General features: G+C 32.6%; 4 protein-coding genes across 6 annotated transcripts; 3 read left to right on the forward strand and 1 right to left on the reverse strand.

Annotated features, from left to right (window-relative positions):
• The first annotated feature begins 8,398 nt into the window (after positions 1-8,398).
• On the forward strand, positions 8,399-26,812 carry LOC134243231 (uncharacterized). Its single transcript, XM_062725461.1, has 6 exons — positions 8,399-8,464; positions 11,291-11,588; positions 13,553-13,667; positions 24,151-24,212; positions 24,413-24,547; positions 26,391-26,812. The coding sequence occupies exons 1-6, from the start codon at positions 8,399-8,401 to the stop codon at positions 26,810-26,812; spliced, it is 1,098 nt and encodes a 365-aa protein (XP_062581445.1).
• Positions 26,757-32,064, reverse strand: LOC134243241 (proteasome assembly chaperone 1-like). The gene is made up of 6 exons (XM_062725473.1): positions 31,959-32,064; positions 29,009-29,118; positions 28,435-28,646; positions 28,000-28,198; positions 27,535-27,671; positions 26,757-27,382 (listed from the first exon to the last, which is right to left on the reverse strand). The coding sequence occupies exons 1-6, from the start codon at positions 32,045-32,047 to the stop codon at positions 27,308-27,310; spliced, it is 822 nt and encodes a 273-aa protein (XP_062581457.1). The 5' UTR covers positions 32,048-32,064; the 3' UTR covers positions 26,757-27,307.
• Positions 32,065-32,310: 246 nt separating this feature from the next.
• LOC134243250 (synapse-associated protein 1-like) lies at positions 32,311-56,789 on the forward strand. Of its 3 annotated transcripts, none has more exons than XM_062725486.1 (9): positions 32,311-32,676; positions 34,144-34,226; positions 34,747-34,893; positions 36,196-36,335; positions 37,083-37,174; positions 38,808-38,867; positions 48,132-48,317; positions 55,137-55,211; positions 56,199-56,789. In XM_062725486.1, exons 1-9 carry the CDS (start codon positions 32,421-32,423, stop codon positions 56,339-56,341), a joined length of 1,182 nt encoding a protein of 393 aa, XP_062581470.1. In that variant the 5' UTR covers positions 32,311-32,420; the 3' UTR covers positions 56,342-56,789. The 3 variants fall into 3 exon arrangements, with proteins under 3 accessions (XP_062581470.1, XP_062581469.1, XP_062581471.1); XM_062725485.1 differs by having other exon boundaries at positions 38,808-38,866; positions 48,128-48,317; XM_062725487.1 differs by lacking the exon at positions 55,137-55,211 and having other exon boundaries at positions 32,312-32,676; positions 38,808-38,866; positions 48,128-48,317.
• A 4,676-nt stretch (positions 56,790-61,465) lies between these two features.
• On the forward strand, positions 61,466-63,628 carry LOC134243242 (uncharacterized). Its single transcript, XM_062725474.1, has one exon. The coding sequence runs from the start codon at positions 61,927-61,929 to the stop codon at positions 63,544-63,546; it is 1,620 nt and encodes a 539-aa protein (XP_062581458.1). The 5' UTR covers positions 61,466-61,926; the 3' UTR covers positions 63,547-63,628.
• The last annotated feature ends 8,461 nt before the right edge of the window (positions 63,629-72,089 follow it).

Genomic DNA, 72,089 nt, shown 5'->3' on the forward strand with positions numbered 1-72,089 from the left:
TTATTCGTCTTTACATCGGGTCTTGGAATTTTGATCATGAAACCGGTTCTAAATTCAACAGCATAAAAACACATATCTATGACTTGGTTTTCACAACTGTGACTTAATCCATAGGCGTCGGCAACGGGGGAGGGTTGGAATGCTTAGCCCCCCCCCCCCCATTTTAGAAATTAGAAATCACCATTTTTAGGTCACCTGAGTAAACTTAGGTGACCTATTGCTATCCGCTTTCGTCCGTCGTCCGTCGTGTGTTAACAATTGAACATTTTCAGCTTCTCTGTAACCACTCAACCAATTCCAACCAAATTCGGCATAAAGAATTTATGAGTGAAGGGGAACAAAAATTGTCAACTTCATGGTGCTAGGGCGGGGCTATATAGATTAGATAGTGAAAATGCATTATTTCTTTGAAAATCTTCTTCTCTGCTCCTGGGTATTTGATAAACAAACCAAATACATAATTATGCTGAATAATGCTGCCTCTTCCAAATTTGTGAATTTCATGACCCCTGCCCCCACCCCCACCCCCTCCTGGGGCCTGAGGGGTAGGGCCAAACCCACTAAAATTATTGCAATCTTTAAAAATCTTCTTCTTTACTCCTGAACAACAAGCAGTCAAATTCTTTGCATGATTGTAATCAACATTGAGTCCTTTACCAAAATTGCGAAATTCATGGCCCCGGGGACAGGGGTTCTAGTGCTAGGGAGGGGCTATATAGATTATATAGTGAAAATACATGAATTCTTTAAAAATCTTCTCCTCTGCTCCTGGTTATTAAACCAGTAAACTATGTAAATAGTTATGATGAGGAAGGCTGCCTACAAAAAATTGTTAATTTCAGGTCCCTGGGCCAGGGGTTTTGGCGTAAGGGCAGGGTTCTAATGACTATATAGTGAAAATGCATGAAGTACTTTTTTCTGCGTAGTATTAATTTACGCTATGTACGCGGCCACAAATTTTCCGCGGAAATTTGTCCAAGCGTACTTAATATAAATGTAAGGTATATAGTGACAGTCTAAGAAATCCGCGTAATTTTCTACCCGCGGATTAAACGGAAATTGAGATTCCGAGGAATTATGACCCCGCGGAAAAAAAGTACGTCTACAATATTTGAAAATATTTTCCTTTGCTCCTGGGTATTGTGCCAATGATCTCAGTACATATCAATGATTATGAAATGTGCCTCTTCCAAAATGGTTATTTCCAGGGCCCCTGGATCAGGGGTACTTGGAAGGGGGGGGGTGCTTCATTGTCTGAAAATAAATTGATGCTTTGAAATCTTCTCTTTGGTAGTATTCAACCATTTATCATGAAATAAAATTCATGATAAAATTTCCAAAATTTTGAAATATGTGGCCCCAAGGTCAGTGGTTCCTGTGGGGTTGGGTGCACAACTGTTATAAAGTGGAAATGCATTTTCTCTTTGTTACTCTCATCTACCTCTGGGTTTTAAGTTACCAAGTAAGCAAGGTAAGTGTATATTTATGATAAGCAATAGTGCCTCTTTCAAAATTGTGAATTTTAAGCCTTTGGTTTAAAACACGAGGCAATTCAATAGTTGGAAAGTTGTAACATGATACTCAGGTGACTTATAAGGGCAGTGTGCCTCTTGTTTTACCAAAAGTCAGTAACATCTAAACATACAATTTTTGTACACTCTACACAAGATTCCTCATGATAAATTCATAACTATACATCTTTACGTCATAGACAACTGCTTTCTCATTGAAAATGGAACTCGGAAATTTTCGTATCTTGTGATAGGTCATCAACGAAAATCACTTTGTTAAAAATCACCCTGATTCTACCTAAAAGTATCCTGAAGTTAATATTAAAAGGAAGCTTGAGTTCCTAATCGACACTGTTTTTGCAGTCTTCGGAGACCAAGTCTTCCTTTAAAACTTGGAATTTCGATGGGCATTAATTGTCCTCCTTTTTTGGCCGACCTGTTTTAATATTTCTATGAAGCAGAATCAGAATATATTTTAAAAACTTTACATGACAAAAAGAAAACACTTGCTGTGGGGTTCAACTCAACATTTAGATACACCGATGACGTATGATCAAGTAACAATAGTTACTTTAGTTCATATGTCGACTCGATATATCCCAGTAAACTTCAAATCAAAGTCACCACTGAATTTGCCACAGTATTGTTTCATGTTTGGAAGTTTTACTGACTATGAAAGATGAAGGCCAACTAAAACTATACTGTATAAGAAACGAAATGATTTCTTCTGTATATTTTCCAAAGTTAACTTTCTGTATTTGATAATCCGCTATCACCTGTTTATAGTATGGCGGATAAAACGTTGCATTATTATACTCTTTTGTTATTGTTATTCAAAAATTTTCTTTTTCTAAATCATTACTGTTCGAGAAAATATGATTCCCATTCGATTAATTGTTATTCTTGTGCGAAAGGAATGTTATTTCTGTTCGAGAATTCATCACCTTTAACTTATTTTTTTCGAAAATATGTGATTCCTATTCGATAATTTTGTAATTTCTATTCGATAATAAGATTTATATTCGAAAATCGTGTTAAACGTGTCATTCCTATTTAAGGAAGCTGGGGTCAACAAATTAACAAATTAACCACCAGATATAACTGGAATTTTTAGAATAGATATGATATCTTTAGCTGTCAACTATCATTTGACAAAGAAAAATTCCATATATTTTAGTTTTAGAATTTGATCATTTTTGTGTATCTTTATATGGAGTTCTTCTTCTTAAGGAGATCGAAATATTCAAAAAATGGCCACGACTACCCAGCCTCTTTAATCAAATTTACAACCAGTTCTAGTTTTGTCATATTTCCCAGAATGCAATTATTGAAAAAGAATAAGAAAAGCATAGGAGAAATAAATTATACAATAATATACTTAAAGAAGTTTATCGAATAGGAATCGTATTATTTCGAATAGAAATGCATGCTAGTATGCTTTCGAACAACAACTATTGCATATAAACCAAATAATAATCGAATAAGAAAGATAAAATTATCGAATAGGACCGGAATTACAAATTAAATTAGCTAATTGGAATTGCATGTTTTCAAATATAAAAGACATCGAATAAGAAACGCGTGTTTTCGACAAGAATGATATATTATGATATAGAAAACATATTTTCATATTTCCTCCAATGGGAGTAGCAATTTATCGAATGCAAATTACAAATTATCGAATAGGAATAACAACTATTCGAATACATTGTATCGAATGAGAATGATATGTTTTAGAATAAGAATAATCTCATTCTCAAGGTTATGTTCCGAAAGCGATCAATTTTTAAGCCGAGGCAGGCTACTGACAGATTCAGTTTGTTACAGGGATTTCACCAACCTTGTTTAAATTCAAGATTATTACATGCTGTGGTCGGTACATTGATCTCTTTCACAAATATAAGCTATCATTGGATTCATTTTGGCGGATGCCTTTTATTCTAATTTTTAGGCTTTTAATTTTCTTAATTTTTTTACTGAATTTGACTAGATAGGATGTTCTGCCCACCTGATCAATATACATGTATATAGGGCTCACTTTCTAGACTCCAGATTTCCAGGATTTTTGCTTTATATCTCTAGCTGGTTCAATACGCAAGACCATGTTCTACATATGAACAATTTCTAAAACGTTTAAGTTATTGAAAAAAACATTGACAAACAAGATTATCAGTAATCTCGTTTAAAGTAATCATTTCGTATGTTCTATGGTCCAAACAATGATCTTATTAGTACAAACAATCGATCATCAAGTTAAATGCTGACTGATGTATTCCATACTAAAAGTTAGGTCGTTATTTACAAACTGAATTTTCGATGTATGTTTCCCGTTATTTCCAGATCATGGCAAGGAGCACGCGGCGGGTTCACCGGCCGCGGTTGGCACCTGATCCCAAATTTGGATGTTTTAAAGGTTCGTGTTTGCGCTGCTTTAAAATGTATTTTGTTAAATGGACTTTTGAGCTTGAGTTTTCTTTGTTATCTCCATGTATTTCATTTAGTAGGTTCTTTATTACATAGTGCCATCATGCATCTTTAATTTAAAATTTACTCTTTCATCCCACACTTCTTCCAGGTCTCCCATATCAAAGCATGGACTTTGCCAAATAATCATATGGGAGGAGGGGGCATTCAAAACTAGAACATCTTTTTTTTATTTAATCGAGGAAGGTAAACAGACATTGAACAAAAAATTGGATTTGGCTGAATTATTCTTTTCTTTCAAGTTGTTTCGTGAAATAGATGTTTTATTATTATTAGGACAATTGAATTTTTCATACTGATCCTTGTTTTAGAACATATATCATAATTTTTTTTAATTCTATTTCAACGAAAGAAAACAAGGTGTGTCTGCGAAACGCTGTCCCCACCGTATGGCGGCTAAGAACACAGGTTAAAGTATCTCTGATGTATGTTAAACTCCTAGGTCAAGAGATAAAAACTCTACCCTAAGAAATGTCTCGTCACAAAGAATATACATGTGAAATATAAACCCATTATTCCAACCAATCAAAAGTCATGGACAAGATATAAGTTTTTTGTGGACAAAAAGACAGCAAAAGATATAAAGTTTAACGGACATTGCAAAAACTTTAATCATTGGTTACATGAGCATATACATATAATTATGGCTTGCATCTCATCCACAATAAAAAGTTAAACATCGAAATTCTGTTCTCATTTATATATAGTTACTTACATCACCAGGGTTATAAAGCCGATGAAACATATTTTCTAGTTTCAAAAAAAGTTAAAGTTTACAGATTGATTGTACCAAAAGCTTCCGCGTGCTGTTAAAATATAGCTGTCGGTATGGACGTAATTCCAATATATCCGCCTGTGTAATAGGAAAATATTGAATATATTATTTATTACAATTTACACTGGGTTAAAATACAAGACTAAATAATTTATGGATAAGTATTTACGAACCACAATGAAACGCACACTTATATTTATTTTGTCAATATTTTGCATATCGCTGTGTGAACCATTCCTTTGTTCAAGGTAAGGAAACAGCTCACAAACTAATCAGATCATTAGCTTGTATAAAAAGGAGACTTACAATGTATGACTTTTAAACGATACGAAGGTTACTGAAAACGTTCACAATCTGTTTTAATCTTTGATATATCATTTTTAAGAAGCGATGAAGACATAATCATACACTGAAAGATATACCTAGTGAATTTGACTACTGTGCCTCGTAAAGCGTCTCTCGTGATTAGCAATATTTCTGTTTATTGGCTAAGATAGTGGGAAGTGGAACGGGGTCGTATAAATATCTAGATATACCTAGTGAAAATTACTTTTAAATTCACGATTTACTAATTTTATCCAGTAAATCTACCCAAAACCTACTAAAACTACATTTAAAGTAGTGATGTATGAACAGTAAATTGACTAATCTTCTCAGTGACTTTAACTAGTTTTTTTTTTAGTGTATAGTATGTATATTTCAGAGTTTAATATAGGTGATTCTCTAATGAACACAAAATAGCATTGCTAATCTCTGCACCATGATGTTTTACGACTTTTTTGTTATACGATGTAACCAATACATTTACATCCACTGAATATTTTCTCCTTAATTTCTTAAGAAAACCCATTGCTTTAATCACTGCATGAACTACATTAAGCATGTCGCCTGTACAGATTTCTTGATGAGTCGCTGTTCCATCAATGAAACGTGTAAAGACGTTCGCATCATTAATACAATAATTAATCTTTTTAATTCTACTTTAAATGATTATTTAAACATATATAAATATAAACAATAAAATGTCTTTCTTTGTTATTACTGGAATTAACGGTCGCAGCTATTGCAGAAAAAATTTACATAACCCGCTTACGCGGGTTATGTATTTTTTCTGCAACAGCTGCTTCCGTTAATTCCAGTAATAACAAACAAAGAAAGCATTTTATTGTTTAAATAATTTCCATCTCTTTTGTGACCCGAATATTTGCGATTTTAAATTTTAAAAAAGGTAAGTTAAATTTATCAATGAACAATGTGAATTTATGAGAATGTACTGCCTTCCAAATTTTAATGGAAGATGGCATAAAATGAAAATACCAGGATATTTCAAACAAGAGGCCCACGGGCATTTTAGGTCACCAGAGTATCATGTTACAACTTTCAAAAAATTGAATTTGGTTCGGCACCCCACCCCAAAGGAACAACTGGCCCCTGGGGCCACTTATTTTAAAATTTTGGACAATTTATCGTAAATTATATTTTATCATAAATGATTGATTAATACCAAAGAGTAGATTTAAGGCATTAATTTATTTTCAGACTATGTACCCCCCCCCCTACATAAAATGGAGGGAAAAAAACTCTGACACAGGGGCCATGAAATTCACAAATTTGGTTGAGGCACTCTTGCTCATTATAACTATATTATAACTATATACTAAGTTAGTTTATTTAATACCCAGGAGCAGAGAAGATTTTCAAAGAATTGATGCATTTTCACTATATAACCAATACAGGCCCGCCCAGTAATACCATAAACCCTGACCCTGAGGCCGTTAAATTCAAAATTTTGAAAGAGACTCTCTTGCTCATCATAACTATGTACTTATTTTATTTTAGCCTGTATTTATAATACACAGAAGCAGGATTTTCGAAGAATTAATGCATTTTCACTATATAATCAATAGAGCCCCGCCCAAACAGAAGAAGCCCTGACACTGGGGCCATAAAATTTACAATTTTCGAAGAGGCACTCTTGCTTATCATAACTATGTACTTAGTTAGTTAATTTAATATCCAGGAGCAAAGAAGGAAATTTTCAAAGAAATAATGAATTTTTACAAATCTAATATATATCTATATTTTCATAATCTATATAGTCCCGCCCTAGCACTAGAAACCCGGACCCTGGGGCCATAAATTTCACAGTTTTGGTAGAGGACTCAATGCTCATTACATTCAAACCAACAATTTGACTGCTTGATGTCCAGGAGTTTCATTCATTTTAGTGGTTTTTGCGCCACCCCTCAGACCCCAGGGGGGCGGGGACCATAAAATTCACAATGTTTGTTTCTCTTCACCCATAGATGCTGTGTACCAAATTTAATTGGAATTGGTTCAGTGGTTCTTGAGAAGAAGCTAAAATGTTCAAAAGTTTACGACCGACGAACGACGTACGACGATGGACGAAAACAGATAGCAATAGGTCACCTGAGTTTACTCAGGTGATCTAAAAAAAAGAAAGAACTCGCTAACATTTCGAACAATCTTATTTTGAAATAGTAAAGATTAAAAAAAATCATTGGCAAATAAAAAATGCTATGTACTTTAATATTCTGCAAATATTGTACACTTGATGAAAACTGATGATAAAGGATAATGATCGATTTTTAAAAAAATACAGCCAATGTAAATCTGTGAACCAGAAATAAACCACAGACCTCTCAATATCTAGAAGCGAGATCAGGTCCCTAGGACTAGTATTGTATTTGTATGGTTATCGACCGGTCACATCTTCCATGAAGTTTTGCCATCCATGTCTATGTGTAATAAACAGGTTATTTTGTTTTATTTAGATATACACAGCAACAGTGTTTGGTAGATTGCAAATGGAATAAGGAAACCAACGAGTGCGAATGTCAGTATCATATTTCCTTAGAATTCACTAATTTTGTAGAATTATTTAATTAACAAGAATAAAACATTTTTCTCTCATCTTTGAGCATTTTTAAATTAATCCAATCATTCAGCTTGAATTTGTTTAAAACAAAATATCTAGTTAATACTCATTTACTGAGGAGTTTTATTTTTGCAATTTTTGCATTGTTTGTGTACGTTATAATTCTTATGAAATAATGATGTGATAATGCAGATCAAATAATCTACCAAACATATTGAAAAAAAAAAGCTTACTAACAGGTATGAATCAATCTAATTCTTAATTCAAAAATTAGACTGTCAGATTGGCTACTTCGGGCACGAATGTTCTATGCCATGTATATATCCAAACTTTGGGAGAGATTGTCAAAAGGTCTGTTCACAGTGCGACGAGAAAGAATGTAATCCTATATATGGTTGTACAACAAATGTGCCAAGTGATACAATAAAAGTAACATGTAAGGATTTCTGTACATTATTTAATGCATTGTTCCTCGCCAATTTTGATTTTTAAAAATGCATCTGCATAAAGCGTGAACTCGACATTTTTACTCAAGCCCTAGAGGGGCTTGAGTTATCTAAAACGATGCTAGGTCATCGATTTACTCAGTTTAAAAACACGAAAATATCTTATTTTTGTAGATAAAATTAAGTATTTCTAGAAACAAAAATGAAGCTTATCTTGAAAACGTCTGTATATTAAAAGATATTAAGTGTTAAATGTCGGAATCTTTTCTATGGCGAATGAACAATGAGTGAAGCTCCACAGCCGCAACAGTTTCTCTACAGAGATTTCGCGCTTTCCTCAGAATCTCAGGTACGCCGACAAAGCAGCCTTGGACGAGTACACTGTTACTCTGAAAGGTGACGCAGGTTACCCAATCATTGTGAAATTCTACAGTGCATGGCCAGAAAATGTATGGCTGTGCCCCCCAAAACTGATTTTGCTTCTCACAGACCTGTAAATGATGTGCACATTGAGTGACAGTAAAATAATAGCACAAATTTGATGTTATATTCTCCCTAATACGTTTTTTTTATTTTAAAAAATTGTCTTGTCTGAAGACTTTGGTAACAGAAACTATATAACTTAGCTTCTTTGGATTGGTACAGAATATGTATAAAATCATGGACATGCCGCACAGCCAGATGAACCCGTAGGTCAAGTTGATTTTTGGAGCCTGTAGTCCCCCCCCCCTTTTCCCATTTGAAAAACTTTTTTACAGGCTTGTAACAAGCTATGTGAATTGATGTATATTTGATATACGTTATTAAGCAAAAAATACCCCAAAAAAACGTATATAGATATTTTGAAGTATATTAAATGTTTTAAAAAAATATTTCATTAAATTAAGAAACGGCCACTATATGCTCTATAAAATATTCCTGAAAGTGAGTAACGTAAATTCATCTTAAAAAGTAGAACAATTGTTAATTTTTATTAAATTCATTATAAGAATTTTGTTTCATGTATATGTATTTTATTCAACAGACGATTGAACTCGATAGCCCTCATCTTATGCCGTTTAAGGATATTAACGATACTTCCTAGTTGGCTTTCTACAGCTTGAGTTTCTCTGACGTTTTGTCAGTATATACTTCTTTTAATTTTAGTTTCCTCATCGGACATTTATAGAAATGGCGTCGCACGTTCGGATTCCTTCGGTCTTAATCCTTTCATTATAGGAACTTTGACGTCTTCAGGATTCCTTCGCCGTCGTTACTAAAGAAGTTTATGAAATTGAATCTGTCTCGTATTGAACTTACGTTACCTATGTGTAATTCTGCCAAGAAATTATTACAGGCACATGTTTTCACAGAAGGTGGCAGATACCATTCAGGGCGATATGTTCAGCGCTACTGAACATTTCCATTTTAAACCAGTTTAAAAAAGCAATAGTTATTGTAAATGTTATAACACTTTAATTGAAATATCATCTAAAATTCTCTTGCATTCTCTTGTATATTGCATATGTCAAACAGCAATTAATTTTGCAGAACTGTAATTAATAGCAGTTTTGTCATGGCATGGGCAAAATTTGCCCGCATGTGGCGGATGTTTTCACATGCCCAGCCTTATTAGCTCTCATATTAATTGAAATATCATCTAAAATTCTCTTGCATTCTCTTGTATATTGCATATGTCAAACAGCAATTAATTTTGCAGAACTGTAATTAATAGCAGTTTTGTCATGGCATGGGCAAAATTTGCCCGCATGTGGCGGATGTCTTCACATGCCCAGCCTTATTAGCTCTCATATTAATTGAAATATCATCTAAAATTCTCTTGCATTCTCTTGTATATTGCATATGTCAAACAGCAATTAATTTTGCAGAACTGTAATTAATAGCAGTTTTGTCATGGCATGGGCAAAATTTGCCCGCATGTGGCGGATGTCTTCACATGCCCAGCCTTATTATATCTCATATTAATTGAAATATCATCTAAAATTCTCTTGCATTCTCTTGTATATTGCATATGTCAAACAGCAATTAATTTTGCAGAACTGTAATTAATAGCAGTTTTGTCATGGCATGGGCAAAATTTGCCCGCATGTGGCGGATGTTTTCACATGCCCAGCCTTATTAGCTCTCATATTAATTGAAATATCATCTAAAATTCTCTTGCATTCTCTTGTATATTGCATATGTCAAACAGCAATTAATTTTGCAGAACTGTAATTAATAGCAGTTTTGTCATGGCATGGGCAAAATTTGCCCGCATGTGGCGGATGTTTTCACATGCCCAGCCTTATTAGCTCTCATATTAATTGAAATATCATCTAAAATTCTCTTGCATTCTCTTGTATATTGCATATGTCAAACAGCAATTAATTTTGCAGAACTGTAATTAATAGCAGTTTTGTCATGGCATGGGCAAAATTTGCCCGCATGTGGCGGATGTCTTCACATGCCCAGCCTTATTAGCTCTCATGAAGACATATAGCCGAATTTTACTAGAAGCTCGCTGCTGGTTCTGTTATCTTCCAGGGTCCGTGGCCAATAATTGGGCGTATGTCATTGTATCATTGTTCTATGAACATTCTACATCATTCACTGTTGAAAAAGTCGATGTAAATATCCTTTTAATACATTGTTACCTGCTCATTGCAATGCAAGTATCATTGTATATCATAGAATATCATTGTATATCATTGTATATTATTGAATATCGTTGCATATCATTGAATATCGTTGTATATCATTGAACTATCATTGTATATCATTGTACCCATTATGTAGCAGTTATTCAATATACACTTTGTCTACATCATTGCATTAATACATTGAGTACATCATTGTATTGATGATTCATTTTGTTTATTAATCAATAAGGCCATGACAAAAACTGCCACTCATTGTTAATCTATTTTGTCGACATAATCAGACTTAACTCAATATGAGTTAAGTCCCGTTAAATGGAGACAAATAGGGATATTGTCCAGTAAAGATAACACTCATGCAAATGTATATAATTCGCATAGCCACATCCATTATGCATGTGCAGTTTGCTCTTCCTTTTACATCTTCCGTTATCCAGTGAAGCTCAGCATCCCACCCACCCTCCCCATTTACCAGATTTTAATAAATTGCCATTTTGTTTTGACAAGTTGATGCTGCTGTCTTTGATTTCTTTTTTCAGTCATCATCCATTCCCTCGGCTACCAACAGAAGAATGCGTACATTCTCTCCCTTGGCTACCAGCAGTAGAATCCGTTACATTCGTTCCACTTGGCTTCCAAAAGAAGAATCCGTTACATTCGATTCCTTGGCTACCAGCAGAAGAATTCGTTACATTCGTTCCACTTTGCTTTCAAAAGAAGAATCTGTTACATTCGATTCCTTGGCTATCAGCAGAAGAATTCGTTACATTCGTTCCACTTTGCTTTCAAAAGAAGAATCTGTTACATTCGATTCCTTGGCTACCAGCAGAAGAATTCGTTACATTCGTTCCACTTTGCTTTCAAAAGAAGAATCTGTTTCATTCGATTCCTTGGATTTTCCTACCGATTTCACGCAAAGAAGTCTTACTAATGATTCATTGTTGCATTATTCCTAGAACTAATTAATATATAAGATTTTCTAAATAGGTCGAGCTTCATTGTTTAAGATTATAAATTCAGTATCACTTTTGGAATTTACCTAATTGAAAATAGTAAGTTATTTTATAAATTGTTTAAATTTGATTCATCCAATACGCATACCCGGTATGTATATTCTAAATTCAAACATGTGACTGACACGTGACTTATGCATATGCATGAGGCTTATCAACATACTTTTATTTAGTAATTATCAATATTTTTGAATAATGAAATAACTAAATAAAGTAAAAGGAAAATGTTCATATTGTTATTATAACATTAGATACATAGCGGGTCCATTAAATTTCTACAAATCCTTTTTTCGTTATTCATAATTTATTCCTTGACAGAAATAACAGTTAAAGAAAAACTTCAGGGGTATTGAACAACATTATATTTGTAAAGTAGAGCAAAATAGTAGTCAAATTTGAATACTTATTTGAGATTTTTAACTTTTGAAATAATTTTTTTTCCAAAATCGATAACACCAAACATACGACTTCTTAACACTTCATAATTATAATCATTCCACAAGATAAATCCTAAATCGAGGCTTCTAGACAGCAATTATAGATACAGCTGCTTTTTCTTGGTTGTGACAAACAATAAACATGGTGGTTGTGATTCGTCGAAGGGGATGTTTACTCCTCCATGACACCTTATTCTACCTCTGATTATTGAGAGATCCATGTTTGTTCTGCTCCTAATTTGTATTGTGTCCATGGACTTGGAGCTTGATTCCTTTCGTTATATCCATATTTCATTAGAGATAGGAAATGGAAAAGAGATAAAATTAATTAAATAACGGAAAAAGAAGGGCAATATTTTTGGTTATTTTTTTATTATTCATCTGTAGTTTGCTTTGTATTTTTTTTTTCATTTTTATTTTATTGATTCTGTTTTTGTGTATTAATTATTATATATTTTATATATTTATTTTTACTTTTTTTCAAAATTCTACTTATGATGAAGATTTTTTTATATGAATTCTGCATCATATCAATACAAAATTAAGTCTGCTTATAATGAGGTACAATTGTAACCCATGGGAAACTCACCGAAGTTGGATGACTTGTCCTCCAAAAATTACACAGATGTTGCAATCGGAAACTCAAGCATCTTTTAACGTTTTTTTTTAAATATCAGTTTTAAAGTACTTGTGTGTGCAATCAAAATAAAAATGTTTTAACGAAATAATTTTGCAATTTACCAATGGCAAGGTGAGTAAAAAAAACCCTAAAAACAAACAGAAAGAGTAAAGAAAAAAACAAATAAAAGTTGCAACCAAGAAAGAATATCCAAAGTGAAACCAACAAGGTAGTAAAGTTTCATACCTATCATATAATACCACGCTAAGGTTCCTTCTCGTTTTCTTCTAAAAAAAAAATGAGCCTGGCCCTTCATTTCAATAAAATTTAATTTTCACATTTGATATGTAATCGTGATTGAAACTTTTCCAGCAATTTTGGAATTTAAAAAAATATATGATAATTTTGAAGACATAATAAACGCTAAATGAATGGAAAAAAAGGACAGGGTGGCTTGAACAAAACGTTGAACTCTGGATATACTATCATAAAGAATCAGTGTTGAGCTTTAGTTTAAGTTAGCTACTACAACTGTTATAAAGTTAATAATATTAATTACATGTTTTACAACTAGTTTAAAATATGTATGTATAGGGCATTTATATAACGTCGATTTCTTCAAATTTTCTATTTCTATACAGCATTTGATTTGGCAGTTCTGGGAATGCGGAAGGAACATTATGTTGATTTTACTTTGATGAATGTTTATTAAAACATATTGTTGTTAAATAGTCTTTTTAACTGGTGTAAAGAATACCCTTCGAAGAGCCATGGATGTGGCATCTGGACCAATCATGTCTCTGTTTATGATGTTTAGCGTGGGTTCATCCATAAACCAATGTTCTAAGTAAATGAACGCAAAACCCGTTGTTGGAACTAATTTTTATTTGCTAAATATAAATTGAAAATAATTTTTTGGAAAAGAGATGATTTTTGTATGTATCATTTAATTTTTTTTTACAGCACTTCAATCTAACCATGCTGTACAGATTTTATGTGGAACGAGTGCTTAAAATCATGCACAAGTAAGTTGTGTGTTTAAATAAATGTAGATTTTGTTTTTAATTTTGTATAATTTGATAAAATTTCCTTCACTCTTGTTCACCATTCTTATAACAATGACGATGTATTCTTTGAATATGTTTTTATATCATTTTGTTTCCAGTTTTTTATATTTTCTTCTTCTTTTTTTTTTTTTTTTTTTTGAGTATTGAATCTTTCTTATAACCTACACTTTTCATTACGTAGAATGCTCGGTTGGTTATTTCGAATTCGGAGTGAATTGTACACGCACCTGTCGTTATCTATAAGTATGGCGAGGACTGCCAACTGAGATATTACTGTGATAGTATGTATTGCAATGCCTCGCTAGGATGTAGTTTTTCCACAGGTATGCACATGATAATTAAAAGCCGAAGCCACATTTATGTATCTTTATGTCTGCTTGCCTTACCACCCACATCAAAAAGAACATAACTCCTCTTTAAAGAATAAAAAAGGTCATTTATTGAAATATGCAATAAATGACAATGGATCAAAAAGCACAATATAAAAAACATGTACAAAAGTAAATAAAATTATATACATCAACATCAATAGTTAAGAGACAAATAAAATCAAGTTTGTACCTGAGAGCAACAAAAAGTTACATCAAATGACTAGATACAATTATGGCATGATTGACATAAAACATATAACCAAATGGGTCTCAAGAATGGTGTCAATCTGAAAAAGGGGGCGTTAACCCCCGAACATAACGAGCAACATCAAATGAATAAGTACACGATGGAGGAGGGGTGGGTGATGGCAGACAGCAAGCTTCTACTTGACCGAAATTTGAGAGAAATTGCGCATGCGCAGTAGTATATTATGTAAATAAGCCTGCTAAAAATATCGCTGGCTAAGGGGAAATCCCCACATCAGAAAATGGGCAACATACATAAATCATTTATTAACATAAATTGTTTTTATGTCTGCTTGCCTTACCACCCACATCAAAAAGAACATAACTCCTCTTTAAAGAATAAAAAAGGTCATTTATTGAAATATGCAATAAATGACAATGGATCAAAAAGCACAATATAAAAAACATGTACAAAAGTAAATAAAATTATATACATCAACATCAATAGTTAAGAGACAAATAAAATCAAGTTTGTACCTGAGAGCAACAAAAAGTTACATCAAATGACTAGATACAATGATGGCATGATTGACATAAAACATATAACCAAATGGGTCTCAAGAATGGTGTCAATCTGAACAAGGGGGCGTCAACCCCACCTTAACAAGGTAGGCGATATTTGATGAATCTTTATACAACAGAACAGATTGAATATTGAAATATAAGAAATATATAATTTATAGGGATCGTCAAATAAACTCTAACAAGGTATTCAGGCATTTAAGAAAAAATGCATGTCATTCATATTTATGATTTCTGTTAATACGCGAGTTTCGAGATTGTAACTCTTCTACGACAGAGGCGCAAAAAGTATCCATTTCAGCATGGAGGTGGGACAGGTTGCTACTGTATACAAATGTGCATTAATAAATGAACGATATTTATGGCTTTTCAAATTTATTAAATGTTATAGAACGATAATATTGTTAAGCAGTGATGTATTTGATGATTTTATCAAGCTCAACTATGCATATTTACAAATCTACTTTAAATTATATGTACTTGAAAACGAAAGAAACGTCGTAGTCTCTATAAAAAGTAACCGATTTCTTAATTGTACAAACAATTTATAAAAAGTTAGTGGGTTTTTTAAAATTATAATAAGGAAAAGAATCAACATATCAATTAGATTGCCGACGTGCAATGATCAGATGGATGCATGTGTACCGTATTTATTAGAGGTCCATATCTCTTCCCTCGTTTGAAAAGTCTCACATCCACTGACATTTTCTTTTTTGTTACGATTTTTTTGCATTAAAAACGTCTTTTTACATTAATTCATTTATTCTCGAGTTGTAGAGTGCATCCTGACAATCATGTAGTTATGATAAACCAGTATATATCGATGATGCAATGTATCCAATAATAAATATCTGTCCCACCTGTCTGTTTACGCGGCAACGAAACTCCCCTCCTCAACGAAAGAGCGCACCAAGGGAGATAATTTCGAAACTTGCGTATTCAAATTGCTGTAAAATGCATGTTATATCATTACAACATGCGCACATCATTAGGGGACATTTATTTAATGTACGTTGACAATCTGCCCCCCCCCCCATTTTTTGGTTGCAGTATTGTCAAAAAGGGGTAATATAAGTGTAATGTTGTGTTTAAATAAAAATGTTGGTACTAAAATTAATTCTTATTAAACTTTGATTTAAGCTTTTAACCTACATTTTAGCCAATTAATTATAAATTTACAACTGAGGTAAACACAGCCATGTCTTCTTGGACAGTTAACAAAGATATATTCATTGGTGTACTTGTTGTTAGCGATGTTTTAATAATTTTCATTGTGTACTTATTAACAGTTATTGGTAGACGAAAATGGCATTCAGATAGCAGTAGAGATTCTAGTTATAAAAGCCCCTTATCATCAACTTTGGTAAGCTATGTCTAAAGCCATAAGCCTGGTAAAATGAACTGATTCTCATCCAGTATCAAGAAAATTTGTTTTAGATAATATGAAAAGTGAGGTAATAAAACATTTCTTAGATAAAGTAACACCCAACAAGGAGGAAAATGTCTTGTCGTGGTAAAAGTTATCAAAATTTACAATTATATGTATATTATACATTTGTAATGTCCTACAGAGCTTGAATTCCATTTCAACATTCAAAATTTTGAATACTGTATTATTGATTCCAAGAAGAATGAAATAAATTGTATTTACTGATGTTTTCAAAATCTTTTAACATGTGAAATCGTCCGTTCAAAAGTTATGACCAAGTTTAAAGTTTTTTCATAAGTACGGAAGTCTCCATGGTCAAGGTCAAAAGCTCAAGATTGTTGAAATCCAATGAAAGGTCTTTTCACAAAGAATACAAGTCAGGTTTCTACTGTTCAAAAGATATGGCCAAACTTTTGATTTAGTGGAGCTATGACTTTCATATTTCACATGTATATTCCTTGTGACAAAACAAACACAACTTTATTAAAAAGATGCTGAATATTCACATCAATAGCATTTACTTAATGGGCCTTATCGTCTTTAGTCTGTTTAACGTTTTAATATGAATTAGGTGTGATAGACTCTGTGATGTCTCTTCAAGTTCACTGGAATACATCGACTCGGTATATGATAGAGAGTAACTTTTGTTAATTGATAAAACGTCTCCGATTTATGTAAAAAGCGAGTTCAAGGACAAGGAGCACATGGCGGGGGTCCCTGGCCGAGGTTGCATCTTTGCTCTGCTATATAATGTGTATAGTGAAATGGACTTTTGAGCTTGAGTATTGTTTGTTATCTCCACGTATTTCATTTAATAGATTCTTTATTACATAGTGCCATCGGGCATCTTTTATTTTACTCTTTCATCTGACACTTATATCGCGTCTCCCATATCAAAACATTGACTTTAATTACCAGATAATCATATGGAAGAGGGGGGGTATACAAAAATAAACATCTTTTTTTGAATTCAATTGATTAGGGATAAACAGCTAAAAATGATTTTTAAAAAGAATGGATTTTTCCGAATTTTTTTTCTTTCAAGTTGCATTGAAAAATAGGTGTTTTATGTTTAGACATTTAAATTTTTCATATAAAGATTGTTTTTTAATTCTCAATTCTATTTCAAAGAAAGAAAGCAAGCTGTGTCTGCGAAACGCTGTTACCACTCTATGGTTGCTAAGGGCAAAGGTTAAAATTGTTCTTATGTATCTTTAACTCCAAGGTCAGTAGATAAAAACTGTACCTTAAGAAATTTCTCGTCACAAAGAATAAAAGTGAAATATAAAATCCATAACTCCAACCAAAAAGTTATGTACAAGATTAAAGTTTTTTTGTGGACAACTAGATAAATAGAGAGAAGGAGAGCGGAACGGACATGACAAAACTTTAATCCTTGAGCATGTATATGAAATTATGGCTTGCCAACTCATCTACAATAAAAAAAAAATAAAATCGAAATTGTGTTCTTATTTATGTAGTTGTTTATATCACCCTTGATTATTTAGCCGATAAAACATATTTTTTAGTTTTAAAAAACAATTAAGTTTACAGATTATACAAAAACTTCCGCGTGCTGTCTAAATATATCTGTCCTTTGGTTCCAATATCCGCGTAGTGTAATAGGAAAATATTCAATATATTATTTATGATAATTTAAACAGGGTTAAAATACAAGACTAATTGATTTATGGATAAGTATTTACGGACCATAATGAAACGCACACTTTTATTTATTTCTTCATTGTTAAGCATATCGCTGTGTGAACCATTCTTTTGTTCAAGGTAAGAACACTGATTAAGCTGATCATTAACTCTTATTAAAACTAGACTTACGATGTATGAATTTTAAGCAGTACGAGGGTTGTGTAAAACGTTCACAATCTCTTTTAATCTTTGATATATCTTTTTTCTTCTTTTAAAAAAAAATCACGATTAATACGTAATCACAGTACATGTATGCACAGGAACATGGGGTATGGTTCCCCCTTTCCATTTTTTTTTCTTTTTAAATCGAGTCACCTTTTTCCTATTCTAATATGCACTATATGTTATCAATAATGTAACTCTTTTGCCTCTATAAGCTGTTAATAGAGACAAAAGAGTTACATTATTGATAACATATAGTGCATATTAGAATAGGAAAAAGGTGAGTCGACCCCAGATTTAAAAAGAAAAAAAATGGGAAAAAAAGGGGGGGTCCATATCCCATGTGCCTGTGGGTTTCCTCTGCTCTGGGGGGTAAAAATAGGACTTTGCATTTGAGCAGGATGTTTATTTTCTTTTATATTAAAAATCTATTTAATTTCATAAATCACCTTAAAATTTTCAAAAATAAAATCAAGCACTGCTCAAAGATAAAACCCACAATCTTCAAATTCTTATCATTAGAATTCAAATCGGAATTGTATTCAACTATATAGTGAGTGAATTCTGTTGATTGGAAATCATATTCTGTACCATACCTGGCTTGTTCAATATGTAGCGGTAATGTATGGAATCCGGATAGGGCCATGCAGTTCACTATCGCATCATTGCACCATAGAGGTTTGGGTTGATAATGCGATGACACGATTATTTGATGACGATGAAGTGATGGTGCGATAGTGCGATGACGATGAAGCGATGGGGCGATAATGCGATGACGATGGTGCGATAGCACGATGAAGCGATGGTGCTATGACGCGATGATGCGATAGCGATGACACTATGGTGCGATGACGATGGCGCGATGGTACGATGACGATGAAGCGATATTTACTTTCGCTCCATCGTGCTATCGCACCATCGTCATCGCATTATCGCTCCATTGTATCATCGTCATCGTGCTATCGCACCACAGCTCCATCGTCATCGCATCATCGCTTCATCGTTATCGCACCATCGCATTATCGCGCCATCAACCTATTAGTCGATACTCGACCGATCACATCTTCCATGGAGTTTTAAGAGATTTCAACCTTGTCATCCATGTCTATAGGTAATCATGAGCTTATTTTTTTTCACTTTAGATATAAACAGCAACGGTGTCTTGTGGACTGTAAATGGAATAAGGTGACCAAAGAGTGTGAAAGTCAGTATCAGAATACCTCAGTATAACACTTGTAGTATTTTTTAGATATTAAGAATAAACTCATAATTTTCTCTCATCTTTGAGCATCTTTAAATTAATCCAGTCCTTCAGCTTGTATATCTTTTTTAAACAAAATATCTAGTTTATTATCTTTTTCTGGGAAGTTTATTTTTTGCAATTTTTGCATTGTTCATGTTATATCTGTTATAAGACATTTTAAAATGATGTGATAATGCAGATCAAATAATCAACTCAACATATTGGGGAAAAAAACTGACTAACAAGTAAGAATTCATCTAATTCTTGATTCTAAAATTAGACTGTCAGGTTGGCTATTTTGGGCAGAATTGTTCTATGCCATGTAGATATCCAAACTTTGGGAGGGATTGTCAAAAGGTCTGTTCACAGTGCGATGAGAAAGAATGTAATCATATGTATGGTTGTCCAACAAATGTGCCAAGTGAAATAATAAAAGTAACATGTAAGGATTTTTGTACAGTATTTAAATAAATGTATTGTTCTTCACCAATCTTGATTTAAACATATGCATCCTCATAGAAAGTAAAGTCTACATTTTTTTATTTTTAGCTTCCTCATCGGTCATATATAGAAGTGGAGTCGAACGTTCGGATTCCTTCGGTCTTGACCCTGTCATTATAGGAACATTGACGTCTTCAGGGTTCCTTCTGGTTTTCATTTCTTTCGCCGTTGTTACGGTATTCAATAGAAGGCGATTTATTAGAAATATCAGCAGAAGAGCCCATTTCATCGATTCTATCATAACGGATTTTCCTGCCGATTTCACGCAAAGAAGTCTTACCAATGATTCATTGTTGCATTATTCTAGGAACTAATTGATATATAAGATTTCCTCAATATAAGTCGAGCTTAATTGTTTAACATTACAAATTAAGTATCACTTTTGGAATTTACCTATTAGAAAGTAATAGGTAATTTTTTCAGTTGTTTAAATTTGATTCATCCAATATGTATATTCTGAATTCAAACATGTGACTGACATGTGACTTATGCATATGCATGAGGTTTATCAACATATTTTATTTAGTAGTTATTAATATTTTTGATTAATAAAGTAAATAAATAAACTAAATGGAAAATGTTCATATTTTAAGAGCCATTCTCTGTAATGATTTGAAATTTTATATAGGAGCTGTGGCACGCATTGTCTCAGAATTTCTCCAAACTCTCTATGATAAAAGTCATTGATGCCTTAAACTGAAATGAGGCAAAAATTGGTTGCTATGTTTCATAGTTACCATGGCAACATGTCTTAAAGTTCGAAAAATGGCATTTTTTAACATGTTTAGAGCCCCATAGTTAACATTTGCGGCAAAACAAACAATTGGCAATGACTGTTTCCGAAAGTTGAAAGTCAGATGTCTCAAATGCATGATAAAGATGTTTGGTAAATCAACTATTACATACGTTACTATGGTAACAAAGTATTCAAAAGTAAAAAACAAATTTCATTGAATTTTATAAAGTCATACACGTAAAAATTAAAAGCAATTATAGGATGAAATGTGACCAAATAATAGAAAAAAGGGCCTTGAAACATATACCAAGAACAAAATATGATATTTTATTTTGGTTGGCAATGGTTGCCAAGGTTTTTATACCACAGAGAGCCTTCAAAGTAACACTCTGTATGTTTAAATCTGATCCTATCTTTTATAAAAAGCACATTTCCTCGTAACTAATGATCAATTTTATAAGATGTTGGTGTGCTCCAAGTTTCCCCATTTGAAAAAATTCAGATAAGATTCTTTAAATAGAGCGTTGCTATGGAAATAAACAAAAAATATATGCTTAAAAACCTGAAAAATATTTCCCTTCCTTGGATACGTACCCTTAAATCTAGATTCCCAAAACTTTTATGATTGAAATTTATTAACAGCTAACTTGACTTTTAATTTTGACTATCATCCAATCTCTAAGTGGATGCAAGAAGTTGGCACACAGGGTTTAATATTAATATAAAGTTCACAAAATCGAACATTTTCCCTTCTTGGTAACCATAGCAACAGTGTTGTTTTATCATCAAATTTTATCAATATATGTTATTCAACATCAGTTTTAACAGATAAGTATTATTCAAGCTGAGTCCTTTAATTTGTTTCTTGATTAAATGGCAATTCAATTCTTAATGCAGCAAAAAATAATTCACTTTTAGGCACTGGTACTTTGTTTCCATGGTAACACTGCAAAATAGCAATTATACCCAATTTTTCTCATGGTTTTGGTGTTGCAAGGTCGTAAGGATGCATATTTGCCAGTCTTGAATTTTCATGTTTTTCCTCAAGACAGTAGCATTAACCCAATCTTAGTTACTGGTTTTGCATGGTTACACTGTGTTACCATGGCAACCATAAAAGTTATTTATAGAATAATATTGCTTATACTTATATACTTAAGGTCAAACATTTTCATTGTTTTTCTTAAGTCGGTGATTGAGTTTGAGCATGTAACACCTACCATTAGTGAATACGGAGTGTTTTTCAGCATATTTCAGCATTTCAAATGTATTCCAAAAGTACCCTTGGTTACCACTTACTTAGAGATATATTCTAAACAGTTTCTTTACAGTATAAGTGACATCAAGGTTTAATGTTTTTGTGAGAATGGTTTGTTTGCTTTTTCCAGTTTTTATTAAGCCGCAGTCAAGATTTAAAGTGGCTGAAAATCTCAATTTTTCAAACTTTTCCGGCTGTTGCCATAGCAACCGAGACACATAGCAACAAAATTTTGATTGATATTTGTTTCTGGTGTCAAGTACTAAGCATGTGTGAAGTTTCATCAAAATCGGTGACCATGCGTGGCAACGAAGTTTAAGTGGTTACAGAGAATGGCTATTAATTATAACATAGATACATAGCGGGTTCAATTAAAAAGTTCCTACAAAGCCTTTTTCTTTACTTTTCATTTAACATGTACATCTTCGACAGAAACAGCAGTGAAAGAAAAACTTTAGGAGTATTGAACAACATTATATTTGTTAAGTGGATCGAACCAGTAGTGGATACTTAAATATTTATTTGAGCTTTTTAACACTACGACTTCTTAAAACTTTATATAATCATTCCACAACATAAATCCTAATTCGAGGCTCCTGGACAGCAGTTAAAAATACAGCTGCTTTTTCTTGGTTGTGACCTACAACCACATGGTGGTTGTGATCCGTCGGCGTAGGATGTTTAATCCTCCATGACACCTTATTCTACTTCTGATAATCGAGAAGTCCATGTTTACTCTGTACTCTGAGGTTGACATCAAAAATATGCTTGAGTTTCTGATTGACAATATATATGTGTTCTTTTTTTTCCTTTCGAGACCAGGTCTTCCATCAATATATTTTGAATTCCCATGGGTACCATTTGCGCTCTGTTATTAGCAGACCTATTTTTGTTTTCATATGAAGAAGAATTTGTCCAAAATCATATAAGTGAAAAGAGAACACTTGTTGTGGCCATCAACTCGACATTTAGATATATCGTAACGTATTGTCAATGAATGGTAACTTCCATTCTTATGTCGAAACGATTTATCCCGGTGAGCTTGAGATAAAAGATATCACAGAGTCTGACACATCTGTTTCATATTTGGATATTTTACTGGAAAAAGACATTAATGGTAATCTAACAACCAAGCTCTATGATAAACGTGACGACTTTAACTTTACAATCGTCAACTTCCCTTACTTATGCAGTAATATACCTTTATCACCTGCATACGGAGTTTAAATATCTCAGTTGATTTGATATGCAAGAGCATGCTCTATGTATGAAAAATTTCTAAAACGAGGCAAATTATTGACAAACAAGTTGATGAAACAAAAATATCAGCAGTTTCGTTTAAAGTCAACATTTCGTAGGTTCTATCGTCGAAACAAGGAATTTGTCAGCAAATACAATTTATTGATTGTTTGTCCATTATTTATACACTGACTTGAAGACGGATTTTTCCGTTATTCCCCGATCAGAACAAGGAACACACAGTGGGTGAGACCGGTCAGCAGCTAGGGGATGTTCACTCACCCATGGCAAGATCCCACCTCTTCTGTTTTTGAGGTCCGTGTTTGCTCTTCTCCTATTTTGTATTGTTTTATGGACTTTTGATCTTGAATAATGTTCTTTATCTCCATATGTTTCATGTAAAGAAAATGCAAATATATAATTAATGAGAGATGTATTTGATAATTTTTTAGAATCTGTACGTAATGGGTGTTTGATGCTTTTTGCTCTTTAAACTTTCTATTTCTGCACAGTATTTGTAAATTGGCAGTTCTCGGAATGCGGAAGGAACATAATGTTGATTTTACTTTTATAAATGTTAATCGTAACATATTATTGTTCAATTGATGTAATGAAGACAATCTGAAGAGCCATGGAAGTTGCATATGCACCAATCATGTTTCTGTTCATGATTTTTAGCGCGGACACATCTATAAATCAATGTTCTAAGTATGAACGCAAAACCAGTTGTTGGAACTAATTTTTATTTTCTAAATTAAATTTGAAATGGAACAATTTCTTTGAGAGGGGGAGTATTGCTAGATTTTTGACAAGTTTTTTATATTATTTGTTTTTGTTGTTTTTTTTTAGCACTTCAGTCAAATCATGTTGTTCAGATTTTATGTGGAACGAACGCTTAAAATCCTGTACAAGTAAGTTTTGTGTTTTATTTTTTTTTTTATTTTTTTTTTGTTTTTAATTTCTTTAATTTTCTAAATCCCTTTTCTCCATTTTTATAACAATGACGATGTGTTATTTGTAATGTGTATATTTCTTTTTATATCATTTTATTCCAAGTTTTTTTTTTTTTTTTTTTTGAATCCCCCTTATAACCTCCACTTTTCATTTGTAGAATGTTCCGTTGGTTATTTCGGAGTGAATTGTACAGGCACCTGTCGCTATCCTAACTATGGCAAGGACTGTCAACTGAGATGTTACTGCGATAAAATGTATTGCAATGCCTCGCTCGGATGTATTTTTTCCGCAGGTATGCACATTATATGATAATTAAAAGCTGAAGCCACATTTATGTATCTTAATACAAAAGACATGAGGTATCAAGGCATTTTGGGGGGAAATAGGGAAAAATGCATTTTTTCATACTTAGTTTTAATTGCTGTAAAATGCATGTGGTATCATTTTAAGATATCACATATGACTTCCAATTTATTCCTATGCTAAAAAGCATCGGTATCATAGGTATGTTTAAAGAAAATTCGATTCCTCTGAAAAAAGTACTCCTTTTTAAAACTGCTTTGAGATACATTGGGGCTTCAGCCTTTCAAGGAGATTCCATGTTTCCCAATACTAGATTAGTATAAACTTGACTTTATAAATTATCAATGTGATACAAAAATTTGAAATAAAATTAAAAAAAGGTTACTAGTAATATAGCAAACGGCTAAAGTGATTTATCTCAACAAGTCTACAAACAATATATGCCTATGAACAGGGCATAAAACCGCAGAACCCCGAAAAATCTAGGTGTGAGATCAGGTGTATCGGAAAAGCAAGCATTTTCAGCCGACCAATCACACCCATCGTAAAACTAATGTCACGCATGATCAAGTAAACAAAAAACTCTGTAGTCTGGGCTTTATTGTACGCTTAAAATTTCATGTTTCCGAAAAGAAATTAATTGCCTTAATCAAGAATTGAATATATGAATGTGATAAACCATGCATGAAACAACGGAAGGAGGACCATTCTGGAAATAGGACATCATGAACAAAAAAAGCCTCAAAATGTCTCATTTCAGGGGTTAAGTGTGTCCGCAAACGTCGCCCACTTTAATTTTATCCTTAAAAAAATTATATTTTTCAAAATGCATGCATGCGCTCTATATTACCTTTTTTTTTTTAGAGAAATAAGCAAGTTAATGACGTCACAATTAGCATTTAGGAGGACAGACGAGAAAAACAATTTGTGGATATTTTCTGCGTTGAATTCCTATGATTCAGAAATTTTTTTTTATTTCTTACATAACTTCCATATTTTAGAAAAATACAAAAAAATTGATTTGAGTATTGAAACTCTAACTCGTTCTTCCCAATAAAAATGTATATTTTTTGTAATTCATATACTATAATGACAGATGCATGTGCATTGTGGTATGCATGTGTTATAAGGATAAATTGAATCCTTAAAAATGTAACTTTTTTATTTATAAAATTATTAATATTTTCATTTTTTATTTATTACATGTACTCGTACATTATTTAATTACGAAAGTCAAAATTAAGTAAGGATTCCAGATAGGACCATGTAGTTCACTTTGGCATCATCGAATGAAGAAGATGAAGCGATGGTGCGATGACAATGATGAGACGGCACAATAAAGCGATGCGGCGATGGTGTGATAGCAATGGCACGATGACGATGGTGTGATATGATGACGAAGAAGCGATGTTAACTATCGCTCTATTGTGATATTACACAATCGTATTTGCATTATCTCATCATCGATATTACATCATCTCTTTATCGTCGTCTCACCATTGACGCTTAAGTCTATACTTGATCGTGCGCTAGTGCACTACTTGGAATCCGGATTAATCCGTAGTGGTAATTGTTTTCCAAATATTGGTAAAGTATTGTACGTCATGTATTTTAGTGCAAAAATGTTCTGCCATAAACTAAACGGCATAGAAAGATGGGGATAAGCTTGAAATCCCTTATGGCTACTATTATACACCAATTTTGTTGTAGTAGGCCCAACTCCCCGAAAACTGTTATGATTTAGACGAACTTATTTTTTTAGGAAAACTACATGTATATGGGGAAGGAGTCTGCTACAAAACAGTTGTCAATATTTTTCTGATTCTTTGCAGATGAAAGAGACAAGGAACTCTTCTATTACATTTCCGCCTCCAATCCTGTTTTGATCACCATTTTTGTAATGCTGGTATTAGTTCACATTTTCTTCTTGGTCAACCTTGGAAGGAAAATCGTTTTGGGACGATATAGAAAAAGTTCTGGCACCAATGTAACAGATTCAAGATATGAACCATTACGTCCAGTCAAAACTAAACCAGCAACTCAGTCAGGAACAACCTGGTATGTTCCGGACAACAGCAACGAATCTGAGAAATCCCTCCCGAAAAATGAAGAGCCCAACTACGAAGAAGTCCGGCAAGCCAGTCTCTCAGCATTAGTACCTATGCCTAAGCTGAATGCATTTAATGGAAATGACAACAGGAAGAAGAAAACTGTATTTGTCAAAAAAATGCTGGAGGATGGAAATACTAACTAAAGTAAAATAATGAAATGATGGCTTTGATCAAAATGCTCTGTAAAAATTTTACAATCTGAATGTTTCAGAACAATTTAAACCATAACTAAATTTAAAAAGTTACACTGTTTCTACACAGAAAACCATAGCTATGCCCATAAAATATTAACGAAGCATTATATCCATACTTCTAAATATTAATTCATCAATGCTTCTAAAAACACTGAGAGAACTCATCAGTTATTTGATGAAGATTTTAATACTTATGGTTACAAGTCCTTTCAATCTTAAATGTTTAAATGTTGAACAGAATGGCCGTAGAATTTCTGTTCTTGTGTCATTTCTCTTTCACTGTAGAACAAATACATCTCACTCTGACAGTTGCTCAAAATATGATACACAAAAGGTGTATCACAGAGTCAAGTATAGGCACATGTTAACACATACAAGACTGGAACATACCAATCACATCTCAGCACATTCACAAAGAATCACAAAAAAGTCCATGCTTTACTGCTATAAATAAAGAGTGCTGTGTTTTGTGTGTAAGTCCACAATTTTCTTCAGGGTTTCACTAGCCTTGGTATTTTTCTACAACAGACAACATAAAATTATTATTTTCTATTTGCAAATTCTATCATCATCTTTATAATATATTTGCAATATTTTTTTCTGGTTCCTTTATTTGAAAACAAAATGTCTTTTCTTGTTTTTAAAACACAAGACTACTTTAAATCTCCTACCTCTCTTATCAAATGTATAGGAGTAGTTTCAACAAGAGGTTGAAATGTTTTCATGGTAGCGAAGTCTAAATGTATTGTGTCTGTGTAACACACGTATAACACAGCCTTCACTTTGTGGATGTGACAATAGGTCATTACTGTAACATAAAATTTTCAAGTAATTAAATTATTAATACATGATAAAATTTATTTTTATGCTTTTATTAGTGATCTGACATCATCAGTATTTGTAAACTTTGTAAATTAAATCTTTACCATTTAATATTAATTTTTCTTCTTGAATTTAATGGAGTGAAAATTTTATTCTTCTTAATGAACTGAAATGAATGGAACTATAAAGTTCAAAAATTATAAATTTACAAAACTTTATGCTAAGTGCAACTGTTGGCATATAAATGAATCTATATTGTTACATGTATGTAACTTGAAATTACTTTTCCCCCTCCTCCTCGTATTACGTTATACCTTGAGCGGGAAGTCCAGTCACCACATTAGGTTGCTCTAAATATGGACAGAGAGGAGTTCCCATGAATGGGGCCGTTTTCAGGGCTCTCAGGAAAGGAGGGTTCATGTCTGATGTGGGGATTTCTGACTTGTACTCACTGGTGAAGGCTGAACTCAGTATCACAACATGACCTTCACTTAGGTTGAGACAGGACATTAACTAAAAAAAAACAATAAAAACATTAATGAAAGGTATAGCTTTTAAACTTCTTTTAAAAGATTTTATAGTATTTATTAAGAAGAAAATTGATCTGACAGTTACAGGTTTGATGATAATAAAGATGATAATATATGGAGAAAATTACTATAGATTCTGAAATCTACTCTGGTGTTTCACATGTGCATGAGTATTTGTTAATACAAATAAACTTATAAGAACTACAGTGAATACATTACCTGATTAACAAAGGAGTGGGCATACTCTGGCCTTACATCATAGTTGCATTCACAGACGAGGGCACTAGGGTAATCACATTTCCTGTAGATGTAACAAGTTTTATCTGTGGGGGATGTCTGTCCAAATGTGTTTACATCGTCCTCCTTCATCCCGCAAAACAGGGCACCTATAATCTCATAATTTTGGTGTGTGACGTATGTCTGTGTGAAACCTAGTAAAAATAGAAAACAAAATAAAGTAATAAAATGAATTATTTTCCCTCTGTCTTAATATAAAAAGAAACAGATAACTAGGCATATCTATTTATTTAATTTGCCTAAATACTCTTGAAAGTCAATGGTTTTATCCATGAACCCATTCAATGGCATAATGCCGACAGGTTGTCTTATTTATGAAAAGTTTGATGAGTGGTATATTTTGGTGTGCTGCCATTGTGGAAGATTACTTCAACTTTAATTAAAACCAGAATTGTTTTCTAGAAATAAGAGGGTCATTCAAATGTTGAGTGATATGGACTGAACCAGGGCTGGATAGAACTTTTACATCAGTCACTTTGCACCCAAAAGGCAGTACCTGTTGCAGCAGGGCCAATAGCTAAAACGAAGGCATCCACTTGAAGCTTCTCATCTTTTGTTACTTCTAATTCTTCTTTGACTTCCTTTTTCCATTTCAGTTTTACAGAGCTAAGAATAGTAAGTTTTTTTTGCTGTTATCATATGGTTTGCACATATGTGTTTCTAATTTTTAATGACATTATTTGTTTTCCTTTCATCTATAAATTAAGTCAACAAATCTTTGAACATGCTGAATTCTAAATGGGCAATATGCATATAAATATTAGAGCATCAAAATACTTTGATAAAATGAATAATACTTGAAAATTTAAGTGCTATACTTTTCAACCATGTCTATACAGTCATTTCTTAGCAGAATTACTAAGTAATTTGTCTTTTTTTCTTGCAGGTGGACTAACATTGATATTTTAAAGCTTTTTATTACTAATGTGCACTTTGACTTTAAAACACATATTCTATATTCACTGTAATTTTAAATAAATCATGTTGAGTCAACTAATTATTATACATGTACATGTATTGGCAAAATATATTTTTTTCATATTTAATATCTGAATCCTTCAATTTGGTCTTTGAAAATTGTAATGAAAAGCCCATGTGCCACATTGCTCACTTGGAGATTTTGGCTGGTAAAAAAAACCCAGAAATCTCCTACCCCGCCTCACCCTCTAATTGGAATGGGAGTGTAAAGACCGGATTTGAGTGAACAAAGTTTAATCTCCCGGAACTGAAGATGCTTCCATATTACTAGCTTTGAAAGAATTTTACAGATACTCAGTACTTCCCTATGTATTCCTATGTAAAACTTTGATCTTCTATTGTGGCCCCACCCTCCACCCCCAGGTAATAAAATTAACAAGCTTGAACTGACACTAACATGTCAAGATGTCATATCATGGCTGCTCTTTCAAAGATTTTAAAGTTTTTTTTTCCACTTCCTGAAGATGCTTCCATATAACTGCAAGTGCATGTATGACTGATCATGGCTTTGCCATCTTGAAAAGAAGATTTTTCCTAAATTTTTCTTTTATGTATAATTTTGGTTACCTGTCATGGTCCCTCCTTGAGGGGCTTGTGAGTCCCCTACCAGTGAAACCGGATGGGGACTGTAGGTTTCCTCTGCGTCTGTCTGTCCATCCGTCTGTCAGTCTGTCAGTCTGTCCTTCTTGGTTTTCCACACTTTTTTTCCAAACGCTTGCAGATATTGAGCTGAATTTTGGTATGTCAGGGTTCGAAATTAACGTTAGTCCATTAGTCTCAGACTAATACATTTTCATTCGGACTAATGAAAATTTTAGCTAATTAGTCCGAATGGACTGACAAAATTTTCTTGGGAGAAAACAGAATTTACCGATGTTCAAATTTCTGACAACTTTCACTGGAAAATCCCATATTTATTTTTTGCTTTCTATAGCTTCTTGCGGGAAGTTTGGTAATTCTGAGTCAATTTGGCGCATAATTTTAGGACTCATCGGTATGAAATTATACATTTAAGTGATCATGATTTAGTATGACACATAAATAAAGATGTCGGATGCTTAGATGATGTAATCATGTATAGAGAAAAACGAATGAGATTGGGAATACGATCGTAGTTTCTGATTGTGCGATTTCAACAAATTCTTGGTATAAACATTTCATGTAAATGCTTTGTTTATTTCAAAAAAGTACATTGCAACATTAATTCTATTTATTTATTGTTATTTTTGACGGACTAATAAAATTGCCCGCGGACTAGTAAAAGTAAAGAAGCACTAGTCCGGCCGGACCAAAGCCTAAAAATGTTAGTGTCGAACCCTGTATGTGAGTGTATCTTGATGAGTTACAGATCAGGTCAACATGGTAAATACGAAGTGAGAAAAAGAGGAACTTGAAGAAATTAGTTAAATTTTCGTCTTAATGTGGATTATTTTATTTGGTTAAAGGCATTCACAACCTCAAAATTAAGCAATTTTACCTTGATCGTAACTTTTGCATATTATAAAATGACATCCTAAAGAAAAAAAGGAACCCTATAGGGGAGTCCCGGTACATGTATTGCTTATGCAATACTCTCAGAATGCTTGTTCTCTATTAAGAACTTGATGGCTCATTTGTAATCCCCCTCCTCAATGTATTAAAATGAACCATCATCTTTTCAATACAGAAAAGGTCCCTCCAATCTCAGGGAAACATGATTTGAAGAAACATTAATTTACACTATCTGAGAATGCTTGTGTGTTAATACATGTATGATTTATCCTGACTTTGCTGGTCAGGAGAAGAAGATTTTCAAAAATACAATATTATAATATACATGACTTTGATTACAGGTTGTGGCAAACTTAAAACTACAGTATGTAATAAAGCTTTCACATATTTAAAAAAAATATCTGGCCCAGTGATTCTAAAGAATATTTTCAAAAGAGGTCATTAAATTCACATGAATTTGAAATTTTTTGCCCTTCAAAGAGGTTATGGCCCTTAAATAAACTTGAATTCTTCATCCAAGGATGCTTTGTGGCAAGTTTGGTTAAAATCGACCGAGTTGTTCTGAAGAAGATGAAATTGTGAAAAAATTATGCCAAGAATGACAACAATAATGACAGACACAGTGCACATTTCAATCAGAAAAGCTTATTGGAGCTTTAAGCCTTTTGCTCTAAGTGAGCAAAGAAAACTGTCAAAATTTGTGACTATAGCTGAATATCTCTGCACACTTCGAATACTTTGTCATAACACATGCATTTGTATCCTCTTAATTATAAAGAAACAAATATGTGGCCACTTTGCTTTCTTATTTTAAACGAATTTGGATACATAAGAAATACTCAATAAAGCATAATGCGATACCATGAAAATGTTAAGTAAATTCGGGTTACCGTTATAGACATCAATTTTTGATATATCATTCACGTATAAAATCTTTTACAAATTCATTAATGTTTTAAAAATTTGTATAAACTAACGTCTCTAAATTTTCAAACGACTCTTCTTCCTCGTCATCATCTACAGCTCTGGAAATGACTGGCAGAATTTCTCCAAAAAATGTTGCCATTCTACAATGTCAATGTTAAACTAATGCTTGAAACTAATCCATTAACCCGTACCTTGATTTGAGATAAATCAAGAAGTTCCACTGTAGTTTTGTTACAATAGGTTAAATTCATTTCATAAAATATATAAATGTTATCAAATTTATTTTAAGCTTTATTTATTTTCAAGTGTCACGTTTTCATCAGTCGCAAATTATTTTCCCGAATTCAAACTGGATGCATTATCTTGCAACGTATCTAAACGTCGAAATGATTAAGAAGAAAATATTTATAAACATACATCACTTCCGGAAACAGTGCTGAATGTGAAAAAATCAAAACACAGACTGAAAGACTGCGCACAAACTTTTGATTGACAAACCCTCAAACGGAGCAATGTTTAGCTCTGTCGGTAGCTGGTTTGGGGTTGTGAATAACAAAGAAGCGGAGGAAAAAGAGCAAAAAGTCTTGTCAGGAGAGGAGGCCAAACAAAAAGACCCATCAGCTGAGAAGACTGAACAAACAAAAGAGTCTGAACCAAAGTCCGATAACTCGGCAGAGACAGGTGGACAGGATGAGGAGGAGGAATCCCTAGAAAAGAAGCTAGAAGAGGCGTCAACTGCCGCCATCAACACAGCCAAACAATGGGGGAGTAAGTATTTTATGACTGTGTAAACTGACACAGCTGTGGTGTTATGAAATTAGGGCATTTACCTCATGTACATGTACACAGTAATCCTGTTTTATTAATTTGATTATAGGCATATATAGTTCTGATTGTTATTTAAAAGAATATGTACTGTGAGGTACATATAATTCTTTCAATTAGTTTTAAAATACTCTTTGCCTAATGAAAGATGTCTTTGATATAGTCTGAAAATACAGTGTTTTACCATTCAAGCATGTCATGCTAAATGTTGAAAAACTGTGAAGTCATGATTATATTTATACATGACAGACGACTTATCATACCCCAATGGATTTCTGCTCAGAAAGTTTATGCCAGAAAAATCTATATACCTGGAAGCCTTTGTTTACATTAAGCAGACCACAATCGGTCATGCATGACGTACATATACATAACCATCCATGATAGTGATAGCTTATCCTGTTTTGTTCAGGTAGTAAGATGTATCAAAATAAAATCAATTTGAACATGAAAATCAATGTTGCTAAAATGTTGCACAATTTGTATCTTGTACGTGTTGTAGTTTTTAATGTAGACAAAATTATTTCCATGTCTTTTTTGATGTGTATTAATTTAAAAGTGAATTTTGAATTGTGTTATCTTAACAATCACCAAAAAAAATTATTTCCTTCAGACATTATACAGCACAATGAATAGGAAATTAAGCTGAAATTTTATCGAATCTTACTCTTATAGCAACAAGCACGGTAAATACACCCCAATAAATGTGTTTGAAATATCTTTCAATTGATAATATACTGCATGTAGGAAATTTATGGTGAGTGAAATAAAACTTTTGGAGCTTGAACTTAAGGAATTCATTCATACTTTAGAAGCTATACCAACATGTAATATTTTACTCTGACATCCATGAATAAAACCTGAGAGACATTAAGCAATCACTCAGTCTTTAAGCGAGTCAGTGTTTCTGGTCTGGACTATATTGTATGGGGCCTCAGCCAGTCAGGGCTGATGGTTAGACTTGGACTCATTCCTATCAGAAATGTATGAGTACTTTTAAGTTAATTATAAGCTATCAGACAAGCTTTCATGTTATAGCTTAAAACAGGTCTACTTTGTGAAGATATCTATTTTTGTGTCTTTTCTTTTTTTGTTCACATGCATTATTTTAATATCATTTAAGCCATCTGATTAACATTTTTGATAAACCCTCTCCTTGAAAAAGATGCACCGGAGGAGAAATAGCTAATCAAACAACTGTCAAATTAGGACTGCTTTAACTTCCTTTGATTAAATCTAATTTCCTTGTTCTAGTAGTCTGCATGAGCTATTGATGCTCTGTTCTGAAATAAATATTGTACTGGTATGCATCATCAGGATCATATTGAATGTGTAGTTTATCATATATGTATGTACATGTGTTTAGAGAGGTTACCTGTCAGATATATTTGTTAATTATTTTATTTTTAGGTTACCTGTATTCCTTTAGTAAAACAGCAGGAAAAACAGTAGTAGAAAAAGCAAAGCAGATTAGTAAAGAGGTGGAAGAAAAGGTAGGCTAGCAAAGACAAACAGGAAGTACACATGTACATGTGCATAACTTACGAAAGTACAATAAATATGTCAATTACCATGACTTCAATGTAAATTTCTAGGCTCAGAAGAGTTTAAGGAAAAAAATAGTTCATTTTATCAATAACATCATTTGATATCGCTTAAAAATATAATCACATTTTCAGATAGACTATTTTAATTAATTATTTTCTAAAAAAAAAAAAAGAAAAATACTTTTAAGTACTAGGAAAATATGATTTTCTGAATTTTTTGGTACATACCTGTAAATGTTTGATTAGAAATAAAGAACAGCATTTTCATGGAGAGAGAGAAAATACCTACCGCTTTCAAATGAAAATTTAATCATTAATTTGAACCATTGGTTTTTGAACAAGTAAAAAATTGACAATTGAAATCAAACAATATAAAATATTTTTTGTGCTAAAATGGAACTTCATGTTGATAACAAAATTTAGACAAAGGTTATTTAATATTGAATAATAAAACTTCAATTTTCAGACATTTTTGGGAGATTTCAGCAAGGAACAGGAAAAGTTTGTGACAGAAAAGAAGGAGAAATCCAAACAGGCTGAGGCAGCAGTGCCCCCCTGGGTGGGATACAATGAAGAGGAGAGCATGAAAGCACAGATCCTAGCTCTGTCACAGGTCAGAATCTCTATAAGATACTCAGACCGGGGGGGGGGGGGAGGGGGGGGGGGGGGGGGGGGGGGGGGTACAATGAAGAGGAGAGCATGAAGGCTCAGATCCTAGCTCTGTCACAGGTCAGCATCTCTATAAGATACTCAGACAAGGGGGGGGGGGGTACAATGAAGAGGAGAGTTACTATATAAAACCATAACGCTACAGATCTGCAGCTAGCTCAGATCCTAGCTCTGTCACAGGTCAGAATCTCTATAAGACAATATTTCAGTACCTCCCTGGGAAAGAGGGAGGGGGTGTACAATGAAGAGGAAAATTTAAAGATACAGATCCTAGCTCTGTCACAGGTGAATGGTCACAATCCTTACAGATGAAATTCTATGAATGCCTCCCCAGGTGAGGCACACAGTGATAAAGAAAACTTGAAGGTATGCTCTGTCACAGGTCAGATTCTCTCTGTTCTTCCCTGTGCGGGGTACAGTGAGGAAAACAGCATGAAGACCCAGATCCTAGCTCTGTCAAAGTTTGCACCCTCTATAAGTTACCTGGTAAATCTTTTAAATCCTAGAGATATGTTTAAAACTTGATTGTGTGTAAAATAGATGTAAAAGAGATATGTATTGGACCTGCAAATTTATGATTTTCTAAAAACTTGTATATATGAATGCAACATCAATAACAGTACAATGTAATAAGGTCTGACAGTGGTGTGGCCCAGTGGTTAGAGTGTAAGTTCTTAATTCAGGGATGAAGAACATGTTTCTGATCCTGAAACTGTTGAATCAAACCACTTTGTGACATGGAGACAGTCTTTAGGGTCAGACCACATAAACATAAGTCCTGTGTCACAATAGATGGCTGGGACAAAAAACTCCTCACTGCTCAAAGGCCTCATGTGCCAAGCTCAAGTCTAAATTTGCAGCTTCCTCCAGCTAGTAATGGGTTCTATGTATGATTGTAAAGGAGCATTGAACAAACAATTTAACAAGGTATCAGTATTTTGATGTTGAATTTTATTTTTTTTTATTGAACAAGCATTATTATGATGATGTTGAAGGTTATGGTGAGCTTTTATAATCACCTGTCATCTGTATGTCTGTTAACTTTTCACATTTTGGACTTCACCAGAAACACTCAGCCAAAATCAACCAAACTTACCTAAAAGCATTCGTGGAGCCATAAATTCTCCCTGACGAAACGAAAGAAACCACTTATACTAACTCTTGAACTCAAAGACACTTAATTACTAACTTGCTTTTCTATGATAGATCAAAAGGAAAGTCTAACTGACTTGTATTTCTCTGACAGGACAAAAGAAATTTCCTCAGAAACCCTCCAGCAGGTGTACAGTTTCAGTTTGACTTTGAGAGTATGTTTCCTATTGCCATGGCAACTCTACAGGAGGATGAAAACCTAAATAAAATGAGATTTGAATTGGTCCCAAAACAGTATGTATCATTACAGAAATATTTGATACAAATGAGAGTGATGAAAATTGTTTACTTCTTTTGAATGATATAAGAAGTACATATATTTTAATAGAAGAATGTATGTTATACAGAATGATTTTATGAAGCACTGTGATATTATTTAGAAAATATTCACGAACATAAATGTAAAAGCATATGTCTCCAATTTTACATTTTTTTCCCTGAGTAAATTTCTTTCTCCGTAATTAAACGTTAAAATAAAAGTTTTTATGAGTTTTTTAAGTGTGATGATCTAAATGTGTATCTAAATTGTAGGTTGTATCTCAAAATACTCCTACATATACCCTGTAGAGATTATTTCACATGTAATCATTTTGTCATGTTTTTTTTCATATTTAAGTAAATCTTTCATAACAAAAACCAAGGTCCTTTTTTATGTAAGAACTTATCAGCTAGGACTAAAATGTAATTTTGCAGCAACAAAAAAATTATATTTTTTAACAGTCATTAATTTTGCAAGTTTTTTGGTCATAGTCATAAGTTCTTAATAGCTTAAACGGGCACATGAGTCATATGTATATGTGCACATATATTAAAGATTGCTATCATGATAATCTTTTATATACATTAAATATGATTTGTTATGCTTTAAAAGGTCTCAGTTTTTAGTCCATTTGTATTGGGTTGCTGTAAAATGTACAAAAATGCCAGATTCTATTGTAATCTTTTTTTAAATACTTGGACCTTATGATTCATTGATTTCAGAATCAAAGAGGAGGCATTCTGGAGGAACTATTTTTACCGAGTATCTCTCATCAAACAATCCACACAACTTACCTCCCTTGCTCAAGAAACAGGTTTGAATTTAGAATGTTTAAATGCTGTTAAAAGATGCCAACGATACAAGATTACATACATGAAACTAAGATATTGTATAGTACATGTGATAGGTCTTACAGAAGTATACTAATATTAGTATCATTTCCTTGTAATGAGTAACATTTGAAACTGTTGTAACTTTTCTCAGTTTACATTCAGTTGAACAATTAATTTGAGCAACCTCATTTTATAAGTGTACTTGTTGATATTTCCTTTCATTTCTTACAACACTGTGGGTTTCTTCTGACGTACATGTAGCAATGGTAGATTTTTTTTTAATATAAAGATAGATATAATAAAAAAATTTTAAATGATAACAAAAAAGAAATGGTATAAAGCTGCAAAGTGTAAATTTTTTTTCAATATGCACACTATAAAATACTGTACACATGAATACACTTCTTCATACTTATGTACAATATGTACTTGTATACATGCCTGTAATAAACAGCTTTGTGAACTGCAAAAAAACCCAAAAAACACAAGATGTGTTTGTGAAACACTATGCGCCCGGTGGCAACAAAGTTAAAAAAAACATATTTTTCTCATATAGGTCACAGTCAAGGTCAAAAGTCATTGTTCTTGGTGTCATTTGAAAGAACTTGATTAGTGAAGTTTGCATATCAAATATGAAGTCTCTATCTGTCATGGTTCAAAAGTTATGGTGAAGGTTCAAAAAAGTTATTTATAGCATATAGGACACAGTCAAGATTACAAGGTCATTGACCTTGGTGTCATGTGAAAGAGCTTAATTAGTGGAGTATGCATGCCAAATATCTAGTCTCTTTCTTCGATCAAAAGTTATGGCGAAGGTTAAAGTTTGCCAACAAAAAAGCTATATTTAGCATATAAGTCACAGTCAAGGTCACAAGGTCATTGACCATAGTGTCATTTAAAAGAGCTTATTCAGTGGTGTATGCATACCAAATATGAAGTCTCTATCTTTTATGGTTCAAAAGTTATGGCAAAGATAAAAGTTTGCAGAAAAAAAATATTTTTAGCATATAGGTCACAGTCAAGGTCACAAGGTCATTGACCTTGGTGTCATTTGAAAGAGCTTAATTAGTGGAGTACACATACCAAATATGAAGTCTCCATCGTTCATGGTTCAAAAGTTATGGCAAAGGATAAAGTTTGCAGACAAGGAGACAAACACATAAACAGACAGACAGGACAAAAACAATATACGCCTCAGATCTTTCGATCCAGGTGCATAAAAACAACAAACAAACAAACAAAGCAAGAAATACATTATATATATCCAAATTGCAAAATTACTTAAACAGAAACATTGCAATCCATGTTAATGTGTATCTTATAATTAAATAGTCTTGTGGTTAAATTATTTTTGCTTATTTTCACACATAATCATGATTTTAAACTGATGTTCATCTAGTTTTAACACTAGATTTGCATTATTTAATTTTTTTGTTTTGTTTTCTTTTGAGGGAAAAATCTATAATTCAAAAAAAAAATTAAACTGACATTCTTATGTAATTTATACATGAATAGCCTAAGAACAAACTTTTGAGGCTACAGTAAAATATGCAGACTTCTTATTCTTATTAATATAAAGGATTCACTAACCACTGACATTTTACATTGTTACAGGGAGCACAGGTGAAAGTAAGTCCAGTGATGGATCTCGAAGGTCATCAACAGGAAGTCAAGGTTAGTGTTCAAGGTCATTATGGCAAATAAGAAATCAGTCATTTTTATATCAGAGGTTATGGATCTTAACCATCTCCAACAGAAAGTCAGGTTAGCTTTAAAGGTAGGGATTTAGAAGTAGAAATCATATGTCTGTATGTCATAGGTTGGAAGCAAAGCAAGCCAGAATGTTGGACCAAGAGGTTTTATATTCAAAACTTGGAAGCTTCAACCATATATCAAAATCAGATGTATGGTTTCTACACAAAGTCAAGGTTAGTTTTAAAGTTTGGGATTTTAATAGAAGTAGAAATCATATGTCTGTATGTCATAGGTTGGAAGCAAGCAAGCCAGAATGTTGGACCAGCAGGTTTTATATTCAAAACTTGGAAGCTTCAACCTTATCAAAATCAGATGTATGGTTTCTATACCAATTTGATTTTTTTTTGTCTTCTGTTGAATCATCAGTTTTTGTGGTGGTCCATTTTTTGTGGAACATATGGGTAACTCTCATCCATGAATTAACATCCTCCAGGAATTGATAAACTAGGGCTACAGAGTTGTAAATCCTACTGTATACAAGAGAATACACAAATTTACAATTCCTTCATCTTCGCTAGCCAAGGGTTTCCGATCCGATACCTACTCTACAACCCTTGGAAGATTTGGCTGAAAAATTTAGAACTCGCGCAAACGAATTTGATTGGCTGCGAAGTCGCAGTCTACGCACGGTTTTTACTAATCGACGATTTTCGGCTGAATTAAAGTCTGTTCGTGTTTTATGCAAAAGAAGAGTATTATTTACAAGTGATGAAAGTTAGAACGTGATATATGCTAAAAAAAAACACGGGAGTAATTTATTTGATTTTTTTCTTTTGATTATATATGTTTACAAAAATTCTTGAAAGGACCACATAAGTCAGTGTTCCGCATTTTAGGTGCATCAATTTAAGTCAATCAAATGTCACGGCTCATTGATAATAATTGATACGGCAACATGTAGAAACAATAGTCAAACTCTTGACAAAAAATCTACGAAGAACGATATTTTCTACCACTTTTGAGGTGTGCCCACCAGGGATGGGGTAATTGAAAAAAGTAATTGTAATTGACTGTAATTAATTACATTTTTTGAAGTAATTGGATGTAATTTGTAATTGAACATTTTTTCAATTACTTGTAATTGTAATTTAATTAATTACACTGAAAAAATACCATGTAATTTCAATTACTTTTTCAATTACATTCAATTACTTTTATATAATACACATGCATGATATATTGTCACCACGACCTCCCCATTATACTGTCTTTTACTTTATTGCAAAACATATCCTCAGTCCTTCAAATATACAGAAGACTATTTATTTTATAATAATAATTTAGTGTCTTTCTAATCATTATAAACAAATTCGATTTTTTTGTTTTATGTTTATCTAAATTTTGCACCACCATTCTTCATTTGGTCTATTCAGCTATGAAACACATAATTTATTAATTTCAATCTCTCTTTACTTGTTTGATCAACCTAGAGTAAGAATGTGTGGGTATGGAGAGATAATTGCCCTCCAGACCACAGCTGTAAATTGCAATCAAAACATATCAACCCCTCTTAAGAATGTATTCATTCCATGATCATGATGTCAAAGCCAATGCATGGGGATAATTATTTCAATTAAAAATCCTCTGCTAGTTTGAGAAAAGAAAAACTTTCAATTTGATAATTATTTTAACATATAAACAGAATTTTATGAATGAATTTTGTATCTGAAAAAGATATGTTTTGTACAAGTATTATATAAATATGAAGTGAAAATGTTCAACATAAGTAGCAATTTAGGATGTTAAGGTTACCTTTACAAGAAATATTTAATTTGAGGGGGTATAGTTGCGACTTATTCTACTCTATTTTAAAAAAAACCCTGTTAATCAAATATCATAACCAATGCAATTTGTGTACATGTAGGTTTTGTGTGGAGGCAATCGATCAAACTGATCTTGAATAGTTCTTTACAGTTATGCAAATAAAAGTCAGAGATACACAATGCCTACTAGCTTATTATTCCTTGTATTGTTTGTGCAGAGGCTGTGCTTATATACAAGTGAATGATCTCTGTTCTGTATATTCATATAATTATAAAAAAATTCCAAAAAAAAAAATTGAAAATGTAATTTGTAATTTAATTAATTACTTTTGTAAAGTAATTGTAATTTAATTAATTACATGTCTTAGGAAGCCTGTAATTTAATTGTAATTTAATTGAAGAAAAAATCAAAGTAATTGTAATTTAATTAATTACTTTTTAAAGTAATTGGCCCCATCCCTGGTGCCCACTGCCCACAGCTGTATGAGGTTGTTGTGTTATATTCCACATCAAATTGCATGGAGGTCGCCATATTGTTTCAAACGTCATAATGATTTACGTATGTTACAGCTATTTTCATTGGACATATGTTAAAGAGCTTCAAGGGACTTAACTCAATTACGGCGATAGGTGGCGCAATTAAAGTTCCCGTTTGAAGGGCTAAATCTGCCAAGGGTTGTAAATATCGGATGTAAACCCAAGAGAACACACAAATTTACAATTCCTTAAGAAGGTATAAAATTTAAGCAATGAACAAAACTGGCCCTTTGAATTTTAATGATTCCACAGTATTTGTCTCCAGAGAGAACTCGCTTGGTGGAGGTCTTTCAAATAGGATTTTTGGGGGAAGGCTGATATGGATTGATTTTTTTTGGGGGGGGAGGGGAGATGTCACATGGGATTTGTAAGAGGGTGTGTTTTTGTATTTACTTGTATTTTTTTTGGGGGGGGGTGGGGTGGGCAGGGTCAACTAAAAAAATTTTTATTTGGGGATGAGGGTGGTCACTGGAATGTTGTTTTGGGGATCTATATAGAAGATACAGGGAAGATAATAACTGCTGATTTCTGTATTTATGAAAGAGTTATGCTCCTTGCACCATATTTAAACTGAAATGCTACATAAAAGTCCCAAACTGCTTTTCTTTCTGTTTTTCTCTTAGAGGTAAGGTGTCACATGGGATTTGTAAGAGGGTGTGTTTTTGTATTTACTTGGATTTTGTTTTGGGGGGGGGTATGGTCAACTAAAATTTTTTTATTTGGGGATCACATGGGATGGGGGTGGTCACTGAAGGGTTGTTTTGGAGATCTCCATATAGAAGATACAGGGGAGATAATAACTGCTGATTTCTGTATTTAAAAAAGAGTTATGCTCCTTGCACCATATTTAAATTGAAATACTTCATAAAAATCCCAAACCGCTTTTCTTTCTTTTTTTTCTCTGAGAGGTAAGTATTTGTAGACATTTGGTTGTCTTACTAGCTCCCTATGTGTTGAAGCTATTTTTTACAGACTGTGTAAAAATTATACTTATATAATATTTGAAATGTACCAAGTCCATGTATAAAACATGTTAATATATAAGTAATGAACATTTGATAAGTATACAAAATGCCAAAATTAAAAAGATTATATGTCCAGAAATATTTCACAAACTAGGCTGCTAAAATATCTGTGAAATATTCTTTGAATTGAAAGTGTTTATCATAAATTTATAATTAAATATTACCTTCAAATCTTATTTAATTGTACAGTTAAAAAAATGAATAAGTCTGATTTTAATTGCATTTAATATCCTACAAACCATTATTAGTTTATCTTAAAATAAGTAATAGGGATCTGCCCAGTGCTTGAGATTTTCTGTTAAGTGAAGGGAGTCTCCAGTATTGAATTGAAAAACAAAAGAAAAAAAGACAGACAAGAGTGGGTGGGACGATTTATTCTGTGTTGTTTTAAAAACACTAAAAACTTGATTGAATTGCTTAACTTCCAGCTCCCAACAACAACCATCGAATTAGTATGACCCCACCCCAGCCACCATCAGACTTTTTTTGTGTGGATAACTATGTGGTGTTTTTTCCTTCTTTTTAATTTGTATTTATTTGAAATTTTCTACTTCCGGAAGTGTACAAAATTTAAGATGTTTTAATGCATTTTTAGGACTCAGGAGTAGACCAGTTTTTAACTGGTTGCTTCCTAAAAAGTAATTCCTCAGAAAAAAATAATAAATATTAAATTTTTTAAGGAAAATGAAGAATTTCTAAAAAAAATTTTTTATTCTTGTAAAACGTTTCCTCGGAGTATCTTTAGTTTATGATTTTTTTTTACTTCTTTGTGATTCAAGGTTTAAAATTAAAAATAAAATAATTGCACGGCTTGAGAACGTTCAAGGTTTTCCCTTTCTACATTATGTAACCAGCGTGCATTTTTATGATAACAGTTGTTTATACTTCTTAGGAAGAAATTGTGACAAGGCTGAAAATGAGATAGCTCAGTCTGATTCCATAAAGCTATTGATTTGTTTATTTTGTTCTAGCTCATTTATCTTGCAAGAATTTTGTATGCATTGAGCTAGGAGGTATTTTAATTTAGTTTCATTTTAATTTATTTTTATTATTATAAAGTTGGTAAAAATTGGAGTTTAAAAGTAAAAAGATTCTGAGGTTTTCTTAAATTCCCTGACTTGAGTCTGGGTTACTAGCTGTATCATTTGATAGCATTTTTAGTCACTAGAACTATAGGTGCTTACGATTAATAGGGACTACGGTGTTTTCTGTTGTCTTCTGATTTAGTTTCTTCTTTGCTTCTCTCTAGTGTTCTGGAATAAAAAAATAGAATGAATACAAATGTTAGCTCTGTTCAACGCTTCCCGGCTCTCTCTCCAAACAAAATGATACGCTTGTCAATGCTGACATTTGTTTTCAATCTGCAAAACAATTTGTTTTGTTTTCAGTTGACGTATTTGAAATATGAAGGAAAACCAGACCAATGTTTCATTGAAGCGCCCTAACAAGCTATAAACAAGTTTTTATGTTTCGTAAAATTCTGTAATGATAATGAGACGGAAGTTCAGGGTAGAATCTTGTATGTACTGATCATCAATCAAATGTGTGTTCGAGATTTGTGGACGTAAGGTAGTAATGACGCTTCATAATTAAGGTCCTCTTTTTCGCTGTCAAGGGCATCCTAGTGTCATGTAAAGATGTGAATTCTTCGTGCATTCATAGATATTATAATTATCTAATTTGATATGTGCAATATTTTGGAAACTTCAATTTTCTTTTTTTTTCTCTCTCTCTCTCGTACAACTGTGAAGTTTGATTGCATTCAATAAACACTTGAAGTAAATAATTTCTAACTAAGGAAAAGGCTGCATTTCCAACATTGCACTTAAACACTGAAAATGAGACAATAAGATTTGAATCGATGTCCACGTTTAGGAAATTCTGTACTAATGCAGCTAAGATACAATTAGAGGAGTGATGAAGAGAATTAATTTTGCAGTACATGATTCATTTGAATAAAATCATGTGATGATGACTAATTTGTCACATGCAGTTTAAGTAACATGTGTTCCAAATATTGATTTTTCTGGGTTTTGATCCCATCAAAAAACCCATTATTTACATCTCACGGTATCTAACATGCCCCAATTTCTTCCCAATTTTACTATGCCTTTAAATAGTTTTTATTTATTTATGGAAATTTTTTCCTTCTTCAATTTTCTCTGCTTTTTCGTCATTACAGTTCAATTTGTGAAATATTTTGCGTACATTGCAAAAATGACACTGTCTTTTAATTTCATTCCCTATGGTGCAATTTGGCTAAGATATCACAGATCTAACCTTTCAGTCCTCTCACTATTCTTATCTCAGTATGATTACTTATAAATGTCCTCAAACCGAAATGCTAAATATATCGGTATGTTCCCGAAAGCAACTTCAGTGTCCCCAAACCGAAAGGATAATATATTAGTATGTTTCTGAGAGCAACATCACAATATTAAAGTTTAACTTTTTAATGTTTTCTTATTTTTTCTCCAAAATTCCATCTTTGTGTAGAAGCTTATTAAAACATGTATGTTAAAATAATGTATATATATGTACAACATTAGCTGCCGAGACATTCATACTCTTTTCTATGTCCTTGACTTCATATATTTTAATACGTTGCAAAAAAAAATGCTGTCATTTTATTTTGATTTCCCTCATTCGAATGAAGACTGCTTAGTTATAGCTTCATCACACTCTCAGAGAGAAGCATTGATCTCCAAAACCGTCATTAAACAGACAGAAATTAAATGCTGGTGTTGGCTAACACGCTGCAACGATTATATTGGGGAGAACGCTAATAGTGCATGCTGTAGACGCTTAACTTGCAAAATATTACGTAATTTACAGCCATGATTGACATAATTTCCGTGTCGTCTTTGTCTGTATTTGTGATGAGGTTATTGAACTCGGGCTTTTTTTCTTTGCTTCCTGACAATTTATTGAAATGTTTTTTTTCTTCAATATTCCAATCAATATGTAAGAAGACTGGCATAAATCTGTTAAAATTGTACACCCACGTTACTTTTATCCTTTGGCCACAAGCCATTTGTATATTCCTAGACAATCTAGAATAACCTCGTAACAATATTTTTCCCCATCAGGAAAAGAGGTTATTCCTCTTTGAATATTGCATGTCACTTCACTGATCCGGGAAACTTCTGTTGAAGCCAAACATTATTTTTTGGGTTTTCAATAAACTCAATTGAATTCGAAATGCAGTTTCTTGAGTTTTTTCAGATTTGAAATACATATTTTTCTTTCAGAGAAAAAAACAAGTTAATGTTGTGCTCTTTTATTTTTGGTATTGAAATTTAAAAACTAAATATTTTTTTCTTTTTAATTTTCCATAAGGTTCTATCATACAAAAGCCAAATTCCTTTAACATTTTAACATTGATGTTTCAAATTTTGAAATAGATGTGATTTTTACAATGCAGTGTATATTAAAAGAAGCGGCTCTTCACCTTTGGCTAGTATTACTTATAGTGTTACTTTGGAAATAAAGTTTTGTTTCTAAATATTCGTTATCCATTCCTGTAAATCAAACAGCAAAACTTTTTGTTTTGTCTTACTGCCATGTATGATAATAAGCATGACAAATAAGCTATCGGTCAATATATTACTAGTATTTTAGCTTAACATTAGAGAAAAAATTTAACACTTTGCCTTTTATCCGTTTTTTACGCGAAAATGAATATTTTTTTCTGCATTATAAACACATATATTGTGAAGGTACTAGGCTTTTGTTTTCAAAGGAGCAGTTAGGATCGGCTGGTCAAGATTAGTACTGTACTCTGATATTGAAACCAAACAAAATAATAAACCAGTGTTCTTTTTATAAACAAGAACGAAGTTAAAAAATTTCATTGTCGCATCTGCTTATAATCAAGTACACAATAAAGCTAAGTAAAAGAGCCTTGAGAATTTTGTTGGCATTGTTACAACAGTGTGTTTGACAACTGAGATAATCAGCGGGTCTGTTTAACATTCCTTCTTGTTTACAAATTTTAAACTCAGTCAGCCGTGGAGTGAGACCTCCTTTTTAGATTGAAATGACCCAGATGAAGCTAAGTGACCTATTGTAAACCCTGCTAAGCTTTTTATTCATGTAAGGATTATTTATTTGTTACCTTACATTTCACCTGAAAAATGGAGTCACGTGCCAAGATCTCATTTATCCCACCGTAGATGTTTACTTGGAAGTTATATCGATCTGCGTTTTACAGCAAGACAATCAATTTATAAATACCCTTTTTCGATATCGATATATTTTTGCAATTGGATATTGCATAAGTCTAGACACTCTAGTTTGTTCCATGTATGTTTTTCTTCAGATAATAGTACTGTAGCAATTTACCATATGTTCTTTGTGATATTTGTATATATTAAATCAATTAAAATAGAACTTATTTTGGTTTGAATGTTAAGATTTTAAGTGCCTATTTAGTATACTTTTCCTTATAATTTATCATTTCTGGGTGTCAATTTTATTTGTGAAATATTTATTCTCTATGTTGAATCAGAACCATCTTTTCTTCACTTATACTTACACGTAGAGATGCCTGCACTTTTAATTTGAATGAATTTAAATAGAATGTGCAATAGCGAAATGAAACAAGTATATAGTAGAAGGTTTTTTTTTTTTTTTTTAAATAGAAATTAAACGTATATTTTTTAAATACGCAAATGAATATTGCTTAAGGTCTTAAAATTAAACGAACTTATCGTATTAAAAAATGAATTGTGAGGACTACATGTATATCAGAATCAGAAAATTTTATTTAGAGTCGGATTTTTACAACAAGTAGCATAAGCTCTGTAGAGCTTTTGACCGACATAACTATAAGATATTAACACAGTCCGTAATATTTGATAGATTAAACCTTGAACATTTTTAAGTATTTTGAAATTATGTAATATTGTTTAGACGTCCGACACATGCATATTAGGTCTCGTGATTAGCACCAGATTTGTTGAAACTGGATTCTTGCCAAAAAAAAAATATGCATACCATGTAAATTTTAGTATCTATTTATGCATTCTTGACCCTGCCTTTATTTGATTAAAAGAAGATATTTTTAAAATGATGATAGACATTGCTATTTCTGAATACAATTAATTCAAGGACGGATGTGGTATTTTCTATAAATACATGTGCAAGGGGATGGTATTCATATCGATTTTCACCCAGTCCAAGTGGATTTCAACTGGAAAATGATTCTCGATCAGTTTAATACCGACAATAACAGGACATGACATACTTTCTCAGTGGCAAGTTGCCAAATATAACGATTTATATTAATATTTATCGCTGTCTGCAATCTGTTTAAATAAAATAATTAAAATCTATAAATTTATATTTAGCTTACCTGTACCTTGTGTTTTTGGGAAAACAGGTAGTTCAATAAATTCGATTTTTTAGGATAATTTATGAACTGGGCTATATTGTTTTCAAGGATACTGTCTGGTCCTTTTCTAGATTGAGCTTGTAACAAAAATCACTTTCAAATTGATCATTTCTCCCAAAGGCGTTAAATAAAGCTGCTGCTGTTGTTGTTTCACTGTCACTGAAAGGAAAAGGATGGTGTGAATTAGAAGTTTTCATATTATTTACTCTCAGAAGTACATTTCCCTGACCTAGAATAAGTTTTTCTCTGTTTGTCTGTAATGTATTAAAAAATATAAAAAGTAATAAGACCTATCTTCCAGCATAAAAATATATTAAAATTTTCTATTATTCCAACTCATACACATTTATTTAAGATGTCGTGCAATTTGAAAGAATATTTTTTGAAGTAAACTGTGTTATGTTAAGGAAATAATGACATAATTTTCTTTAGAAAAATATATCCTTTTTTTTCTTAATTGCAGAACATTCAAAGAAAACGGATAACGGATCCAGGGAGGAGGAGTTCGCTCCTAGTAGTCCTAACGAGAATGAGTTTGTCAGTGACAGCTTCCAGGGGGATGAGATCAGTCAGGAGGACCTAAAGAAGGAGATGCAGATGTTAGGGGTGGAAGATAACAAGTCAGAAACCAAAACGGAGAAGGAGGAAGGTACGGCTTGTTTAAATTACTAGTAGTTCTTCAGATATTAGTGATGGAAGATAAGAAACCAGAAACCAAAACAGAGAAGGAGGAAGGTACAACTTGTTTAAGTTTGTTCATCAGAGGTTAGAGGTGGAAGATAAGAAGTCAGAAACCAAAACAGAAAAGGAGGAAGGTAAGACTTATTTAAGTTAGTTCTTCAGATGTTGGGGATGGAAAATAACAAACCAAAAACAACAAGAGGCCCATGGGCCACATCGCTCACCTGAGAAGCTTTGACCATTCTGTTCTTTACCCGATTTCACCCTTGTTATACATAATGCATCCCCACCCTACCCCACTGATCATAATTTAGACATTTTGAAATCTACACTACCCCATGATCCTTCCATGGGCACATATGTTTCAGCTTTTCTGGCCCAGTGGTTCTTGAGAAGAAGATTTTCAAAGATTTTTCCTATATATTTCTATATAAAACTTTGATTCCCCATTGTGGCCCCACCCTTCCCCCGGGGGTCATCATTTGAACAATTTAGAATCTACATTATACCAGGATGCTTCCACATAAGTTTCAGCTTTTCTGGCCCAGTAGTTCTTGAGAAGAAGATTTTCAAAGATTTTTCCTATATATTTCTATGTAAAACTTTGATTCCCCATTGTAGCCCCGCCCTTCCCCCGGGGGTCATGATCTGAACAATTTAGAATCTACACTTTACCATGATGCTTCCATATAAGTTTCAGCTTTACTGGCCCAGTGGTTCTTGAGAAGAAGATTTTCAAAGATTTTTCCTATCTATTTCTATGTAAAACTTTGATTCCCCATTGTGGCCCCACCCTTCCCCCGGGGGTCATTATTTGAACAATTTAGAATCTACACTATACCAGGATGCTTCCACATAAGTTTCAGCTTTTCTGTCCCAGTGGAAGAAGAAGATTTTCAAAGATTTTTCCTATATATTTCTATATAAAACTTTGATTCCCCAAAATTTGAACAATAGAATCTACACTATACCAGGATGCTTCCACGTAAGTTTCAGCTTTTCTGGCCCAGTGGTTCTTGAGAAGAAGATTTTCAAAGAATAAAATTTCTATATAAAAATTTGATTCCCCATTGTGGCCCCGCCCTTCCCCCGGGGGTCATTATTTGAACAATTTAGAATCTACACAATACCAGGATGCTTCCACGTAAGTTTCAGCTTTTCTGGCCCAGTGGTTCTTGAGAAGAAGATTTTCAAAGATTTTTCCTATCTATTTCTATGTAAAACTTTGATTCCCCATTGTGGCCCCACCCTTCCCCCGGGGGTCATTATTTGAACAATTTAGAATCTACACTATACCAGGACATAAGTTTCAGCTTTTCTGGCCCAGTGGTTCTTGAGAAGAAGATTTTCAAAGATTTTTCCTATATATTTCTATATAAAACTTTGATTCCCCATTGTGGCCCCACACTTCCTCCGGGGGTATGAACAATTTAGAATCTACACTATACCAGGATGCTTCCACATAAGTTTCAGCTTTTCTGGCCCAGTGGTTCTTAAAGATAAGATTTTCCTATAAAATTCCTATATAAAATTTTGATTCCCCATTGTGGCCCCGCCCTTCCCCCGGGGGTCATGATCTGAACAATTTAGAATCTACACTACCCCAGGATGCTTCCATATAAGTTTCAGCTTTACTGGCCGAGTGGTTCTTGAGAAGAAGATTTTTCAAAGATTTTTCCTATCTATTTCTATATAAAACTTTGATTCCCCATTGTGGCCCCACCCTTCCCCCGGGGGTCATTATTTGAACAATTTAGAATCTACACTATACCAGGATGCTTCCACATAAGTTTCAGCTTTTCTGTTGAGAAGAAGATTTTCAAAGATTTTTCCTATATATTTCTATATAAAACTTTGATTCCCCATTGTGGCCCCACCCTTCCCCCGGGGGTCATTATTTGAATAATTTAGAATCTACACTATACCAGAATGCTTCCACATAAGTTTCAGCTTTTCTGGCCCAGTGGTTCTTGAGAAGAAGATTTTCAAAGATTTTCCTATAAAATTTCTATATAAAACTTTGATTCCCCATTGTGGCCCCGCCCTTCCCCCGGGGGTCATGATTTTAACAATTTATAATCTACACTACCCCAGGATCACATAAGTTTCAGCTTTTCTGGCCCAGTGGCTCTTGAGAAGAAGATTTTTAAAGATTTAATTTCCTATATATTTCGATGTAAAACTTTGATTCCCCATTGTGGCCCCACCCTTCCCCAGGGGGTCATGATTTGAACAATTTAAAAATCTACACTATACCAGGATGCTTCCACATAAGTTTCAGCTTTTCTGGCCCAGTGGTTCTTGAGAAGAAGATTTTCAAAGATTTTTCCTATATATTTCTATATAAAACTTTGATTCCCCATTGTGGCCCCACACTTCCTCCGGGGGTCATTATTTGAACAATTTGAATCTACACTAAAGGATAAGTTTCAGCTTTTCTGGCCCAGTGGTTCTTGAGAAGAAGATTTTCAAAGATTTTCCTATAAAATTCCTATATAAAATTTTGATTCCCCAGTTTTCATGATCTGAACAATTTAGAATCTACACTACCCCAGGATGCTTCCATATAAGTTTCAGCTTTACTGGCCCAGTGGTTCTTGAGAAGAAGATTTTCAAAGATTTTTCCTATATATTTCTATATAAAACTTTGATTCCCCATTGTCCCAATTATTTGAACAATTTTGAATCTACACTATACCAGGATGCTTCCACATAAGTTTCAGCTTTTCTGTCCCAGTGGATCTTGAGAAGAAGATTTTCAAAGATTTTTCCTATATATTTCTATATAAAACTTTGATTCCCCATTGTGGCCCCACCCTTGTAATGTCATTAAACAAAGAATCTACACTATACCAGGATGCTTCCACATAAAAAGAAGATTTTAAGATTTTTCCTATATATTTCTATATAAAATATCCCCCGGGGGTCATTATTTGAACAATTAGAATCTACACTATACCAGAAAATTTTCAGCTTTTCTGGCCCAGTGGTTCTTGAGAAGAAGATTTTCAAAGATTTTCCTATAAAATTTCTATATAAAACTTTGATTCCCCATTGTGGCCCCGCCCTTTCCCCGGGGGTCATGATTTGAACAATTTAGAATCTACACTACCCCAGGATGCTTCCACGTAAGTTTCAGCTTTTCTGGTCCAGTGGTTCTTGAGAAGAAGATTTTCAAAGATTTTTCCTATCTATTTCTATATAAAAAATTGTGTCATTATTTGAACAATTTTGAATCTACACTATACCAGGATGCTTCCACATAAGTTTCAGCTTTTCTGGTCCAGTGGTTCTTGAGAAGAAGATTTTCAAAGATTTTTCCTATATATTTCTATATAAAACTTTGATTCCCCATTATGGCCCCACACTTCCCCCGGGGGTCATTATTTGAACAATTTTCTACACTATACCAGGATGCTTCCACATAAAATATAGAAGATTTTCAAAGATTTTCCTATAAAATTTCTATATAAAACTTTGATTCCCCATTGTAGCCCCGCCCTTCCCCTGGGGGTCATGATCTGAACAATTTAGAATCTACACTTTACCATGATGCTTCCATATAAGTTTCAGCTTTACTCGCCCAGTGGTTCTTGAGAAGAAGATTTTCAAAGATTTTTCCTATCTATTTCTATGTAAAACTTTGATTCCCCATTGTGGCCCCACCCTTCCCCCGGGGGTCATTATTTGAACAATTTAGAATCTACACTATACCAGGATGCTTCCACATAAGTTTAAGTGGATCTTGAGAAGAAGATTTTCAAAGATTTTTCCTATATATTTCTATGTAAAACTTTGATTCCCCATTGTGGCCCCACCCTTCCCCCGGGGGTCATTATTTGAACAATTTAGAATCTACATTATACCAGGATGCTTCCACGTAAGTTTCAGCTTTTCTGGCCCAGTGGTTCTTGAGAAGAAGATTTTCAAAGATTTTCCTATAAAATTTCTATATAAAAATTTGATTCCCCATTGTGGCCCCGCCCTTCCCCCGGGGGTCATGATTTGGAATCTACACTGAGGATGCTTCCACGTAAGTTTCAGTTTTCTGGCCCAGTGGTTCTTGAGAAGAAGATTTTCAAAGATTTTTCCTATCTATTTCTATGTAAAACTTTGATTACACATTGTGGCCCCACCCTTCCCCCGGGGGTCATTATTTGATTTGAATCTACACTATACCAGCTTCCACATAAGTTTCAGCTTTTCTGGCCCAGGGTTCTTGAGAAGGAAGATTTTTCCTATATATTTCTATATAAAACATTCCCCAGTCGGGGGTCATTATTTGAACCTACACTATACCAGGAGCTTCCACATAAGTTTCAGCTTTTCTGGCCCAGTGGTTCTTGAGAAGAAGATTTTCAAAGATTTTCCTATAAAATTCCTATATAAAATTTTGATTCCCCATTGTGGCCCCGCCCTTGTCATTTGAACAATTTAGAATCTACACTATGCTTCCATATAAGTTTCAGCTTTTCTGGCCCAGTGGTTCTTGAGAAGATTTTCAAAGATTTTTCCTATATATTTCTATATAAAACTTTGATTCCCCATTGTGGCCCCACCCTTCCCCCGGGGGTCATTATTTGAACAATTTAGAATCTACACTATACCAGGATGCTTCCACATAAGTTTCAGCTTTTCTGTCCCAGTGGATCTTGAGAAGAAGATTTTCAAAGATTTTTCCTATATATTTCTATATAAAACTTTGATTCCCCATTGTGGCCCCACCCTTCCCCCGGGTGATGGAAGTGGATGAGAAGAAGATTTTCAAAGATTTTTCCTATATATTTCTATATAAAACTTTGAATTGTGGCCCCAGAAACCAAAACAGAGAAGAAGGAGGAAGGTACAACTTGTTTAAGTTTGTTCTATAAAATTTCTATATAAAACTTTGATTCCCCATTGTGAAATGATTTGAACAAAGAATCTACACTACCCCAGTAAGTTTCAGCTTTTCTGGCCCAGTGGTTCTTGAGAAGAAGATTTTCAAAGATTTTTCCTATCTATTTCTATATAAAACTTTGATTCCCCATTGTGGCCCCACCCTTCCCCCGGGGGTCATTATTTGAACACTACCCCAGGATGCTTCCACATAAGTTTCAGCTTTTCTGGCTCAGTGGTTCTTGAGAAGAAGATTTTTTAATGACCCCACCCTATTTTTGTCTTTTCTTGATTATCTCCCCTTGCGAGGGGAATGTCCCTTCATTTTTACAATTTAAATTTCCCTTCACCCAAGGATGCTTTGTACCACTTGAAAAGTTTAAGTTATTTCTTCAGATGTTGGGGATGGAAAATAACAAACCAAAAACAAAAACAGAAAGAGAGGAAGGTACGTCTTATTTAAGTGAGTTCTTTAGATGTTAGGGGTAGTGGATCCAACGGATGCATGGCTTATACCGGGATTGCTCAGTGTATCACTGATTTTTCAATGTAGTTTATGTTCCTTTTGATTTTCTTCCCCAATTATAGAAAAATGTTATTCTAAATTTGACTTCTGTGTTACCAGTACAACACATCTCTATTGAATAACTTCCCCAGATATACTCAGTGTGTCTGTTTTTAATGGCGGAACATCCTTATAATCCAGTATATTGCATACTGCAAACTTTTTGTTGACTTAAACAATGAAGACCCTAATTTAGATATGGCTCTGTTATACATTTTCTGTCATCCTTGATCCATGACTTGTTTTCTATCGGATAAATTAAAAAAAATAACTATGTTATCATGACCTTAAAATGATAATAAATCTCTGTTAAAGGTTATCTTTTGTCATCTAAGTTGCGTAGTTTCTCACACTCCATTATAAACATGCGTAGTTAACATGCATTTGATTTATAAATCTGTGATTTATTCATATAGTTTTACTATAATTGTAGATTCTATGTACAGTTTTTTTTAGTGTATATTTACTAAAGATAGAAATAGAATTTATGAATATTATTCTTAAACCAGTTACTGGTATATAGTTGATGATTCTTTTCTTAATACTGCATACTGAAACTATTAGAAAAACCTATATCGATTAGCAGGGAAATGATAGCTTCTTACTACAGAAATCTTTACATAGGTTTAAATGACAAATACAGGCTTATTTTAACTTTTATCTTCATTCCATTTCTTATGAAATTGGATAATATAATCATTCCTTAGAATATATGCCGGAATAATAGCTTATGATTAAGGTGTCTTGATATCCCATTTTAATATAAACTGTAGAATGAATATTAAAAGATAAGATAGAACATACTCTTTTAGAAATATAGCTAACAAGACATGATAATGCAAATCAGGGATCAGGGAAGCATAAAATTGCCTTTTCAGTTTTCATTGCCTCTTCATTTTGCACTTACTAATGCTAAAGATTTATCCGAATAAATGTAGTTTCTCAAATACCTAACAATGCACATTTGTAAAATGTACATAAATCGCTCTTATCAGATAAATTTATGTATGATATCAACATAAAAGAGACATTAAGGAAATTCTTGAGATACATGCAAAAATGTTTTGAATCGTATGCTTTTAGGATTTTAGAGTGTTAATTGGAAAGGACATTGTAATGGAAATGACATAAAAAATTTCCTTGAGTATTATCTACAACAGTCATCTTGTATGTTAATTGTTCTTGATACTGTTCTTCTGTTTTCCTGCATGCTTTTATTTGAAAGAAAAGCTGGTATATGGCATGATCTTTTATGCATGTAAAATGGGAACAAATATTTCTGATGGCCATTCCAAATCTCCTTTTTCAGTTGGGGGTTTCATGATTTTCTTTTATAATTCAAAGGGGAGAAGAGATCTGGCCGTAAACCTTATGAAAGGAACTACTGGAAAGTTTGTTATGAGAAAGATCTAGACCCCAGTAAGAACCAGGGCATGCTGCTGCTTGTATCCTTGCTTTTTCATACACATCATTGTAGTTATGCAATTTTACTATTATCAGATTATAATTAGAATAGCATTTATACGATTAACTATTATTCTGTCTACCTCACTCAATGCACCTAACTTTTTAAAGTAATAACAATATTTATTTACCTCGGTGGTATATTACATGTATACTATAACATTTAAGTAGATGATGGATGTTTATGTATGACCTTAAAATATTTGATGCTGTTAAAAAAGAAAAATGAGTTTAAGTTAATGAAAAAGATTTCGAGTGTGTTCATGTGTCTTAATGTTCAAACTTAAAATTCTAATTAGGTAATGTTATCTTCAGTCTTTGTTAAAGATTATGAACCATATATATTTCATTAGACCAGAAAGATATATTACCCATTTCAATAATAGGGGGAAAAAATACAACGGTAAAACTAAGCTGCAAATCTGATCCTATGGTGTCGGTTAATAATTACACCCAGTCTTTAACTTTATGATGATTTTTTCCTTCAATTTTATTTAAATCGTCGCATTAGATTAGTTCTCTGTTTTCCCTTGGGATATATAAAAGCACCACTAAGTGATGCATGAATATTTTAATATTTTCAATGTGTGTATTTAGAAAATGTATGTATGAGGTCAACTTTAGTAAAAGAAAAAAAATTTCTGGAAAAAAATTTTTCAACTACCTACTGATCCAATAATTTTATTTTGCGTCGGGAAAGGGCAAGCAAACATTATTTTAAAGATGGCCTGACATACATATATCCTGCATACTAGTAATAATCGTTTAGAAAACTGAACCTGAACAACAAAAAGTTGCTAACCCATCATCTGGAGTTAAACAAAAATCATTTCTTTTGAAAGATACCACTTTCTATATTGTTAATTTCTGTATCTGATATAGTGTTTTTTCCTGTCAGTGAGTAAATATTAAACTTTCAATTGGTTATTCTTTCATCCACAGATACAGATGGCATTCCACAATGGGAGAAGGATCTACAACAAGAATTACAGGACTACGAGATGGTGGATGATAACATGGATGACGCTGACATTGAGAATGAGATTCTACAGCAGTTAGAGGAAGAGGAGACGGACGCCAAGTGATACGGCCACCAGTTTAGTGGCATAGGGACCAGCTTAATTTAATGTCTTGTAAATTCTGCAATTGTAAATATATGATATGTAATGTAATGTTACCCAAAGAAGTTTATATATCAGTAGACTTCTATATCAATTGTGAATCTTAGAGATAATTTAACATTCATTTGGTTCTTTTCTTGGGATGGTGAAGTGAAAACAGATCTTGATATATAACTTGGATTCTCTTAAGATTTTATGTAGTGTATAGATAACACCATTATTTGATATGTATGTTAAACCCAGCCAATATTTGTATATAAGGATGAGTAGTTAATTGGTTGCTTGCAATTGTTCTTAATTGATTAATTTTGTTAAGTTTGATTGACAAATTAATCCAGCAAAAGTATGTGGTCTGAATTGTTAAGTATATTTATTTGTAAATTACTGTTAAATAAACATACACAAAACTTGTGCATAGTATTTTAAATGCGTTCTTTCGAAGGATTGTTTTATTTTAAGTTAAATACCTCGTCTAAATGTCAACTTTATTTTCTCTTCGTTTGCTGCGGGTTTCATATTTATAGTACTTATATAAGGCACAGAAATAACAATTTTTTTCAGTTCATGCATATTTGGAGGGGGAGGGGGCGTGCGTCTTATAAGTCTTTCAAACATGTATTTTATGAATCCAAATGTGCTTTCTATGTCCATTTGTCTATTTGAAGAAGTGCATTGACTCATCAATATTTATTGATGAGGCAAATAAATAATGATACAACTGAGAGATTGCAATCAGCCAAAAGACATTATTTATTTATCATGCACTCTAGCATTAGTATATGAAATACAAGAAATGTTTTATAAGAAACAAAAGAGCAACACAATGTAACATCCTTTCTCTTCTACATCTATGGTTAGACCCATCAATCACGTTGGTGTTTACAAAACTTGGAAAATCTTAACACTTAAGCAAATAGCTACGAGATATTTGCAGACATCTCCAGTCATTTGTTAAGACCCTTTAGTCTATGAACATGAAACTATTATTAATCCTCTTGGCATACTGCTTGAAGAATTGGGTTAATGTTTACGGTTTTATCAGAGAATAATCAACAGGCATTTTTGTTTTGGAATATTCAATTAAATCTCACTGAGGAGTTCCTGAGGTAAAATGCTGCTCTCATTCTCCACATAGTATTGATTTTAATGGCTCGATTCAACATTGATTCAGTTCCCTTTGATATCGTTAAATGTTTTGAACTTAACATTTTTATACCAAATTTTAACTCTCTAAATAAAACGATAAGTTCTGCACCTTAATTATAATTTACTAAGATTTTGTTATTGTAAAATGTATTTTTGCAGGTATATGTATGAAATCAGGATCGGAAACCAATTTCTTCAACATCCCCTAGCTGAAATAAATAATACTATATCTTTTCGAAACTCAAGTGATTACAGGACCCCTTTTCTGTTGTTGAAAATCATATTACATTGTGGAAGTAGGTATGGTTTAAGAAAACTCCTTTTCCTAATAATATGAATTTTTGAAAACAGTAATGGATACTTACAAATAATACATTTATAAGTGTTCACAAAGTGCATTAAAGGGAGACGGGGTTCCTACACAAATTTGAAAATTACCACTTATTCTCATTTTAAAAAACAAAATTGGGTTGATTAATTTGTCTTTTGTTTCTTCTGGAAAGTATGTTTATTGTAATAGATTTGAATTGTTCATAATTTTTCTTTGCTTGGTAGACAACACCAGTGTTCAGAACTGTGCAATGGCCGGGTGTCCTGGCACCTTAATTTAAACTGACATAGGCGTTGTTTCAATGCAGGACTTTAAAAATACCCCCATTTTTATGTACAAACGGCAACGAGAAAGCTTGAATTACCCCCTTACATTCTTTTATCATTAATGTGCTTTGTTTTTGCATTTAGGTCACCAACTAAAATTACTGATAAAATTACTTTATAACTGTAGTTCTTTTTGTCAGAGAAAAAAAATTGATCAAACACGGCTGTTTTTTTGGTCCACTTAAAAATCCAGTTAAAACTAAATCATTACTTGATAAAATCGTTGTCCTGTCGTGTTTTAGCTGATGAATTTATATATCAAGTTACAAATAATGGGCCATGGTTAATCAATTGCACCGAGTGACTTTAGTTCTTCGAGGTTAGTTTTGTAAGAGAATCAAATAGAAGCGTTCAATTAATTACGATGTTTCCTATGGAAAAAGGAATCTTCCTTGAATCGTTCATGCATTGTTCGTGTAGCCAAGAATTTTTTTATTATGGATGAAATAAACTATGTTATTTGAACTGTCGAGATGAAAGAAAAAACGTTTATTACTGTAAAATCACAAATTTCTGTATGGGGTTGATTTTCTTTATTTTCAAGATATGGAGGGATCCACGAATTCATGATCACCACGAAACGTAAAATTTCACATGCATTAACACTCAACATTTTCCAACCATTAAATCAAATCCCCACAACCAATACTTTTCCCTCAAACCTTGAAAAATTTTACCCCACGAAAATATGTGATTTTACAGTATATTTTAATTATGAGAATATAAAACATTTCTTTACCCAAGAAATATCAAAGTCATATACTGTTATAAACCATGTGTCATTACACAAAAAATATTAATTCACAGTATAAATTTCACCAAATATACATAATAATTTTTTTAAAAGTTCGACATGAATAAGCTCATAAGCCTTTAAACCCTATGCCAGTAAACAAATCACAGTATCAAGTTAACCAACATACATAATTTTAATAAAGTTCGGCATGAGTAAGTACTTGTGGCCAATCCATATGCCGATTCGATATATACTAGCAATCTTGAAATTTATAACAGAAATCACAAGACATCACAAAGTATGACACTGTCACATCAGTGTCATATTTCTATTTTGATAGAAAAGGATGTTAATAGCAACAAAGTTTGACGATAAACGAAAGGACTTCAACTTTTTAATCGTCAACTCCCCTTACTTATGTAGCAATATATCCTTAACACCTGCACATTGAGTTAATATTTCTCTTAGGATTCTATACGCAAGATCATGTTCTATGTACGAAACAATTGCTAAAACGAGAAAAGCGTTTGACTAACAAGTTGATGAAACAACAATTCCGTTTAAAGTATTTTTTTTACTGGTTTTATGACGGTCACAATGGCCTTGTTAGCAAATAAAATCTATCAATAAATCAACTGCTGATAGAATTCTTTATGCCGCTGTAATGGATTAATTGATTGTATATTGTTTGACGTCACTCTCGAGAATTTTTCACTTATATGGAGACGCCATCCTTTGTCGGTGGAGAGCTGCAAATTATGTCCTTTACTCAGCACTTAGCTAGGGCCTTTGAGCAGAGAGGGATTTTTTTTGTACCAGCACCTACTGCGACACGGGACCTCGGTTTATACGGTCTCATCACTGTAATGGAAGATTCGGAGGAATACCGGGTATAGTTTTGTCCTGTCCGTCCGTCTGTCAGTCCACAAAAACTTTAACCTTGCCAATAACTTTTAATTGGACGGGGCCATGGCTTTCATATATCACAGAAGTATTCCTTGTGACAAGACCTTCCATTGGGTACCACTAGATATGACCTCTTGACCTAAACATTGAAGTTTGTATACATTTTTTTACCTTTTTACCTTGATTTTAGAGTTTGACACCCCTTTCTTAAAGAAAACTTGGTCATAACTTTTGGACAGTTAGATCAGGGCTCTCATATTTCAAAGGTGTATTATTTATGACAAGACCTTCCTTTGGATGCCAACAATTTTTACCTTTCGACCTCGACCTTGGAGTATGACTAGCATTTGAGAGCAGTATTTTGCAAACACATATTGTTCATTCTAATCCTTAAGCCATTATTTACCAACTGCATTATCCACGAATTTTTCCTGCTATTTCTTGACCATGATAAGGAGCACACGGTGGGCGTGATCGGTCGGCAGAGGGAAGATGTGCACTCCGTGGCAACTTATCCTGCTTCTGAAATTTTAGAGGTTCATGTTCGCTCTCCTCCTTATAATGGTTGCATTAATGGTTGACAGGATACTAGTAGTTGATCTTGAATACTGTTTGTTATTTTCATATTTCATGATGCAATCTCGTTCACCATCCCATGTAACAGGTTATGACGACGAAAGGTAATTAATCTGAAAAAAAAATAAAGAAAGCCAAACTTAAATAGGAGAAATCATACGTCCATGAAAATTCTAGAGGTGGCATCAGGTGCCTTGGAAAAGTAAGCAGGCCTGTTAATTAACCGATCATACTCATCATGTATTTGTAAACTGAATATATATTAAATTAAAGTATGATCATCAAACAAAGAAGTAATAACAGTAGGGGGCTTGCGTGTAATATATATGGGGATGACGAACAGTATTCATGCTCAAAAGTCCCTGAAATAATACAAAATAGGAGCACATCATACACGGACCTCCGACACATTAGGGTTGGGATAAGGTGTCATGTAGAAGTGAGCACACCCTGCCGACCGGTCATACCCGTCGTGTGCTCCTTGTCATGATCTGGAAATAACGGAAAAACCCATTGTAAATTCAGTGAGAAAGTAATGGACTAAAAATTAGTATGAAAAACGTATAACACACAATACATGCTAAAATAAATGCTTTCGTCTCGTTTTCATGACAAGTAGCACACAACGGGTAATACTTCATGGACGTTTTAACTTGAATGCTTTTCGTTTTCTCCATATATTTCATTTAAATTTAAAGTGTGATGGTCTTATTTGTTTACAAAACATACAACTGCCTATTAATTAACTTGTGCAACAGCAAGGTTTACATGAGTGAAACACATGGAGATAATAAACTTGAATCAAATGTGTTTTGAAGACAACTGCAATTATAAAGCAAACATAACGTATGGAATATAAAAAGAATGTTAAGTGTTAATTACATACTATTCTATTTTTTTTCCAAAATATGTTATTTTTCTACAAAATGAACCATCAGTAGTAAGCCTTTTAAGGATTTTAAACCATACAATATCACATTTCTGTAATTTGCTGCCGTCAGTTTACGGTTGTTGGTTTTGACTTTACAATCGACCTCAATTGTACCAAGTTAACGCACTTCTCACAACTTCCGTTCTGAGAACCCCGGATGAATTTGAATGGATTCTTTTGGATGGAAATTATAGAAGTGAGTTCGTTTATTCAAGGTCTTTTGAAAGCTTTTAATTCCTTGTGGTACCATTTGAAGCTTTTTGCATGAATAAAACTATTGCGTACTTGTGAATCATCTGTTTACGACAATGTTGATAACTAATTATATAGAAAGCAAATTGAGTAATGAAAATGTACGTCAACTTTTGGTTTTAAAAAGCACTAAGTACCACATTTCCTGATCGTCCTTGATCCATATCCAATACTATAAATAGTACAATATCAGACTATCGGTCCTTCTGATATGTTATGTGACATGACTAACAATAGAACACATTATCTACATTTTGTTTTTCTGAAAATGGATTGACAGTTATATTTTTACGTCTAATGTTGTAGCCAATAGTACTCTGCTCATCTTAAATCCAAACGATCAAAATGGATGCTCGTTTAAAAGATTCACTTGAAGATGTTGACGAAATTTCAGGTATGCCAACGTTTCATTTTTCGTACATAATTCAAAATATGATTCCGTCCTCCATAGCAAGCAGCCAAAGAATAAAAACATTTGACTTGGAGTTCGAAGATAATAAAGAAGTCAGTGTATTGAATGACGATGACGTCACGGCAATTCCTGTAGGCAGTATGGCGGAAGGTCTAAATATGCCAAACTTTATGGAAACTACGAAAGAAGGCTGTAATTTTTTGGCTTTGTCAGATATTGATATCATGCTAGTCATGAATCAGTACCTTATAACATTTGACGAAAAGGAAAAACTAAATTTGAGGTTTGTCGAAGCTAAGGAGCTACTACCATGGGATTATTATGCATTAGCAGAGACCAACGATATTCATCCAGGATATGTCCGAATTAATCGATCTAATACTATGTTATTTGATCAATACCAAGATAGAGAAATGCTTCTTCTTAATTTTAAAATGTATAATATGCAAAAGAAGGAACTTGTTGACAATGTAATGGTGAATGGACCAGCATTGACCATTCCCCAATCTGTCTCAGACAGAAAAGTAAACGGAAATCCTTTACCAATGGACAAAGTTCTTGCCATGCCATGCAAAGAGTGGCCTCCTCCAGCAGTTCCATGGATTCAAAGATCTAAAGAAAAAGACTGGCTTCCAGAAACTTTGATTCAGAAGATTGTTGAAGCAGGTTGTCATATAGTTCCAACACATCACAGAAAAGTCGACGATTGCAAATCAAGGGACGAATGGAGAATATCATTTGCCACTGCTGAAAGGCAAATTGCAAGAGAAGCTTTGACTGATATTCAAAAACAAGCATATATTGCTATCAAAATACTTTATCACCAAAGGCTTAAGAGACAAGAATTACTTTCATCATATCATCTGAAAACTGTTTTCTTCTATACCTGTGAGCAAATACCAAGCTCACGCTGGGAAGAAAATATAGGATCCTGTATATTATGCTTTCTTGATATTTTAATCAAATACGTGAAAGAGGGGAATATTCCGAATTTCTTCATTCCTGAGAACAACTTGATAGATTATTTATCCCAAAAACAACTTGACGAACTGTGTGAGGCTTTGACACAGATTCGAAAGAATCCAGTTGAGCAGTTGCTGCTATTTTTTGACGACAAGGTAATAGAAAACTTAGGAGTAAAATTGGAATTTCAAAGTATCCTTAACCCTGTTGTAGCTGATATGGAAAAGTATTCACATCATCCAAACATAATTAAATTCTTGAAAGAAGTGATCAGACCATGTTCTTTGAATATGATGCGTGGATATATGGAAGGAGCAAAATACAATGAGGCTTTACGAACTGGAGAGGACTTGTATTGTCTTATGCTTAAATGTGAAATGACAGAGGAATCACTTGCTGAATTCTTCTTAACAACAATACCACAAATAACTACTGATCAAGAAATGGTGATAAACTTTTTTATCTGCATAACGAAGATCTATGAGAAGGAGAAAAGTTTTGAATGCTGTAGAAATCATTTGTTACATCTTTTAGAAACAAAACAGACAGGCGTGCACGAAACGAATTGGGAAAATTGTTGGTTTCTTTGACTTCGTAAATAATAATTAATAAATTATCAATTCTTTTGCATTTTTTGTGATCGAGACCATTTAGACATAAAGTTTCACTGTACCAATGGAACTTGGTTTTAGAATCAGCACCAAAAAGTTCAACTATAACTGCATATCTTTGTTTAATTAAGATAACTGTAATCTCATTTATCTTAACTAATTAAGCAATTAGGTACATTGAAATTTGATCCACTATTTTTTTTTACATCTTTTTAAAGCAATACAATAAATTTTTTCCCAATCATATTGGAAAGTCTCATTGATCACTTGCATCGCATTTCAAATGATAATCCCTACTTATTCAACAAAACTTGTGCGTGACAAATTCAGTTAATAACCATATATTATTAATCTTTTAATTCCAGATTATGTAATTATTGTTATAAACCGTTTAATATATATTTTAAACAAAATTTCATTTTGAAATATTAATTTCCATCTGAAATTTTCAAAAAAGCACAGTACCAGGATTTATATGAAAATATATGTGTTTATTGTTACAACAGCATACTTCTCTACTCTATGCTGTAAAAGTTTATAAAATGATTGCCAGCATTGATTGTTTATTTACGAATATAAAATAAAGATCATCATTTGAAATTGTCATGGAATTATTTGTTCAAGCTTTCTCAAATTTTTAAGTAATAAAGATAAGTTTAACATATACATCATTCTATTAATTCAATACTTTATCGTTAGATACATTAAGTTCTTTCAAACAATACGTTTCGAACACTCAGCAAATTACTGATATAGTTTGTCTCTGATCTTGATTTTTTAAATTTTTTTAAATACACCTACAAACCGTTTTAAAGAACATCACAAAAGAATAGCCATGTACAGTCTGGTCCAGAGGATAATTTATTGGTTGCTTTTAAAGAAGACAAAAAATTAAATACTATTGCTCATTATACTCACATATAAATATCTTCATTAAAATTACAAAAGGGCAGAATAATAAAGAGCATCAATTGCATAAAAAGGATCAGGTATCCAAAAAATTATAAAAGTGATAAATTTATTTTAACGAATTATTAAATAAGGTGTCTTTTACATGCAACCATAATAATTATTTAAAATATTAAAAAAAGTAGTTAAATGCAAGGAAAACAAACAGGGAAAGAATTTAAAATATTGTATAATAATCATTTATGACAAATGAAATCACGAAAACGCCTACCTGAGTAAGAAATTACTTTTGATAATGGTGTGACCTTGACTTTTAATTCACTGACGCATATGGCAAATGAACAGATTTTGTCAGTAAATCACAAACTTTTCCTTTTCCTAAAGTTATTCATAATGCCGTTTTACGTTTTGCAAAAACAATAAAGCTTTCATACACCGTGTAGAAATATTTTAAAATTTTGACCATCGAATGTGTGTTGCTTTCTGCTTCATTTTCCCATTACAATTTAATTTCATAGATCTGTAATGAGGATATTAATCAACAAATTAATAAAGGACATGCATTCAATATTTTTTATTTAGACAGGAAATTTACTCAACAATCGGTACTGTGATTTTGAATATTCAACGCACATTTTTTACATTCTTTCATTCTAAGAGAAATTATCACTGACTTCTTATTACAATATGAAGATAATGAATATAATATAAAGTTATCAAATAAAAATGTTCATTTAATGCAAAAATCTGTTTCAAAGCAAACGCTGACCTCTGAAAACATCAGAGATATAAGATAATTTCTCTGGAGGTGTAAACATCTCCTTTTGACCTCCCATGAGTTCCTTTTCATGATCGTGCTAAAGAAGGTCAATCAATTTAATGCAAAAATAATGACACAAGTTTTCATTAAAAGCATGGGTCAAACATTGACTAAACAATAGATTTATCTGCTGACTAGATCATTGTATTGATCAAGGAATTTGCAAAATTTTAATTTTAAACGAGATTGTTGGTATATTTGTTTCATCAATTTATTTGTCAATAGCTTGTCTTTTTTTAGAAATCGTTGGACGTAGAGCATGATCTTGAATATGGAATCAACTAGGAGATAGCAACTTTATACGAAGGTGACAGTGGTATTTTTCTACATAAAAAGGAAGTTGACGATAGACAGTATGACTATCAAAAAGTTTTTTTTTATGTACTCTTCTACATCTTTTCCTAGTAAATATTCAAATACGAAACAAAGTCAGACTCTGTGGCATCTTTCGCTTTTTAAGGTTGAAACATATGGAGATAACGTTCAACAGCACTCAAGATCAAAAGTCCATAAAACAATACAAAATAGGAGCAGAGTAAATACAGACCTCCAAAACATTAAACTGAGCAGTCCCAGCCGACGGATCACACCCACCGTGTGCTCCTTGTCATGTTCGGGAAATAACGGAAAAGCCGTCTTCATTTCAGTGTATAAATACTGGACTAACAATAAGTATGGAAAAACGTCAGTCATTATTTGACTCAATGACAAATCGTATTTGCTGACAAAGTCAATATATCGACCATAAAACTTACGAAATGATGACTTTAAACGAGACTGCTGATATTCTTGTTTCATCAACTTGTTTGTCAATAATTTACCTTGTTTTAGAAATTGTTCATACGTAGAGCATGTTCTTGCATATCGAATCATCTGAGATATATAAACTCCGTATGCAGGTGAAACTGATGTGTCTAACTCTGTGGTATCTTTCATCTCAAGCTCACCAGGATATATCATATCGACATAAGAATGGAAATTACCATTACTAATTGACAATATGTCGTCGATATGTCTAAATGTCGAGTTGAAGGCTACATATATAGAATTGTTAATTTGTAAATGGTCGTCGATATATATGAATATCAAATTCAAGGCAACAGCAAGAGTTTTTTTCATGTTGAAGTATTTGAATAATTTATTTTGCATATGAATACAATAAGAGATCTGTTTATTACAAATAATAATAAATAATTTGCAGTAGTTGAAAGTTGAAAATGTAATAAATCATAATACATTATTTATATTTGCTTCCATCGTCGGAAACCCACGGGTGATTTCGTCTTTACTTATTACTTATGATAAGTAAAGACGAGATCACCCGTGGGTTTCCGACGATGATTTGCTTCATTCCTTCGTCGTTCTTTAGATTTACGTCTTGCATAAATTTAATAATAATACTGAGTTATTATATTTTCTGAACAAATATGAACTGAATGACCTAGCATCGTGCAACAATCTAAGGAAAGCCAGTGGTCATCAATTAACAACTTTTTCAACTTAATTATATATCAAATTGAAAACAAAATTCTAAATTGTGTATAATTTTATATCAAATAACATTTGTTTCTCACTTGTATGCCAATCAAAATTGTTGAAAATTAACACTGTATTAAAATATTAGCCATTAAGATTTCGAAAATCATGCATATAAAGAAATATATTGATGGTCTTATTCAAAGATCGATTTATAAAGGTTTATTTTCAATTTATTTTGAAATATCCATACCAGACAATTCAGACTGAAAAGCAGGTTTGATTAATATTTTATTGAAATGTGATTAGTGTGTCTGCAAAATTTGAGAATGTGTAATTATTCTGCATTATTTAGAATCTAATCAATAAAACTCGCTAAGAATAAATATACGTGATTTTAAAGGATTACATAATTTCATTTTTTCTACTGGCTTTCTCTTTTTTCACATCTACATTCTTTCTTTACTTTTTTTTTACAAAACACTTTCATGACTTTCATCTACTAAAAGATATTTCAACCTGAGTGAATCGAGCATCTTTTACTATAACTTTTAGGGTATTTTGAGTGTAGAATGACTTTTATATGAAATAAAAAATATGAATAGAACAAACAGTATTCTAGATCGAAATCCATTAAAAAATACAAATCAGGAGCAGAGCAATCACGTACCTCTAAAACATCAGAGTTGGGATCAGGTGCCATGTAGGAGTGAGCATTTCCTACCGACCAGTCGCACCAACCGTGTGCTCCTTGTCATGATCGGGAAATAATGGAAAAATCGGTCAAAAAATCAGTTGGTGAATAATTATCTAACATTTAGTATGAAAAACGTAAGTCAGTATTTGACTTAGTAACAGATTTTATTTGCTGACAAGGTAACTGTATCGACCATATGACTTCCGAATTGATGACTTTAGATGAGTCTGTTGATATTCTTCTTTCATCAACTTGCTTGTTACTTCGTTTTAGAAATTGTTCATAAATAGAGGATGCTCTTGCGTATCGAAGTATATGGAGAAAACGAACATTTTTCAAGCTAAAAAGTCCATGAAACAATACAAAAGGCTCTGATGTATCTTTTAATTCAAGCTCACTGGTATCGTATCGACATAAGAATGAAAATAACTTTTGTTAATTGACAATACGTCGTCAATATATTTGATATATCTGAATCTCGAATTGAAGTCCACAGCAAGTGCTTTCTTCTCGGCACCTGTAAGTTCCTGAAGTAAATTCTGCTTCCTATGAATATAAAATAGGTCTGCTTATAACAGGGCACAACTGGAGCCCATAAAACTCGAATGGATTGCTGAAAGCTCCAAAACCGCATAGATACTGTCAATCAGAAAGTTAAGCATCTTTTAATATCATTTTCAGAGTACTTGCAGGTACAATTGGAAAATTTTCAACAAAATGATTTCGTAAAGGACGAATGAAATTAAGTTAAGAAAATGTACGAGTTGCATTTTAATTGAAAATGCGAGTGTCTATGATGTCAAAAAGAATAACATGGGGAATGGTATTATGTTAAGTTGATTCGTACGTTTTTCTCTTGTTGAATTTGGTAAAATTTTATCATTTCAAATTTTCCAAACGTTCCTTTGAATTGTTAAATATCCACGTCTGATTTACACTACTTCTTGAATATATTGTTGCACAGTATTCCTGAAATTTCTCTTCACTATTTTTAATATCTTAGTGAGGAGTAGAGAAGATGTTTGATAGAACATTTATTAGAACTCGCTATGTGTCTTTATTTGTAATGATGTTAATGAAGTTTTGGAATCAAAATATAGATTTGGTTATTCAAAATCATTCTGGTTGTGGGGAATATTAATGTATTCAAAACTGATATATGATTTAGAAGAATTTCTTCCTTAGAAAGGGAGCTATGAGTATAAATTACCACTTGTAGAATTTAATCCCAGTTCCTCTAAAACGCATTTAAATAATGAGCCTTAAAACGAAGACAATGTTGTTACCTGCTTTGTCAGCAAGGACCAGTACACACCGATCTTATAAACTTTCCAATTTCTTTTTTCACTTCTAAATTACCGTATTAACTCAGGAGTATGGTTGGTTTTCATTTTGCCTCTCCATTGCTTTATGCAAGAATTTAACATACATAAGATACATTTCGTACATTCTGAGAAGGTGTCAACGTCTTCTTTTTCATGTTTGGTCTATCGCCAAGGGTAATCAATGTAATTTTACACTAAATATGAGAAATCTGAAATATTTCAAAATTTATGAATTCTAGTTCTATTAATGTATGTCAAAAGGTCTAATCTTTAATTTATCGTGTACTTTATTTATATATACTGAGGAAAAAATTATTTTTTGTTGCTATAAATTTCATCAACATTTCAGAATAAGTATAACATGTTTAAAAGTATATTACAAATAAAATATTTTTATCATAGTGCAGCATGCAACAAAGTAAGAGTCATGTGTAATAGGAAATTGGATAAAATTTGACGTGTATGATGATTTTTCAACAAGCTGATGCATACAGTTCGGTTAAAAGGTTAGTCATAAAATGTTTGTGGACTGGAACTCCTCGCCCCTTCTTTTCAAATGTACATTTAAAGTTTCCCTTTATGCATTGTGTATAAAACCATTGATCAAATTTCTTAAACAAAATTTTCACCAGTAATCAATTATTTGATTTTTTAAATTTTTTATTACATTTGGAATACACGTATTGCATTTCCATTTTTATTATTTGATGATGAAATATTATTGATTAGTTAATAGTTATTTTATTATTAGCTACAGTGACTCATAAAATATATTGATTCCTTAAGTTTGTTAGCTTTGAATTATACAGGCGATAGTCGATTGGCCACATGTGGTAAATTTTGAAAATTCTTAAATTACATCAATTTAGTAACAACACAAACAAATCAGTGAAATTTAATATTATGCAAGCGGTTGTTCTTAGCGCAGATTGTTTTCTTTTTCCTTTTTCCTTTTCTTTTCTTTTTTTTTTAATTAATTTATTTATTTATTTATTTTTTTGGATATGTTTTTTTTAAGGGGTAATTTATTCTATTGTTATTAAACAGGAAAAAATGAAGGGAAATTTAACCAGCGAAACATGATCAACAACTTGCCTTTTATAGGAATTTTTGTTGTCGCTATTTATTAGGCAATTATTTAGGAAAAAAAGGCAATATTCTACGAATAATCGAAATGTTTGATTTCTACGACAGACATTGTATTTTACCCTCTCTAAATCGCTCTCTTTCTCTTCTGTAACGCATTTACTTTTCCTCAATGAATGATTCAGTAACAAACAAAGCAGTAATTACTGGTGCGAGTTTTATACTGCAATATGTAAAATAAGTAATACAAAATATAAGTAAATCTTTTGTACAACATTGTTTTTCAACATTTCATCTGTGTTTGTGTAAATCTAAGTATGTAAGGATGTATGCGTTCAAAGTATGTAGAATGATGGTCTTTTTCACCTTTTTTTAGCGTACTTTTACTTCAGAACACGGAAAAAGTTTGAGATAATTCCTCTAGATGTACTTTAAAACTTTTATTTCAGAACACGAGAAATACCTGTATACATGTATAATGTATAAAATGTAAAATTTGCAAACTTGTTTTAGGCTACAAAATTTACATTTTGTGGATTATATTACAATAAATGTATTTTTAAGTGTTTACGCTTAAATGTTTTAAGGCATATTAATCTATAGATAAGTTTTTTTTGTCCTAATATGAAATGAATGCCCTTCTGTCGTCAGTAAGCTTATTGAAATGAAAGATTTTCTACCAATTTCAGCATAGGGCATATCTTGAAGTTCCATATGACTAACCCTACGTTAAATTTAGATTTATGACAAAAATTCTTCAAAGAAATATGTTCGATAAAGGCATTGTGCCATAAAAGTTAAAATCTCAAAATTTAAAAATGTGCACACCTGTATATATTAAAAAGTAATTGTCACTCCATGCCTTTGTGACCTCACAGTCGATATTTCCGATAACTTGGTGCAGGGAACAAGACTCGAACCTTGACTTCGCGATACGGACTACCATTAGGCTACAGTGACCAGTTTTCATGATATGAAGAGACCCATAAATTGGAGTTTTCCATAAATATATTTCCCTATAATATATTTATATATTTTTAAAACACAATTGATTTTACATGAAGAAATGCTAACATTTCATAATCAAACTCACAAATGTAAAATAAAAAAAAGTATTTTAATTAATGATGAGTTGGGAATATGTTACAAAGAAAAAAGTTAGAATCAAAATTAGATACTGAGAACCCGGGCTTCTGTACAATTCTTGATGAAATTTTGAATTATGATAAACTTAAAATGATTTTAAACTTGCTAATTTTTAGGAAGAGATAAGTTTATGTTTAGAAAGAAATAAAATTTGATATACTATAATAATAAGACATTGTTATTTTATCATTTTATGCAAGCAAGGGTTTAAAAAATCCATACGAGATAATATTTTTTTATCATTTTAAATTTTAAAAAAATGACATCTCTTTTGCACAATCATACATTTATTATTTAATCATCTTTCATGGTTGGTATAAAATTATATGCCTTTAAGGTGGCTGATTTTCTTTTTCTTCAAGGGGGCCCTAGATTCATTCATTATGTAAGGAAAAATATGAATGAAAATTTGCCCTCTTTAACATCAAAAAGTTATTGATTTTTACTGCGATTTTTTCTGCTATTTATGATACAATTATGCCGGAAACAGGCTCAAATTCCAGAAGTTATCGAGACGTTTAATCGCTTAGACGGACTTCGGTGTTTATCGTCTCTCAATTGTCCTCTCTCTCTCTCCTTTCAGCATTTCTTTTCTGAATAAATGACTAGTTTCTGGGATTGGCACGACCTCCAGAGCTGGCTGATGTGCAAATTAACGGAGTGTTAGTGTCATATATTTATGTTTAGTGAGGAAAAACATAATCTCAAACGAATGGTTACGTTTATTAATATTCTAATTTGCTTACATTGAAAATAAAAAAGAAGAAGTCATCACTATAATTTCTGTATTTATGTACAGATATCAAAATGTTCTCCTATCCTTTTTGAAATACTTTAGAGAACATAATATGCATTTAACAATAAAATATTTTTTGCTTTTTCTCAAGATGAGAAACAATCGATGAGATTCAAAATACATTCAAGAAACCAACATTATATCGAAAGCAAATTTTTGCACTTTATACAATGAATTGACGACGTTCTATGGTCGATGCAATGAGCTTGTCAGCAAATACAATTTATCAATGAGTCAAATACTGACTGAAGTTTTTCATGCTGTAGT

Source organism: Saccostrea cucullata, unplaced genomic scaffold (genome assembly GCF_032062105.1).
Source record: "Saccostrea cucullata isolate Sc308-1 unplaced genomic scaffold, CSIRO_AGI_Scuc_v1 ctg251, whole genome shotgun sequence".
Taxonomy (NCBI): Eukaryota; Metazoa; Mollusca; class Bivalvia; order Ostreida; family Ostreidae; genus Saccostrea; species Saccostrea cuccullata.

Coding starts and splice junctions, on each gene's coding strand:
- LOC134243231 (XM_062725461.1), top strand. CDS start 8,399: ATGAGTGAAGCTCCACAGCCGCAACAGTTTCTCTACAGAGATTTCGCG. Junction 8,465..11,290: donor CGCTTTCCTCAGAATCTCAG/GTACGCCGACAA, acceptor TTCTTTTTTCAG/TCATCATCCATTCCCTCGGC. Junction 11,589..13,552: donor GGCTACCAGCAGAAGAATTC/GTTACATTCGTT, acceptor GTTGTTAAATAG/TCTTTTTAACTGGTGTAAAG.
- LOC134243250 (XM_062725485.1), top strand. CDS start 32,421: ATGTTTAGCTCTGTCGGTAGCTGGTTTGGGGTTGTGAATAACAAAGAA. Junction 34,894..36,195: donor AGATCCTAGCTCTGTCACAG/GTCAGAATCTCT, acceptor TTTCTCTGACAG/GACAAAAGAAATTTCCTCAG. Junction 37,175..38,807: donor CTCCCTTGCTCAAGAAACAG/GTTTGAATTTAG, acceptor ACATTGTTACAG/GGAGCACAGGTGAAAGTAAG.
- LOC134243241 (XM_062725473.1), bottom strand. CDS start 32,047: ATGGCAACATTTTTTGGAGAAATTCTGCCAGTCATTTCCAGAGCTGTA. Junction 28,647..29,008: donor TATTGGCCCTGCTGCAACAG/GTACTGCCTTTT, acceptor TATTTTTACTAG/GTTTCACACAGACATACGTC. Junction 27,383..27,534: donor CTATACATTTGATAAGAGAG/GTAGGAGATTTA, acceptor TGTCTGTTGTAG/AAAAATACCAAGGCTAGTGA.
- LOC134243242 (XM_062725474.1), top strand. CDS start 61,927: ATGGATGCTCGTTTAAAAGATTCACTTGAAGATGTTGACGAAATTTCA.